This window comes from Malus domestica, chromosome 15 (assembly GCF_042453785.1).
Source record: "Malus domestica chromosome 15, GDT2T_hap1".
Taxonomy (NCBI): Eukaryota; Viridiplantae; Streptophyta; class Magnoliopsida; order Rosales; family Rosaceae; genus Malus; species Malus domestica.
Window position 1 is genome coordinate 31611022 of NC_091675.1, and position 72089 is coordinate 31683110.

General features: G+C 38.0%; 1 protein-coding gene, 2 long non-coding RNA genes and 3 other non-coding genes across 8 annotated transcripts; 2 read left to right on the forward strand and 4 right to left on the reverse strand.

Annotated features, from left to right (window-relative positions):
* Positions 1-22795: 22795 nt before the first annotated feature.
* Positions 22796-31720, reverse strand: LOC103417379 (protein CURVATURE THYLAKOID 1D, chloroplastic). Of its 2 annotated transcripts, none has more exons than XM_029094595.2 (5): positions 31395-31667; positions 30804-31030; positions 29340-29444; positions 29169-29240; positions 22796-23273 (listed from the first exon to the last, which is right to left on the reverse strand). In XM_029094595.2, the coding sequence occupies exons 1-5, from the start codon at positions 31561-31563 to the stop codon at positions 23154-23156; spliced, it is 693 nt and encodes a 230-aa protein (XP_028950428.2). In that variant the 5' UTR covers positions 31564-31667; the 3' UTR covers positions 22796-23153. The 2 variants fall into 2 exon arrangements, with proteins under 2 accessions (XP_028950428.2, XP_008353795.3); XM_008355573.4 differs by lacking the exon at positions 22796-23273 and adding an exon at positions 28285-28599 and having other exon boundaries at positions 31395-31720.
* LOC114821902 (small nucleolar RNA snoR128) lies at positions 29738-29829 on the reverse strand. The gene has a single exon (XR_003769739.1). It is a non-coding gene; the product is annotated as a small nucleolar RNA snoR128 (small nucleolar RNA).
* Positions 29918-30010, reverse strand: LOC114821903 (small nucleolar RNA snoR128). The gene has a single exon (XR_003769740.1). It is a non-coding gene; the product is annotated as a small nucleolar RNA snoR128 (small nucleolar RNA).
* Positions 30491-30582, reverse strand: LOC114821904 (small nucleolar RNA snoR128). Its single transcript, XR_003769741.1, has one exon. It is a non-coding gene; the product is annotated as a small nucleolar RNA snoR128 (small nucleolar RNA).
* A 2501-nt stretch (positions 31721-34221) lies between the features above and the next one.
* LOC108171350 (uncharacterized) lies at positions 34222-37990 on the forward strand. Of its 2 annotated transcripts, XR_001787826.3 has the most exons (4): positions 35241-35379; positions 35468-35596; positions 36222-37556; positions 37661-37990. It is a non-coding gene; the product is annotated as an uncharacterized lncRNA (long non-coding RNA). The 2 variants fall into 2 exon arrangements; XR_003769663.2 differs by having other exon boundaries at positions 34222-35379; positions 35468-37556.
* Positions 37991-38623: 633 nt separating this feature from the next.
* Positions 38624-39633, forward strand: LOC139192481 (uncharacterized). Its single transcript, XR_011576661.1, has 2 exons — positions 38624-38838; positions 39499-39633. It is a non-coding gene; the product is annotated as an uncharacterized lncRNA (long non-coding RNA).
* The last annotated feature ends 32456 nt before the right edge of the window (positions 39634-72089 follow it).

Genomic DNA, 72089 nt, shown 5'->3' on the forward strand with positions numbered 1-72089 from the left:
AATCGCCCTTTTCTTAATCAATCATATTAACTAAGAAAGCAACTTAAACAATTGGTTTTCAGATTCATAGAATTGATTTAAATGGAACTAAATGAAATGAAAATCCAATTCTCATTAAAGAGACAAAACTATTTTGTTCTCATCATCTTTTGGGCCGAAAAACAATGACCACAACTATTGGGCCACAATGTTAAAACATAAACTTTTGGGGTCACTTTGTAAAAACACAAGAGTCCACAACTTTATGTAATTACAACTAGAACCCAAAAATTTCAACAATAGCAAAAACTTCATTAAAGGAGCAAAACAATTTGTCCTTTAGTGATTTTGGACCTTTACGTAAAAACGTAAATTTTTGGGCCAAAATACAAATACACAAAAGTATCACAACTTTATGTAATTTCATAAAAGGCCCAAAAATACCCTACTTAATAGGGTGGCCGGTTTTGGTAGTGAAAAAGGAGGGGGGAAAGGTTTTGGTGAAAAATTCAAAATTTGAAAGTGTTTTGTGCAAGTGGATAGGTAGGTGAGGAAAAGTTGATTGGGATAGGTTGTAAGAAAAATGTTTTGTCAAACAATAAAGGCATAAATCATCCATCACCAATCATCCATCATTAATCAATAATAAACCAAAACTTTATTCAAAGCAACAAACATATTGAATCAAAACACCAAAACTTTTTGTTCTTGGTAAGAACATCAAGAACATTGAAGAACACATATGAAAACTCATAAGAGTTTCATGAATGTTTTCACTCAATAAAACTCAAATTTTCACTACACAAAAGAGGGTTAACATCCTAGGGTACTTAGGGGTTCCAAAAGTCACTTTAAAACTCTTTTAACAAGACAAACATGAACCCAAAAATCCACCCTTTGGATTTGGCCGAATCTCCCCACATACATGGCACCAAATTTTAGTTCCAATATTCATGCTTAAATGAACTACATCTACAACATTTGAGATGCTAAATTTTCAAACAAAATTTATATTCAAAAGCAAGAACAAAGCTTGTAACATTTACAACATTTAAATCACAAACCATGAAAAACACAAAACCCAAAAGGATTCACCATAAACTAGACCTAGGCTTTGATACCACTTGAAGGAAAAATTTTGTCCTAACTAAGAACATGTGAGAACATTTGAACACATAGGCAAACTATTAACATATTAAAGTAGGCATGCATTCAAAAACAATTCTAAAACCCATGACTTTCAAAGCCTAGTGAATGGTGAACCAAGAGACTCTTCAACAACATTAAAGAGAAGGAAGGATTTAGAGATTCATTACCCTTGAAGCTCATCCTTGTTTACACAAGGGATTCACCCAAGTGGAAGGCCTTCAAGTCACCTCCTAGCTCCTTAGATCTTCCTTGTGATTTTCTTCCTTTTGATGATCCTTTGCTCCTTGAGGATGTGAGGAAAGGATCTCCAAGAACACCAAAGATTTGGTGTCTCTAAGTCTCCACACCAAGGATGAGGTGTGAAGATGAAATGGATGACTTAGAGAAGAAAATATTGCTAGCTATCTCTTCCCTAAGTGGCCGGCCTCTTTTAAAGAAAAAGAGGGAAAGTGTTTCTCATCTTTGTCTCAAGAAAACCCTAATGAGGTAAAAGCTATAAAGAAGCTTTTATATCTCTTTTCTTAGGTGAGTGGCAAACTTGCAATTAAGCAAAACTTTCCACTTCCCTCACTATGGCCGGCCATCTTAAGTGATTGGGCTATTTACCCATATTTGTTTTAGTTGTCATACAACTTAACCATAATGGACCTAGTGGACCAAACCCTTTTGGACCCCGAAGCCCAAAACTAACTTAAAAGCCCAATACGAACCTTTCGTATAATTAATCAACTAATTAATTAACCTTGACCATTTTCAATTAAACCATTTAATTGCTTATCCATTTCATTTATATTTCTTCACTTTCATCCTTACTCGGTGTACGATCCATTAGGTTCCAATTAGCGAGGCAGTGGGCGATTGTTACTCTTAACAATCGATTGTGAATTGAAACTTCATTTCAATTCTCCCTTTGATTAAGATTAGTGTTTGCTAATCTTCAGGGCTTCCACAAACCATGAGTGACACCTAGCAGCATGTCATGGTTACCCAAGCTAAATAGAATTGGTTGGAAAACCTATCCAGTTACAATTACAATGCAATACGGTCCTTCTCTAATACAATACTCTTAATCACATTGTTTGAGTGATAGTTTGTTTCATGTCTACTATCCAATGTAATACTTCTCTATATGATTCAATTGAATATGATTTGGAACATACTTCCTAAGTCATATTCGTATGCTTTGGCCAAAGACTCCTGAATCATATCTTAGAGTATTCTCCTTCCACCATGGAAGGTTAGAGATCCCTTGTTGTGCATTCATATGCCTACATTACTAGATAGCTTGACCCCAACAATGCTGTGGACATTCTCGATGGAATTCCTTTGACATGATCAAAGATCAAGGACCTAACCATTAGACATCTATGATGCCTCAGGTCAAATGACTACTTTGCATATTGCAACTAACGAGTTCTTACATGACATGTATGTTCGAACTCTCTTTTGATCATTGTTTAGTGTACTCGATTACTCTTTCGAGCACCTATGTGTTTGTCTTAGTGTCCAACACTAAATGACTTGAGACTAGTCATACTCACGCTTGAGTTGACATAACACATACTAACATTAGCGGATTGTCAATGCCCAATTGGCAATCCTATGGCTAGGAACGTTTTAGGAATGAACATAAGAGAAAGGTCTCGTTAATCTAACTTACTTAGATTACTTCTCTCAAATTAAATACTTTCCTTGGATTTCCTTATTGCTTAAACACATGATACAATAAATAGTGATTAACAATAAGCTTTGCCCTTCATTAAACATATACTAGTTTAATACAATAAGTAGTCCAAAAGCTATTACATCAAATGAGTGGCTTTATGGGCATACTTCCAATAACAACCCGTACTCTAATATCATTTGGAAACTTGCCACTCATGCCACCAACCAGGTGAAGAATGAACTCATTTTCATGCCACAAACTGGGTGATGAAATGTACAACCCGTACTCTCCTTCATGCCACCAACCAGGTGATGAAATGTACAACCAGTACTCTAATATCATTTGGCAGCTCGCCATTCATGCCACCAACCAGGTGATGAAATATGATGAAAGGTGATGAAGGAACTCACCTTCATACCACCAACCAAGTGATGAAAGCAACTCACCATTCATTCCACCTACCAGAAGACGAGTGGTACAACTTGTAAATGTGAACTTCTAGCATTCACAAATAATCAAAAACCCTCAAGCTTGACAACTCAACTAGGGGAGCACTTATGCCCAACAAGAGTTATAGTCATCAACAAAGTCTTATTGCAAGCCAACAACAACTTGAGTGCATGGCATATGAAGATCAAGCTATTCTGCCTTCTTGCATTTGCTTCAGACATTTCCCCTCTGTAACAATGCAAACACTACAACTCGTAGAAAGTTTCACACACTCTTGATCAAGACAGTGTGAAACAAAACCAATTTATGGTGCCAACAAGAGCTTCATCAAATGAGTTCAACCACAATTCTCAAAAGCTTCACACACTCTTGATCAAGACAGTCTGAAGCAAAACCAATTTATGGTGCCAACAAGAGCTTCATCAATGGAGGGGCAACCACAATTCTCAAAAGCTTCACACACTCTTGATCAAGACAGTGTGAAGCAAAACCAATTTATGGTGCCAACAAGAGCTTCATCAAAGGAGTTCAACCATAATTCTCAAAAGCTTCACACACTCTTGATCAAGACAGTGTGAAGCAAAACCAATTTATGGTGCCAACAAGAGCTTCATCAATGGAGGGCAACCACAATTCTCAAAAGCTTCACACACTCTTGATCAAGACAGTGTGAAGCAAAACCAATTTATGGTGCCAACAACTTCATCAAATGAGTTCAACCACAATTTTCAAAAGCTTCACACACTCTTGATCAAGACAGTGTGAAGCAAAACCAATTTATGGTGCCAACAAAAGCTTCATCAAAGGAGTTCAATCACAATTCTCAAAAGCTTCACACACTCTTGATCAAGACAGTGTGAAGCAAAACCAATTTATTGTGCCAAGAAAAGCTTTATCAATGGAGGGCAACTACAATTCTCAAACCTTCGAAGCAAATTCAAGATTGTTCGAAGCAAATTCAATTTATATGGTACATCTAAACCTTCGACTACTACAAGGTGTGGCTTGCATCACAATCTCTTGCTCAACACTGGAAGCAAAATTTGTATATGTTGTCTCTCTCACATTTTCAAATTTCTAGTTTCCAGAAAAAAAAAAAAAAAAGGAAATTCAACAAAGCTTCATCAATGGAGGACAACTACAAATTCTCAAAAGCTTCACCAATAAAAGCTTCATCAATGGAGGACAACTACAAATTCTCAAAAGCTTCACACTATCTTGATCAAGATAGTGTGAAGCAAAATCAATTCATGGTACCCAACAAAAGCTTCAACTCCAAAGCTTCACCAACAAAAGCTTCAACTCCAAAGCTTCACCTACAAAAGCTTCACCCACAATAGCTTCACTTACAAAAGCTTCACCCATAAAAGCTTTACCAACAAAAGCTTCACCTACAAAAGCTTCACCCACAATAGCTTCACCTACAAAAGCTTCACCCATAAAAGCTTCACCAACAAAAGCTTCACCTACGAAAGCTTCACCCATAAAAGCTTCACCTACAAAGCTTCAACTCCAAAGCTTCACCTACAAAAGCTTCATCCACAATAGCTTCACCTACAAAAGCTTCACCCATAAAAACTTCACTAACAAAGCTTCACCTACAAAAGCTTCACCCACAATAGCTTCACCTACAAAAGCTTCACCCATAAAAGCTTCACGAACAAAAGCTTCACCAACAAAAGCTTTACCCATAAAAGCTTCACCAACAAAAGCTTCACCCACAAAAGCTTCACCAACAAAGCTTCACCTACAAAAGCTTCACCCATAAAAGCTTCACCCACAAAAGCTTCACCAACAAAAGCTTCACCAACAAAAGCTTTACCCATAAAAGCTTCACCAACAAAAGCTTCACCCACAAAAGCTTCACCAACAAAGCTTCACCCATAAAAGCTTCACCCACAAAAGCTTCACCCACCACAAAAGCTTCACCTACAAAAGCTTCACCCATAAAAGCTTCACCAACAAAAGCTTCACCCACAAAAGCTTCACCAACAAAGCTTCACCTACAAAACCTTCACCCACCACAAAAGCTTCACCTACAAAAGCTTCACCCATAAAAGCTTCACCAACAAAAGCTTCACCAACAAAAGCTTCACCCACAAAAGCTTCCCCCACCACAAAAGCTTCACCCATAAAAGCTTCACCCACCACAAAAACTTCTCCCACAAAAGCTTCACCTACTAAGCTTCAACACAAAAGCTTCACCTACAAAAGCTTCACACTATCTTAATCAAGATAATGTGAAGCAAAATCAATTCATGGTACCCAACAAAGCTTCAACCTCAAAGCTTCATCTACAAAGCTTTAATATATATATATATATATATATATATAAAGAATTTCAAAAAAAAAATTGCCTAGGCCTCCTCTTCTTTGGGCCTAACAACTTTCATAACAAATATATATAAAGAATGAGTTTTGGGTTACCACTTAGAAAGGAAATGCCTCATTCGTCAACTCCCTTGACCGGAGACTTAGGGGACTCCTACCATATGTTACTACACCTTGATACTCAAAAGTCTCACGACCACTCAGTGACTTAGATTTTTCAAGTCTCCAAACGAGAAGTTTTCCTCACTCGAGAAATTAAGGGGGCACTACCTCAACCTATATGTTTCACTCACAAAGCTTCAACATACAAGCTTCAACAAAAGGAAAAATTCAAAGAATTTAGTGAAGAAGGTCTTGGTGTATTTAACACAATACGTTGAAATGTAGTAAAGCTTGTTTATTGATATCTCCGATAGGTTACAAATATGTACATATACATGAATCAAAATAAACAAACAAGAGGGATCCTTCACAAAGGTTGCTCAGGAGAAGTCTCAGCAGTCGGTAGAGCCCCAGAACGAGAAGGCACCAGAGGGTGATTATTCGGAGCCTCAGTACTAGGCAGAACCCCAGAAGGAGAAGGTATCGAAGGTTGATCATTTGGAAACTCATTACGCAGTACAGCCCCAGAAGACGAAGGCAATAAATGTCTTTGGAACAAACCCACAAACCTCTGATGATCAAGTAAAATCTGACCATCAGATTTCTACAGCTGGTCAAGCTTCCTCTTCATGTTTGTAGCTAGTAATGTGCGAGCCTGTGCAACTGTTTACTTTCATGCTTGAGCCCTCTGATCTCCTGTCTGAGACTTATCACTTCAGCCGCCAATGATTCAATTTGGCGGGTTCGAGCAAATAGGCGTTGGGCCATATTAGACACAGAACCTGCACACTGAACACTGAGAGCCAGAGAATCCTTAATAGCCAACTCATCAGACCATTTGGAAAGTAGTCTGTTATCTTTGGGAGTGAGAAGGTTCTTAGCCACCACCGCAGCGGTCATATCATCATTCATCACAGAGTCCCCAACGATAAGAGGACCAGTAGGGGATAAGAAGGAGGGGTGCCATATGTTGTCTTGAGAAGGCTTGGCTGCCTCTTCACCAAAGTTCAAGTCAAAACGACGGTCGGATGGGCCAGACATTCTTAAAAATGATGAACGAGAAATGAGGTGCAATAAATCTCTGAAGTAAGGGGAAAATTCCTACAAGCAATAACTCTCTGAATGTACTTCTTGCACACAATTGGTGCCCTTATAAAAGAAAGGGCAACAGGGTCGTTGGTTCAAAAATCGAAAAGGCACCACTCTCCTGATTCCAAAGAGGCACCATTTTCCACACGCAACATCAGCTCCTCGGGTACCATAGATAATTTTGCCAAAGATCTCTGACAAAGTTTAAACACATAAATTTTGAAGTTCCAACTACCCTATTATTACCCACAAGGGTAAAGGAACAGCACCACTGCTTGATAACTAAAAAGTCCCAATGTGTGTCAACCTCCGTGCTCCGTGGCAAGGCAGACTGGCAAAAATGCCCAACCTTTACTCACATTCGAGAAAACACTCTCAACAAGATTGTTTGCTCAAAAATCAAAGAGGCATCACCCTCCGAATCTCGAGAGCTGGACTCCCAACAAGATTACTTTCTCAAAAATCGAAGAGACATTGCTCTTCGAATCTCAAGAGTTAGACTCCCAACAGGATTGCTTTCTCAAAAATTGAAGAGGCACCGCTCTCCGAATCTCAAGAGCCAGACTCCCAACAGGATTACGTGCTCAAAAATTAAAGAGGCACCGCCCTTCGAATCTCGAGAGCCAGACTCCCAACAGGATTACTTTCTCAAAAATCGAAGAGACACTGCTTTCCGAATCTCAAGAGTCAAACTCCCAACAGGATTGCTTTCTCAAAAATCGAAGAGGCACCGTTCTCTGAATCTCGAGAGCCAGATCCCTGGTAGGATTACTTGTTCGAAAATCGAAGAGGCATCGCTCTCCAAACTTCGAGGGCCAGATTTCCTTGGATAAAGCTTGTCTGCAATCTTCACACACAACATTAGCTTTCTAGATATCACATACCACTTTTTCAAAGTACTCTGACAAAGTTAAAACACGTGAAGCTTGCAGCTCCTACTACATTGCTATAACCAAGAAGGGTAAAGGAATAGCATTATTACTTGTTGTTAAGGAGACTCCTATATATGTCGACCTCCATCCTCCACAGCCAGGCAGACCTGCAAATAAAAAAAAATGCTCAACTGTTCTTCACATCCGAGAGGGCACTCTCAGCAGAGTCTCTCGAAATATTCAACTTCTTTTCCTCCCGATAATACCTCTGCAAACAAGTCATACCAGAGCAAGAGTATCTCATATCATCAGAGTTAAAAGCAAGAGTATCCCATATCATGCTTTTTCCCTATCTTTTCCTTTGGCCTTGTTCTTACCTGCAAGACAAGGAGAAAGAGAGCAATCAGTCAACACTTGGAATCAAGCTTCCAGTCAGGAACTGACTGCCTGGAACCCCTTGCCTGATTACTTACCTGGCATTGCTCTTGAGTACTCATCTTCAACATCTTATGCTTCCAAAGAAGATACCACATCTGCCTAAGGAACAGATAGGGCAAGTGAGAAGGATACAAGAAAGCATGTGGAGACAAGCGTAACAGAGCACGTACCGATACATCCACTACTTTGTCAATAGCAAAAGTATCACATATCATCAAGGTCGAATGTACTCTAGATTTGATGGACTTGTTTTTACCCTCAAATTCTTGAGTTGGCCTTATACTCTAGAGGAAACCAGAAAACCCTCCAGCCTAGTTCAAGAATAAGCCTGTGGAAAGTTACTTCTTCAAAAGCAAAAGTATCTCATATCATATCTTCTCCATTTGCTTCTCCTTATCCTTGTTGTTGTTTACGACACAAGGAGAAGGAGAACAATCAACCGGAAGCCGAAGTCAAACCTCCGATCCAGGTTGCTTGCTTGGAAATTTGATTACTTACCTTGTCTGTTACCTCCTTCGGCAAATCTTCTAGCTCAGCAACTTGGGGGACTCCTACTATAGGGTTTGTATCGCACTTGACCAAGCCCGAAACTACAAGTAAGCTTAAAGTGAAATTGATACATTACCTTGTGCTTCTTCATCGGTTAAAGATACCACCCCTGGATGGAGGAAAAGTACTTCCAGAGAAGATGCCACATCTACATATGAGACAGATAAGGCAAGTGAAAATGATACCACACTTCGGTACTTAGAAGTTTCATGATTACTCAATAGCTTGGATCTTGTAAGTCCCCAACCGAGGAGCTTTCCTCACTCGGGAACTTAGGGGAACACTCTTTATACCATACTTGACCAATCCCGAAACTACTAAGCACCGGTCAACGTTATACCGTCAAGGACCTAGAAGAGTTTCCCTCCAACCAGGAGGCTAAACACAGCGCGACACGTGTCGACATCAGAAGCCAATCATAGCAAGACACGTGTCAACATCAGAAGCCAATCACAACACGACAAGTCAATGTCAAAATGAAACTAGAAACTCTCTTCTATAAATAGAGATCATTCTCTCACAATATTTCCTAATGTCATTTGTACTAAATCATTCACTAGTACTCACTAAATGAGAGCTTGAACCTATGTACTTGTGTAAACCCTTCACAATTAATAAGAACTCCTCTACTCCATGGACGTAGCCAATCTGGGTGAACCACGTACATCTTGTGTTTGCTTCCCTGTCTCTATCCATTTACATACTTATCCACACTAGTGACCGGAGCAATCTAGCGAAGGTCACAAATTTAACATTTTCTGTTGTACAAAAGTCCTCACTGATTTTGTGCATCAACACGGTAATTGGAGACATGACCTTAGACACTGAAACCATGACAATTGATATGGTTATTGGCGATAGAGCCGATATGGAGCAATCCTATTCGACTGAGCAATTCGAGTTAAAAGCTGAAATTAGCGAAATAATTATGCTCAAAGAGCTTAACTTTTCAATGCATTCAGCAGCCGACAATGAAAAATACTTCACCAAGTCAAAAATATTTGGAGGTCATTTTTTATTCGGCTTGGTGCAAAATCTAATTAGAAATATTGGTATTAAAAGATCTAGGCTCGGAATAAAACATTGTTGACCTCCTCCTCTTTATAGCTCAGCCACTTTCGTTTTCTTTTGTTAAATATATAAATTATTTTCTTAATCATTTGGCTTTTTCGGTCAATACTTAAGAAAATAGGGGGCAGACAAGTAAAGATTTGTTGGCGATTTGTTTTCGCCGAGGTACATGACAATTGGAAAGCTGTCAGGACATTTGGTGAAAGGCAGTGCATGGAGTGGATATGACAAGAGCCTGGTGGAGCTTGTTTATTTTTATTTTTCTACATGCATTTGGTCGAATTCGGTGGAGGTCTTAGTTTTCCCAAATATTAGTCAGGGGATTGGCCTCTTTGAAGTTGAAAGTTGATCGAGACCATAAGGGAATGGAAGATTTTAAAATATATACTACTAGAAATTTTGACTTTACCGATAAAATGAATTTGTCGGCAAAAGTCAAAATTTGTCGGTAAAGACTCTTTCACGACAAAAAAATTTGTCGGCCATTTTGTCACGCAAAGCATGTCGTGTTGGAAATATGCCCTGAAAGTCAATCTTTGGAAGAAACCTTTCAGGACAATAAATGGATGTATAGATGACTCTTATACATCAAATGGCAAAGATACTATTTAGGACTATCTCTATAAACGATATATGTCTTAAATGGTGAATCCATGGACAATGGATCGATTGAAGAAGTAATCTAATGAAGTTAGACTACAGAGACCTTCTTCACATAACCATCATGTCCAAAAGGTTCCTGGTCATAGGATTGTTGGAGGGATACTGACAATGCATAGACAGGTACATACTATGTCCGCTTCAATTAGAAGGATGGAAAGTCTCATCCCATTCGTGTAGTGACACTAGGACAAGTATGTAGGTGCTCATTAAGGGAATGAGTTTACTGAACACAATCGAACGAGAGTACTTGCATGGAGGTCTACTCACATGTCAAGCAAGTAACTCTAATAGTTTGAATAATGTAAGTAGTCATTTGACCTGAGGCATCATCGTTGTCTTGTGGTTAAGTACTTGATCTTTGATTATGTCAAAGTCACTCCATCCGCGGGTGTCCACACCATAGTCGGGGTTAAGCCACTTAGTCATGAAGGCAAGTGAATGCGCAACAAGGAATCTCTAATCCTCGTTAAGAGAGGATGAATACTCTAAGATATGATTCTGGAATCTTCGGTCGAAGTATCGAGCGTAATAAAGGAAAGCGTTCCTATACAACTCAATTGAATCATATAAGAAGGAATAATCACATTAGGGGTTTGACATAATACATCCATACCCTAGTGATGTGCTTGAGAGTATTGTTTTAGAGAATGATCAAATTACATTGTAATTCCAACTGAATAGGTTCTCTGAACAACTTCTACATTAGCTTGGGTAGCTATGATATATGGTTAGATGTTACTCATGGCTTGTGAGTTCTTCTAGATGATTAAATGTAGTCGTCAAAGAAGAAGGTGAATTAAAAGTAAGTTTTAATTCACTAAGTGATTGGATTAAATGTAATCAATTGGATTGGTGCCAATCACCTCACTGCCTTGCTAATTATAACCTAAAACAATTGTTCACCAATACACTCTTGTAGTCAGTAATTAATGGATGATGGAAATAATTAATTGGATTAATTAAGTGTTGTGATTAATTAGAAAGTCTAAAGAAATCATAAAAGCGATATAAGATCGTTTTGGGCTTAAAGAAACGTTCGGGTTTAATTGGGCCCATTGGGCCTAAACCCATTGGGCTTTTATTCAAGCATTGGATGACTTGAAATAAATAAAAGCCCAAAGCCCAAATAACACAAAGGGGCCGGCCAAAGGAGGGAGAGAAAGGTCAAATGTTGACTTGTTTCTTTTTGGTTATAAAAGGAACTTTATAGCAAATGTTTCATTAGGGTTTTTTGAAGTGTTAAAAGAACAAAAGAGAAAAAGAAAAATATCTCTCTAACACTCAAAGGGCCGGCCACCATAGGGGGATTTAGCTAATCATCTTTTCACCCCTTTGGTTATTCCTTCATCCTTCTCACTACACTAGTGGGTGAGGATCTTTAGAGGTTTTCAATTTTGGAAACTTGAAGAGAACCTAGGAGCACTCATTCGAAACAAAGTGGAGGAGGCAAGGAAGGAGGCTAGGCTCAAGGAGTTCAAGGAGCAAAGGGCTTGGAGGTGGTCCATCCTTTCTAAGATCTAGATCAAGAGGTATAAAACTACTCCTAAACTTTGTTCTTATATAAATTTGTTTTTGATGCATCTTACATAAACCTATGCATCTTGAAGGGGGTTTACATGACTATTGCTTTGATATTATTTGATAACATGCTTCCGTTGCTTTCGTATATAAATTTTGAATTGTATATGCATGCTAGTCACTAGAAATCCCACATGAAATCTCATAGTATTCCCTTCAAGTGGTATCAGAGCCAAAGGTTTATGTTTGATGTGTCCTTTTGGATTTTATGCATATGGGTTTTAATTTTATGTATGACATATTATTGCTTCATTCAAAGTATGTTTATCTTTTGTTTTTCAATTGTTGAAAAATGTAAATCAATAGTTGAGAAAGATATGTATGCAAAAAGGTGTTTTGGATGCATGAATGAAGAATGAGTTTAGGACAAATTTTGGGGTTTTGAGTCATAGGGAGGGCACGGCAAAAAGGGGTTTTTGGCTATGTGTTTGTGTATTTATTTTGAAACACACACACACACTTTAAAGCTAGAAAGTAGAAATCTTGTCACTTTTGTTTTTTGGTTTGAAAAATCACCAAGAATATACAAATCCTGAAAATATGTTCATGGTTTTGTTCTTGGTGTTCATGGTTTGGTTTTTGGTGAAAATGGTTTTATTTGTTTCTTATGCATTGTTTTGTGGTTTTGGATGATGTACAAACCATCCATAGCCATCTCAAAATTTATTCAAACCTAGACTAGTCTAGTTAAATTTTCCATCACCTTTTTCACTAAAGTCCTTAAAGCAAAACCAAGTGACAAGCAAAATTTAATTTTTTCTCTACTTTATGTTGGTTCAATGCAAGATGAGTGAAACCTCCCATCCCCATTATGTTGGCCGGCCACCCTAGTGGATTACCCACTTGTGGTGCTTTTTTGTAATGTTAAAAGGGTTGTTTATACTTTCAAGTATTTACGGTTTGACCCCTAACTTTTCATATTTGCATATAGGCCCCTACTATTTGAAAAGTTAAAATATTTGATTTTAATTTTATTAGTTGTTTAAACTCATAATAATATTATGCCCATTTGCACTAAATCTAAATGTTTATGTTGCATTCCATATGATTATTTAATGTGATTAAGTAGTTAGAAAAATGGATGACTATGGACTTATGCCTTAAACGATAATTGAGCTATGAGATAAGGCGCTAAACTCAAATTGTTTGAACCTTGGGAATGTGTTTTAATTACTGTTTCAATTGGACCTTGTCACGTTTGACATTAATCTATCTCTCCCTCTTAGTATGTGTTATTTGTAGGAATTTGAACAAATCGGTTTGTAATTCTTATTACTTCTTAATCTCTTTTAGTTAGTTGATTCCCTCTAGTGCTAGACTAGAGTTTCTTTAACTATTGGTAAGGAGACATAACTAAAAGAGGGTTTTGACATGAGATTAAAGATTAAATGGGTCCAACGCCCTAATTAGCAATGAATGATCGTCTTTCATCTCTAATGGCTCAATGAAAATGTTTTAATTGGATTGAAAAGCACGTAATTAAAATGACACAACCTCCCCGAGTTCTTATTCAACAATGTTGGCTCGTTGTTGCAATAACCCTATAAGTCCATAGTCATCCAAGAGCCTAAGATAACTATAAAGTCCAATTTCAAAGGAATGCAAAAACCGTAGTAGTAGTAGTTACTTCCAATATTTGAAAAATTCGTTTTTGATATTGATTTGTTTTTCTCAAAACAAATAGTGGGAGTATCATACGCTACTAAACTATAATGAATATAATTAGTTGTTATATATATCTCCAATATTTTGAAAAATGTTTTGATATTGATTTGTTTTATGAAAACAAATAGTGGGGATATCATATGCTACTAATTTCATTAACTTTGGACTAGTAGTTATAATAGGACACAATTTATTTGAATGTGATTAAATAAATAAAATGATGAGACCTTAAAATCCCTCAACCAACATACAATTTTAAGTTGAAAGCGGAGAGGTGCTATTGAACACTTCTTCGTGGCCTTCCACCATAGTAGGCTCCAATCGTTTATGACTTGTACACCGCCTTCATCCTATCATGGGGAAGTGCAAAGTGCATGCTTATACTCAGGAGGAGTCTATATAAACATTTGATGAGGTAAAGGTAGGCAACGAGTGTGGCCAACATCGTATCATCGTGAGGTCATACTTGAACCCCTATCTAAACCGGCATGGTGGGTCGAAACTTAACTAAGAGAAATGGTGCCAACATCGTATCATCGTGAGGAATTGTTCTCTAGAGGCCAAATAGATGGGTAATCACAAGAGGTTGTTGTGAATGGGTAAGTGTACCCTCTCATTATTATTTTTGCTAGCCGACATCGTATCATCGTGAGGTGGGCTTGGTAATAGTGAGCCTCCCATAACCCGCTAGGAGCTTTCATTGAAATCTCCCGGATTCCATCTTGAGGGATATGGAATTTGCCAAAAATAGTGGGTGGTGTCATTCGGTTTAAAGACCCGAATCGTTTGACTTAATCAACAATCAAACTAATTATTTTATTGTTTATGTATTTAGATATGGTTGGAAGCACACTCGCGAAAATACTCGACAAACATTGCCTAGAGGGGCACAATTTCCCATCATGGTATCGTAATGTCAAGATTCTCCTAACATTGGAGAAGATTGTTTACGTGCTAGACAAGGCCTCACCTCACATACCTCTCGGCCCTGAGGCCACTAAGGATGAACGTGCTAAGTATGACAAGCACGTTGAGGATGACACACAAGCCAAGTGCTATCTGTTGGCTTCCATGAATGAGGAGCTACAGAGACAGCACGAGGGCATGGACAGTGCATCTTCCATAATACTCCATCTTACGGAGTTATATGGTGAAGGGACGCGCAACCGTCACTTTAGCACTGTTAGTGAACTTGTGAAGACCAAGATGGTCAAGGGGGCTCCAGTGCATCAACATGTACTGAAGATGATAGGACTCATTGAACAATTGGAGAACCTAGGTACTCCACTTGACGGGGAATTGGCCCAGGACTTCATTTTGGCTTCTCTTTCTGATTCATTCTCGCAGTTCGTTATGAACTACAATATGAATAAGATGGATAGTACTCTCTCTGAGTTACTAAACATGTTAGTAACTGCCGAGAAGACTATGAAGAAAGAAAATGTTGTAGGGATTGCTGCAGTAGCCTACAACAAGCCATCCTCTTCCAAGGCTAAGCCGCAAGGCAAAGACAAAGGGAAGGAGAAGAAGTCACCCACTCCTAAGCCGCAAGGAGGAGTGAGGAAAAAGAAGGCAAATGAGCCCAAGGGGACTTGCCACCATTGTGGAAAGGAAGAGCATTGGAAGAGGAATTGCAGGTTATACCTTGCAACTCTAAAAGACAAACCACAAGGTATGGTTTATGTTCTTATCTTCAATTCTAATTGTTAGATCTTCTAAATATTTATATTTGATATAAAGAGCTAATCACTTGTATAATTGTATATAGGTGGAGGAGCCAAGTAGAAGAGGAACAAGCAAGGAAAAATGTGGAGAAGGGTTCGGCCACTATGTTTTTTGCTTACTACTTAGGAAGTTTGTTAGGCATTTAAAGATAGTCTTTAAACTTTCTTATTTTGTTAAGAACTTATTAAGTGGCTTCATATGATGGAAGACCACTATTAGTGCCTAAATGTAAGAAGGTATTTAATTAGTCTCTAAATGTATAGAGCTAATTCCTTTTGTATTAAACATTATGAATGTTTGAATTATCATATTAATGTAATGTGATGAATGCCTTCTAATATATTATTTCCTTAAAGTAGTGTTATGAATTGAATATTGTCTTGTTGTATCCTAGTAGAATGAGCAGAATTTTAGACCGTTGAATGACAAAATGGTTGAAATGATTTTAAATTATTATTGAGAAATAATATTATGATTTTAATCATGATACTATCTCTTAGTAATATATTAAATTATTTAAACCTAACATTAGTCGATCCAATTGGTTTGGGATAAAGAAGGATAAGGACTGAATTCGTATTCCATAGCCAAAAACCATGAATGTAGGTTGTGTTTTGGATAATAGAGGGATTTGTTGATCATCATCAGGATGGGATAAAGCTACAAGTGGGATTTGATAAACAAGATTGGTGATGATTATGACCAAGTAGTAATCCTGATGCTGCATACATTCCAAGTGGTGCACGTGAGTTTAGAGATAAAAGGATTGGATTCATGCATGTACGTAGGGAATTAGGAGACTATTTTCCATACAATTCATACATGTAGAATCGTAGATGATCTGGTGAATGGGTGATAAGATATGGCGCGTGGTGCCTATGAATTTGAAGTTGGCTACAATTCTAAATACGAGTCTTATCAGGAGACTGGTGTATCTAGTCTGAATACAAGGAAAATGCAGTCGCCAACTATTCCAGGATATCAAGATGATGACAAAGGCTTCTATGATAACTATCTCATATGAGTGTTCTACTTTGGGCCAGAATTGCACAGGTTGGCTAGTAAATACTTCACTGCTATATATACAAGGCAATTTGAAATGTGCAATGCCCCTCCAATTTAGCATACAAACTGCCATGTGCAAACTCTCGCTCTACACAAAATTTATCAACAACCTTGAGATTTTTTATTTTCTTTTTCCGCCAACACATCTTCAGTTTGGATAAATAGCACTATGAAGGCAACTGGTGACATCTTCAGTTTGGATAAACATCACCGTTGGCGTAGAATTAGTCGACCACGGAGCACCTTCAGTTTGGATAAACAGCACTGCATTGAGGCCTACTGGTTACCTATCCAAGTCTCGGTCAAGAAGGATTTTCGAGTCCTTATTGGTAGAGGTCATCCCATTAGCTTTCTCGGCGAAGTGAGATGTTACAGATTACTGGGCTCAGCACATTGAACACTGAGTTGGTTTATGATTGGATATTCTTGAAATTACCTCAAATTACCCTCAATCCATCAAAAACCCTAGAATTGAATATTCTTGATTCGACCTCAAAACAAACTCCGACACCTCAACCACTACTTGGGCTTTGTCTATTAGTGGTGGTGGTCGACGGAATTGACTTCAGGAATGGAGAATCACCACCGTGGAGCCATCTCACCCACCGGTGCAGTTCTTTGGGAAATGGGAGCCAAACCTTGTCAATTTTTGGTGGAAATGGAAGAGGGAGGGTCGTGGAGTTGTTTCCAGGTGGTGGCTTTCCTTGATTTTCCGAAGAAACCCTGGAAAAGCCGTTGAATTTCTTGCCTCCAACTTTCCTGGGAGCTTTCTAAATATAAGGATAATTACCATTTTACCCTTATATTTAACCTTAAATTTTTCCTTCGTTAAAACTCTGTTTCATAAACGGTTTTCGCCTACGCGCTTGCAGGATAGACCTCTATCCAACTATGCCAAGAAATGCAATGAAGCATATAAGGATAAAATATATCCTCGTATAATTATGTTTAGCCAACTAGGGTATTTTCATCTTTTCACTTATCGAAAAATTATACACCGTAAATATAAATGTGTCGTAACTCTGAATATGACTATAAAATACGTAATTAATAATAAAGTCTAGGAAAGGGATTTCACATTTCCCCCATTTGAATTTCATAACCATAAATCTATTTATCTTCAGTTTCCTCCCCATAGATATAAAATGAAAATTCACGTTATATTTCTAAAATATTCAAGGTATTACATTAAAAGATGAAAATGCCCCTAGTTGGCTAAACATAATTATACAAGGATGTATTTTATCTTTATATGATTTGTTGTATTTCTTGGCATATTTGGATAGAGGTCGATCCTACGAGCACATATGCAAAAACCGTTTACGAAACGAAGTTTTAACGAAGGAGAAATTAACGGTTAAATACAAGGGTAAAATGGTAATTATCTCTATAACTCTGAAATTGGTACCAGGTAGAATATCCTGTAAATAAAAATTTAATTTTGCACAGTAAACTAGTCAAATGAGCTAGTCAACTAGTTACTAGTTAGTCAGTGATATAAAGAGTAATTGCAATAACAAATCCTAATTGACCATTCTGTCCAACTAATCAGAGTCTGCCCAGATTAGTTTCACAAAAATAATTCCTAAACTTGAACACATTTACATACCAGTTCATTATACAAACAGCAATGACAAAGCAATTATGAAACAAAGTATGATGGATTGACTAGTCAAGCTGACCAGTCAACTAAGTACAGATTCGTCAGTTAATCAAATGTAAATTTACAAATCAAACTTAGTTCACTACAAGTTATCCTAGTCAACAACAATTCAGTTCATTGCTCATAATATGGACTGTAAACTTGGTAGCTAACACATATCAAAAAACAACTCATAGGATGCATGAAACATATGCAAGCAAGTAAGATATGTGGACAAGTTTAAGAGACAAGGAGCACAAGAATTTTTTGGCCGGAAAACCCCACCTCTGGGTTAAAAAACCGGAGATTCTCCACTGAGTCCAAACTACTAGTGTAAACAAGGTTCATACAAAGATCACACAAGCTTAATTCCTAGATCCCTATCTATGAAGCACCTTTGTGCAACTTTGCCTTACACGAGATGAACTCCTTCAGTCTTCACGAAGTGGCAGCTTCTTCTGAGCTTATCACCTTATGGCATCGAGAACCAACACAACCAATGCATGTGATATGATAATGATGGTTATGAAAAATCTGGATTTAATGACCAGTCAGCTTCTAGACAAATACTTCAAGGAAGAAATTGATGAGAATCCAAAACAGGTCAATTTAAAGATTTGAAACTTGAAGAAATTGACCACAAAATTAAAACAAAACCATGAAGACAAGGTACCCTAATATGCAGTGATTGGGTGTTTGACACATGAACATGATTTTGTGGCTAGGGTTTCAATGAAGAACACAAAAGGTAGCTCAAAGCTAAAATCATCTTTTTCTGAAAATGTAAAACTCCTAGCCAAAACAAATGAGCATATAAGAAGATTTGAACAAGCATTTTCAGAGATAGATTCATAAATATTCAAAGAAAAACATTACCCAAAAAAATATTTGATGCTTCTAGGGGGTTTGGGATAGAGATGAAAAACTATGTCTCTCTCTAAAGTTAATCTATCTCAACAAAAGAGGATGAAAACCCTAACTAAGGTTATATAGACAAGTATGATTTTTGCACATCCAACAAGAACAAAAACCACTTGTCAACCCAGTAGACAATCTGAGCAGATCAATGGTCAGAAACAGACCACCAGCAAAAAGGTGTCAGTCAGTCCATGTGGGATGTCTTAATTTATGTGCCCAAACAGCTGGAAGTCAGCGCGCAAAACTGACTATACAATCAAACTAGACAGAATGCAACACAAATAGAGATATGAAATGCACATGCATGAACAAACCTTTTGTGATGATAATTTTCCTCAACCAATGCCTTTGGATGCAAAATCCAGCAAGATAAACTCATAAAAGAGTTGAATATTCAAAGACTATCTAAGAGCATGTGTGGTATCATTTACAACTTTGACAAGGAAAACCAAGCAAATAAATTTAAACTTTATAACCTGGAAGGCTCCAAGAAAGTTGGAGAACCTTCCCGTGGGAGATAAGTCACGTGGGTGGCTGTGATTTGGGGGGGGAGAAGAAAAGAGAGAAATGAGGGGGGGAACTGGGAATCGGGGAGAAAGGAAATAAGGGAAAGGAATGAGAAGGTGGAACCAGCCAACCAGGGATCCCACGCGACTTGGTTTCTGACCCGATTGCAGACTCGGTTTCTGGGCAAGAAATTTGATGGCTTTTTTGGCATTTCTCCAGCGAATCAAGGCAAGCCACCACTTGGAAACAACTACACATCCCTCCATCTTCTATTTCCACCCAACCCGACGAGGTTTGGCTCCCATTTCACGAAGAACAGCACCGGTGGGTACGATGACTCCACTACATCAATCCATCATTCCTAAAGCCAATTAAGTAGACCACCACCACCAGTAGACTCCCCTCAACCTCAGGAGCAAAGCCCAAGCAGTGGTTGAAGCATCATAGTTCGTTCTAGGGTTCCCGATGGATCAAGGGTAATTTGAGGTACTTCCCAGCCGAATTGGACTTTAGGCCATGTATGAAAGTTCTTCTCCTTGTTGTGTTCTACAATCCTGTAAAATTTTAGTAATTTTTGGAGTTAGTCGGAAAAATTTGGTTTCCATTCGCCGGAAGCCTCCACCTGCAGCGGCGACACATGGCCAATTGGCCGACTTGGCATTTTTAAGCTAATTTCGATATTATTATTTCATATTTGATACTCTTTTGGTGTGATTTGATTGTTTGAATCTAGTATTGAATATACCCACCACACCAATATTATTAGTAAACAGTTTAATTATGACGGTGAACTACGAATGGCTTAATCCCGTTTAAGGGTACGTAGGTAGTCTAACAAAAAGGTTAGATGCAGCCATAAAATAACTTAAATAAATTTTCTGAATAATTGTCAAGTAAGGAAATTTATTATGGTTTATATCGTAAGGGTTAACCACGACTTTATTTTGACCTAGTGATTAGCTTCCGAATAATTTTTGGGTCGTTACAAGATAGCACACGCCTTGTATTTACTTCTCACTAATTGACCTTTTGAGTGATTTATTAGTGTTGTGGTATATGGAAGGGATTATGTCGCATATAGATTTAAAACCTCCATGACTTTCATTAGTGAAATACATAAAATCAATATTTATGTTGATCATTTAATAGTAAGGGCGCTGTGTTTTGCAGCTAAAAATTAAGATAATGCAGAATTGTGTCCTATTTGGGTTTGGATTTGACTTCTTGGTTGGATTCCTTGCTAGGTGGAGAAATATTGTTATTTACCTATTTGATCAGGATTTGAATATACTTCCAATTAAGATTGGGATTCTCATTATAACCTAAGTCCTATGCACTATAAATAGGACCTTAAGATTAGTTTATTTAGTGTCCCTCACCATGGTTTAGAGAGTTTTATCTTTTGGGTTTTGGGTGAAGGTCACCGTCATGAGTTTGACAAATTCATGGCTCATTTGTTTGGCAATTTGGTGAGAGTCGATTTATGAGTTTGTGTGTTAGAGAGCAATTTGGGATAGTATCCTCCATTTGTTCTAGCTCTTTACTTGTTTGGTTTAGGGTTTATAGTTTGTGAGATTTGGGTTGGGAGAGTTAAACTTGTTTGTAATATCAGTTTGTTTGTTGAAATTCAGCTACGGGCAAAGCCCGTAGAGGTAGACTTTGCGATGAATTAATCTCTTATATTCTTATTTTGAGATTTTTGTTTCTACATTTTCGCCTACGATGTTGATATTTGGTACTTTGTTAGTATTCACTTTTGCTTGCGCATAATAGTACAACAGAGGGTCTTTTCAAATGAATGAGTGCTAATGTTTATTTATTAAACCATTAGGCATATGTGTCATATGGTCCAAGTGGAAGAATGTAAGAATAACTTCAATATTCTAGTGTGACCCAGTTGACATGGTTTATGTGTGATATATTCGGTTTAATGACTATTGTTTTGAAAGCAAACCTTATTGGTCAAATTATGAGAACTGATTTTCTATTTTATTAATGTGATGGGTGGTAATTAATTATGGGCTTCATTAGGAAACGGGTCCTCTCAGCCTATAATAATGCATATACTCATCCAATGTGTACATTAATGAAAAATATGTACAACTCGTCTACAAATTGCTCAAGATAGAGGTTTGTACATGACATTTAACAGCTAATTACCAAGGTATGTTATTACGTATTTCACATTAATTGTTTGTGAAAATCATGAAATTCAAAATCTTGCCTCATTAATTGGGACTTATGACTTTACTCAATTTCAAGTTTACAGAAAGAAAAGAGTGGCTTCCGGTTGTTCTTTTGCTACTTAGTACTACAGTTTAGTGATATTCTTCTTCACTTGTAAGTGAGAGATCTTAGGTTCAATTGTCGCCAAAGGCGAATTTGAGTCATATTATTACTAGCCCATTGTGAGGCTAAGTCTACCCCCTCCCCTTTAACGTAGATAATATCGTTTTTTTTTTTCTAAAAATAAAAATAAAATAAAAAACAAGTTTACAGAAAGAAGGGAAAAAAAAAGTGGTACTTTGAGATCAGATTTAGGATTTGATTCGATTGACACATCAGTATGGCCAGATTTAAAGAAAATTAATAATTCAATATGAAAATGATGATAAAAAAAGACGAAAAATTGCTATAAAACATGAAATTTATGGATCGTCTACTGTCTAAACTTTATAAAATCGGGGAAGCACAACACTACACTAAAATGCATTTTGTCTGTCATCTTTCGTTGTTTATGCTTTATTAAATCACATGAAATTTAATGACAAAAAAATACAGAGACATGGCAGCCACAACAACTATTTGTGCTGCATTCCAATTTCAAATTACAATTATGAGATAATAACTAGAAACTAAAAGGAACCTTAAGATAGAATTTTCAACAACATTCAACAAAAGATCTTGCAACGATATGTCGTTGTTTTACCAAAATTATTGATATCGCTAAGATATCTCTAAGTTTTTGGAGAAATCTTACAAGAATATTGCTTCACCAAAATATCGATATCATTAAGATATCTCCAAATTTTTGGAGAAATCCTACAAAGATATTGCTCCACCCCCTTTACAATTCTATTTTTCGGACCTTTTGAGAGAGATATCGATAATATCATACCTAGTTTGGGATGGTAAAAAGGGTAGGGAAATAAGAGAAAAATAGGTTAAGCTCTTTCCTTCCCATTGTTGTTGGGTAATTGAGAGTTTGGCACTCGAAAAAAGAAAGGGAATGAAATTTCGAGAAGCGACTTTTAGTTTGTATTAACATTCAGACTTTAGTCTATAGCTTTAGAACCTTAATTATTTCTTACTTGACAATTTTCCTTAAATTGTACGTACCCTGTAAATGGGGTTGAGTTTATTGAACTTGGGTCAAATTCAACCCGACCTGTTAATTTAACGGGTCATCCAAAGCCAACACGTTAAGTTAACGAGTCATCCAAACCCAAATCGTACGGGTCACCCGTTAACAATTTATTTTTTATTTTTTACATTAGGCAATATTCCAAAGCACATATTCAAATATATTAGGCAATAACGGGTCACCCGTTCGTATTATTACATTCAGTCGCCTTCTTTGCCTAAATTATGGTTGCCACAAACCTCGACATTAACATTGCAATACGAGCTGCATCTTCTGTCGACACTTCACCATCATCTACTGGGAGTACCAATTTAGGGCGTCGTCAAGTCGCTAGACTGTCGGGATTATATCGATCATTGATGCAACATTAACACAAGTAGTCTCACAGAGAGATGAAGAGAGATCACTAACTTCAGCAACATCGAACATCACTCTCATCTTGATATGACACTGATAAAACAGAAACGAGAGTGAAGGAGAGCGAGAGGGAAAAAAAAAAGGAAACTATTGAAATTACACAAAAGTTCTCAATAACCGATGGTTAACAAATTTCGCGGGTTCATCCAAAATGATCCGTTATTTAACGAGTGATTAACGGATTGACCCATTAACCATCCGATCCGTTTATTACTCGCCCGAATACTAATTTTAACAGGTTGGGATGGGTTGGGTTGAAAATGTCAAGTCTAGGCAATAGAATTAAGAATTTTATCCTTGTGTATTGGAGGCGATTCATTAATCGGTTTAAGAAAAGATCAACCTCCTTTTTGACAAAAAAAATGTATAATTTGTACTAAATTCAAGAGTTTGAACCCGAGACGCATTTAGTTGAAAAGTACCACTTAGTTATCCAAAAAATTTTACTTGGGCAATAGGATTAAGAATTTTATACTTGTGTATTGGAGATGATTCATTTATCGGTTTAAGAAATGATCAACCTCCGGTTTGACAAAAGATGTATAATCTATACTAAATTCATCTTAACACAACAACAACAAAGCCTTTTCCCACTAAGTGAGGTCGGCTATATGAATCCTAGAACGCCATTGCGCTCGGTTATGTGTCATGTCCTCCGTTAGATCCAAGTACACTAAGTCTTTTCTTAGGGTCTCTTCCAAAGCTTTCCTAGGTCTTCCTCTACCCCTTCGGCCTTGAACCTCTGTCCCGTGGTCATATCTTCGAACCGGAGCATCAGTAGGCCTTCTTTGCACATGTCCAAACCACCGTAACCGATTTTCTCTCCTCTTTCCTTCAATTTCGGCTACTCCTACTTTACCTCGGATATCCTCATTCCTAATCTTATCCTTTCTCGTGTGCCCACACATCCAACGAAGCATCCTCATCTCCACTACACCTACGTTTTGATGCTTCACCGCCCAACATTCTATGCCATACAGCATTGCCGGCCTTATTGCCGTCCTATAAAATTTTCCCTTGAGCTTCAGTGGCCTACGACGGTCACACAACACGCCGGATGCACTCTTCCACTTCATCCATCCAGCTTGTATTCTATGGGTGAGATCTCCATCAAATTCTCCGTTCTTTTGCAAGATAGATCCTAGGTAGCGAAAACGGTCGCTCTTTGGTATTTCCTGATCTCCGATCCTCACCCCTAACTCATTTTGGCCTCCGTTTGAACTGAACTTGCACTCCTTATATTCTGTCTTTGATCGGCTTAAGCGAGGACCTTTAGATTCCAACACTTCTCTCCAAAGGTTAAGCTTCGCGTTTACCCCTTTCTGCGTTTCATCTATCAACACTATATCGTTTGCGAAAAGCATACACCAAAGAATATCATCTTAAATATTAAGTTTGTGATCTTCGCTAGATTGCTCCGGTCATTAGTGTGGATAAGTATGTAAATGGATAGAGACAGGAAGCAAACACAAGATGTACGTGGTTTACCCAGATTGGCTACGTCCACGGAGTAAAGGAGTTCTCATTAATTGTGAAGGGTTTACACAGTATATAGGTTCAAGCTCTCCTTTAATGAGTACAAGTGAATTATTTAGTACAAATGACATTAGGAAATATTGTGGAAGAATGATCTCGTAATCACGAAACTTTTAAGTACCGAAGTGTGGTATCGTCTTCACTTGCCTTATCTGTCTCATAGGTAGATGTGGCATCTTCTTTGGAAGTACTCTTCCTCCCTCCAGGGGTGGTATCTTTAACTTGTGTAGATGCACAAGGTAATGTATCAATTTCACTTGACGCTTACTTGTAGTTTCAGGCTTGGTCAAGCGCGATACAAACCATGTAGTAGGAGTCCCCCAAGTCGCCGAGCTAGGGGATCTGCTGAAAGAGGTGACAGACAAGGTAAGCAATCAGAGCTCCAAGCAATCAGTCCCAGATCAGAAGTTTGATTTCGAGTTCCGGCTGATTGTTATCCTTCTCCTTATCTTGCAGGTAGCATGAAGGATAAAGAGAAGAAAAGGAGAAAAGGTGATATGAGATACTTTTGCTTTTGAAGAAGTAACTTTCCACAGGCTTATTCTTGAACTTGGCTGGAGGGTTTTCTTGTTTCCGCCAGAGTATAAGGCCGACTGAAGAATTTGAGTGTCAAAACAAGTCCATCCAATCTAGAGTACGTTCGACCCTGCTGATATGGGATACTTTTGCTATTGACAAAGTAGTGGATGTATCGGCACGTGTTCTGTTGCGCTTGTCTCCACATGCTTCCTTGTATCCTTCTCACTTGCCCTATTTGTTCCTCAGGCAGATGTGATATCTTCTCGAGAAGCATAAGATGTTAAAGATGAGTACTCGAGAGCAATGGGGTTCCAGGCAGTCAGTTCCGGACTGGAAGCTTGATTCCAAGTGCTGACTGATTGCTCTCTTTCTCCTTGTCTTGCAGGTAAGAACAAGGCCAAAGGAAAAGACAGGGAAAAAGCATGATATGGGATACTCTTGCTTTTAACCCTAATGATATGAGATATTCTTGCTCTAGTGTAGCTTGTTTGCAGAGGTATTCTCGGGGGGAAAGAAAACTGAGTATTTCGAGAGGCTTCGTTGGGAGTGCCCTCTCAGATATGAGGAAGGGTTGAGCATTTTTGCAGGTCTGCCTGTCCGTTGAGGATGGAGGTCGACATATATAGGAGTCTCCCTAACAAGGAGTAATACTATTCTTTTACCCTGCTTGGTCATAGCACGGTAGTGGGAGCTGCCAGCTTCACGTGTTTTAACTCTGTCAGAGCACTTTGAAAAAGTGGTCTGTGGTATCTGGAAAGCAGATGTTACGTGTGAAGATTACAGACAAGCTTTATCCAAGGAGATCTGGCTCTCGAAGTTGAGAAAACGGTGTGAGGATTACAGACAAGCTTTATCTAAGGGGCTCTCGAAGTTGAGAAAGCGGTGCCTCTTCGGTTTTCGAACAAGCAATCCTGTCGGGGATCTGTCTCTCCAGATTCGGAGAACGGTGCTTCTTCGATTTTTGAGAAAGCAATCCTGCTAGGAGTCTGGCTCTCGAGATTCGGAGAGCGGTGTCTCGTCGCTTTTTGATAAAGTAATCATGTTGGGAGTCTGGCTCTCGAGATTCGGAGGACGGTGCCTCTTCGATCTTGAAGCAAGCAATCTTGTTGGGAGTGTTTTCTCGAATGTGAGTAAAGGTTAGGCCTGTTTGCTAGTCTACCTTGCCACGGAGCACAGAGGTTGACCCACAGGGACTTTTCAATTATCCAGCAATGGTCATGTTCCTTTACCCTTGTGGGTAATAATATGGTAGCTAGACCTTCAAAATTTATGTGTCTAAACTTTGTTAGTGCTGTTTCTTTGCTATTCTTTTACCCTTCTTGGTCATAGCGATGTAATGGGAGCTGCAAGCTTCACGTGTCTAAACTTTGTCAGAGATTTTTGGCAAAGTTATATGTGGTACCCGTGAGCTGATGTTGCGTGTGGAAAGTGAATGATTGAACAGTAACATTCACGTGCTTTCTACTTCACTAGAAATCTTCGACAGAATGCCTGTAATTTCTGCAAAGTTGAGTGTGCATGTGACAAGTGCTGACAAGGCTGAAAAAGCAGGTGCCTCTTCGATTTCTGAGATCGGCCCTCGTGGTCTCTGAGCAGCCCAGCTTTTGAGAAAGCAAGCGCCTCTTTGATTTCTGCGATTGACCTTCGTGGTCTTTGAGCAGCCCAGCTTTTGAGAAAGCAAACGCCTCTTCGATTCCTGAGATCGGCCCTTGTGGTCTCTGAGCAGCCCAGCTTTTGAGAAAGCAAACGCCTTTTCGATTTCTGAGCAGGTGCCTCTTCGATTTCTGAAGCTCCATCGAGTGCGGATTTTTATAGAGGCTGGTATTAAGTTCCAAAGCACACTTGAATCTCCACCAGTAGAAACTCCCTTCTTGCATTTCTAAGATCTTGATTTGTCCGACCTATTTTCTCTTCAACACCTTTGAAAATGTATGGCCCCTCCGACCGTTGTTTTGACTTGAACCTTGTTGAAGAGGCAGCCACGCCTTCTCCAGACAACATATGGCGCCCATCCTTCTTATCCCCTACTGGTCCTCTTACCGTTGGGGATTCCGTGATGAAGAATGATATGACCGCTGCAGTGGTGGCCAGGAACCTTCTCACTCCCAAAGATAACAGACTACTTTCCAAACGGTCTGATGAGTTGGCTGTTAAGGATTCTCTGGCTCTCAATGTTCAGTGTGCAGGTTCTGTGTCTAATATGGAAAAAAAAAAAAAAGAGTTTGAATCCGAGACGCATTGGATTGAAAAAGAAAACTCTATCCACTAGAACAATTCCGCCAGCTGCAAAATGATCAACCTCCTTAAGACTGCTTGCAAGGATAACTGATATACAAAATTGCTAGAGAAATTCAAAGCTCAAGAGTTACGACATTGGCTAGGACAACATGGTTGACGATGAGCAATTGAGCATGGAAAGTCGGGACATTCTCTTCCTTGCACGTTTTGTTTAGTCGTAAAAACTACAAATATATAACAGCTTAGGCCACAGTTGCACTTGCACAACCAGAAGGGAGCAGAAAAACATGTCGGATCGGAGCATTTAGATTTGGGTAAAAAAAATCAACGTGTTTTATTTCTTTTATACTTATTTGACATTTTCTAATAATTTTGGAAATAAATTAAAATCATCTAGTTTCATGCATTTTCAAATTTTTAGCATCTTATAATAAAAAACTAATGTACTAACATAAATTCATTGGCAGAACATACGATCCTAACTCAAGTAACAAATATATAAATGTATAATACATATACGCGAGTTACGAAACCTAATTAGAACATACAAAAACATAATATACCTACAAACAAAACACATTAATATGTGATTCAAGTTGATCATAAAAAAAATTTGTCATGTCAGTTGATAAATAAAATGAACTTTTAATATAAGATGATTCTTTTTTTTTAACAAACTTTTAATATAAGATGATTATAAAAATAAAAATCCATAAATGAGGCTTAAAGCAGGAAGATGAAGAACACGAAAAACAAAAAGAACATATATATATATATGAAGAAATAATCAAAGAGATAATTAAGAAGAAATTTAATTTTTACTGTAAACCTTATCTGATAATAAAATGATCCTAACTTAAGAGATTTGACTTATATTAATAAACTGGACTATTCCTAATATTGGCTAAAAGAAATCCCTATATATTTTTCCTTAAAACTCTACATTCATGGTTTTATGCAGCAACAATCTGCACAACGTAACAAGTCCTCCATATCAGTCATCGTCCGAACCCAGAACCTGCTGTTTAAGGACTTGAACTTTAGCAACCAACTCATCTCTGTTTTTCTGCACAACAATAATCAACATTATGTATATATTTTAACCAATGTTCTAAAAATCTCCGCCTAGAGCCGCCTAGACACTAGGTGGTTGGGCACCGTTCCGATTAATGCCTAGACGTTTGAAAATTAAGAAATGGTGCCTAGACCGCCCAGACCCACCTAGGCACCCAATTAGGTTGCGACAAACTTAGGCAGAAAATAGATAACTTTCATTTTGCATTTTATTTTTTTCAATAAATTGTAAGGAACTTGTTGAATACTTAAATGAATACACATTATATGTATGTTCCCATGCTTTCATTATGTTCCAATAATTCCTAATATATATGTCATTCTATTTTGTAGTTTATAATTAAATTATATATATTTCAAATATAAACAGACACTTATTTACACGAAATATAATAGATCTATTTAAATCTGCCTAGTCAGCCTAGGCACCCACCTAGACCCCGCCATGCCGCTAGGCCCCAACTCGCCGCCCAACTAGCGCCTAGCGTTTTTTAGAACCTTGATTTTAACATGTCTGACTAGCTAATATGGTGACATTTGAAGCTAAAAGTTAATAATTACCTTGAATATTAGATAACGAGAGCTAAACCAGACGATGTATCCAAGACCGACTACTTCCAGCAACTTCGGGAACTGATTGATATGGCAAGCAACATCAATACCCAGAAAAAGGGCATTAATTCATGGTTGTAAGTCAAGAAATTCACATGGAAAGTATGTTTTGTGACATACCAACGGAATAGAATCAATAGCTCCAACGACAGCTGATGCTAACCACAAGGCAAACAAGGCACCACCACCATATAGCAAAAGGTTGTACGTATCATCACTATCCAACTGCAATTAGTCAAAAGAGCAAGCCATCAGTACAGCTTTTTTATTTTCTTTTGGTCGGAAGTAAATCGTTTTTATTGATAGGGTATTTGTAGTTGTATTTAGAAACATGATTCTACCAGCAGTATATACATAATACATGTGTGGGACAATATTATAACTAGTAAAATCAAATTCCATACTGTGAATATTAACACTAATTTATGTTCATCGTAAGCTGCTACTTTTTTACAATTATAGACCAACCAAAGACAAAACAAATGAAACGAAATACTTCTACCAAATCAAATATCGAGTTGCTCAGGTAACCGCTCAGAATCAACATGATTGTCGAAGTTCCATTGAGCATTCTTAGACACTCTAAACTAGTACTGAATCATCATCGCAACCAAATTTGAGTACTAAACCATCAAAGAAAGGCAGTCGAGACAACAAAGAGACCAAATTTGAGTACTGAACCAAATCAACATGCCAAGTTGCTCAGGTAACCGCTCAGAATCGACATGATTGTCAAAGTTCCATTGAGCATTCTTAGATACTCTAAACTAGTTACTGAATCATCATCGCAACCAAAGATCACATACAATTAACACCAAAGAGTTGTATTTTTTGAATAGAATAAAGAAACTCGTATAAATAGGGCAAAACTCAAACCTGAAATTAGTAGAACAGTAAAACAGAGAAAAGGCTACCACGATTAAAGCAAGTTAGTTTTTCCTTACTAACATATAACGATACTAGGGATCCATTGAACCATATTACCATAATATTCAGGTTACAAGAAAATTAAATAAAAAGGTAAAACAATCATGTTAAAGAAAACAAATACAAGCAAGCACATCCTTGATTCTGAAATCCAATTCGATGTTTGACAAGAAAGGTCAGTATCAAAAAACAACCTTTTAGTATACTTCTCAAATTTCATATGGGGAAAATAACAAAAACGATGGAAATGCTGTTTTCAATGATGAAGAGGTACTGAGGAACATTTCTTGCTGAGGTAAACACTCGTGAAATCCCTCACCAAACCACCAATTTGAAATACTAAGTCGCTCAGGTAACCGCTCAGATCGACATAATTGTCGGATTTCCATCGAGTACTGTTAGACACTCTCAAGTAGTTACTGAATCATCATCGCAACCAAGTTTTTCAATTCCACAAAATTAATTTTGAGAAAATCAAACCAAACAAAAACAAGTTATTAAGTTGGATAAATCCTAACATGGGTACAAACCTCTATGTATTTACCGGTATAAATAGAGCAGGTTTTGCATCCAACCAATGGCTCAGACAGACATTGAAATGCATGTACTAATTCTACTTTGATATATGTCCATTCACATCTACAGAAAATCACAAACCTTTAAGTCGAGGTTACTGAAATAATCGAATATCTGCATTTGGCCACCCGCGTCCGCATTTGCATCTTCTTTAACTTCTTCTTCAGTCCAAGTTTGATTGTACAGATTCTTTTCAGGGGGCACAACATCCTCCAAGGATACGCCGCCACCGCCGCGCTCTTCGGCAGCATAAGGATTGGGCCCACTTGGAGTTTCTTCTGATGTTGCTGCTCTCGCCAAAAGCAATCCTGCAAGAAAAACACAAAGATAATGCTCCCATAAGCAAGTAGCCACAGTCACTGTCTCTATATCAAACCAAAACGAATAATTTCCAAAAACCCCAATATGGACAAAAAAAATTTGAAAAAAAAATAACCCCCAATTGAAAGAACTTCCAAATTTGAAAGCAGTAAAGTTGAATAAACGAATAATCAATACATTTGAAATTTAAGCAGCGACAAAAAAAAACAAAGAAGGAAATATAAATTATAAAAAAAAATGAGCCAAAACTCTAACCCTAGCTGAGAAATGAAAACAGAGGGTGAATTGGGCATAAAAATTAATGGTGTTTGTTGGGATTGGATACCAAACGTTAAGGGATGGAGAACTTACGAGAGTGAAGCCGGAGAGATTTGAGTGAGCATGGGATTTGTCTGTGAAGGAGTGAGGGTTTCGAGCTGAGGTTGGTGGTGGAGTCTGTGATGAGATGGCGGTCGTGGCGGCGGTGGCCGCGGTTAGGGAGGTTGGAGATAGCTTGGGGAGCGGCTGTACAGAGCTGCATTTTTGTTGTTGACGATCTGAAAGAGGTGGGTCGGATGCTGCAGCTATATAGGAGGGAGTTGTGCTAGGGTTTGGGTATCCGCGCCCAGGCCTGTTTTGGGCTTTGTAGCCCACCACCTCGCCAATAACGATGGTAAATACACATGTACTTGATGCCCCGCCCGGGAAAGAGAACCAAGGTCTAGTAGCCCTCCTAAATGGTGATTCATCAAGAAATAAAAGTAATTAACTTTTAATTGTTTGAAATTTAAAGGATTGTACGTACAATCAAAATAAACAATAAAATGATCAAAAGAAAATATTTATTCATCACACCCCAATTTAAAAAGAGTTCTACAAAATAGGATGAACTGGAACAGGATTTCTACAAGTTTGTTTACAATGGCCATTTGAGCTACATTTTGAACATTTCCAAGCTGATTTTGTTTTCTCCAAATGATGGGATTCTTTTTTCTTTGAGTCTACCATATCTTCTTTGTGTAATTGGTGGTAGAACAATTCTTTCACGCACATCATTATTTACTATCCAATTGGTTTGATCGCCAACTAGCCATATAACTTCTACATACGCAATGATGAAAGAGTTCCTAGTAAAATAATGAAAATACATAATATGAAATGAAAATCGTCAACATTAATAAATATTCAACCGAAGGAGAAACTACAAAATCCATTTCCTAGTCAAGTTACAGCCAAAGCTTAAATTTCTTTGTTTTCATGTATTTTACTAAAAAATAATTATCTACATCATTCAAATTCTCAGCAATAAGGACAATCCCGAGATTGGAGGTTTATTATGTACAATATTAGCAGGGGACATGAACCTTTGCACAAACAAGTAATTATAGAAATAAATAATTGCACTAACAAGGACCAATAAAAAGCAAAACTATGATGCACGAACTACTTTCATATATAGAAGATATGAAGAAATGCATATATGTCAATATGATACAATTACAATTGTAGACTTTAGAGATTCCAAAGAGAGTGCTTCATATCAAAGAAAAATTGAGATAAATAACAAAGATTGACAGTACATTCTTTCATAAATATTCAATTGAAGAAGAAACTACAAAAGCAAAGAGAAAACATAGATGGGGAACAATGCAAAAAAAAAAAAAAAAAAAAAAAAAATGAACCATTTATACTCACCGTCGTTTAGAGCTGCACAAGCCTCCACTGTTTCCTACTAGCAACTGATACCTTCACTCTCCTATGCACAAATCTCCACCATTTCTTTAGTCTAGGGTTTTCTCTAATTCTTCATCTAATAGGGTTTTTATTTTTAATTTAATTGGATATTAAATTTGTGGGTATTTGTGTCTACTTAAATAAGATTAGGATATATTTGAAAGTTTTTTTTTTTTTTATAAAAACTGACATTTTTGAACTTAAGAGTTAATTTTTTGCTATATTTGATAAATACCGTTATAAAGTATATATGACCAACTCAGTTACTCCTCCATCCCTTTAGTGCAGATAATATCGTTTGTTAAAAAAAAAAAGACCAATGCAGTACCTACACTAATTATTCTTCCGTTGTAAGTAAAATGTAGGAATGATAGCGGTTCAATTTGGGAACATAAATGCTATATTCATCTCCATAACCATGCAAATTAACCATATCCATAACCGCAAATTAGCCTTCGGTGATTATCCATAACCATACCCACTAGGTAACAGATTATCGGTTAACGGTTATATCTATCTTCGTCAATACAAAAATTATCAATTGACGCATTATAATTTAGTAGATATTAATTTCATCATTAAACATTTGATGTATAAAATGATTCAATGAAAGATTTTGTTGAGTATAAAAATTAAAGTATTTAACTTAAAACATTGATTATGTTGGCTGATCTTAAATATCTCCCATAAGCACTATTGAATTCTCATTGATTTTGATTTAAAACTTTAAAACTTTTTCACAAAATGCAACTTTTGTATTTTCAAGGTAATGTGTTCTGTGATGAATATACAAATATATATATATATATGTGTATATATTTTTTGTAACGTCCCGTAGGGGTGGGTTTGAAAGATCGAAAACCGAAAAAAAGGGATCGAAAACCAAACCGAGGCCCAAAAAAAGAGAACTAAAACTATTAAACCGAACCGAACCGATTCTGGTTGGTTCGGTTCGATTTCTGGGGTTCGGAAACTAAACCGAATCGAAGTGTTGTCAAAACGACGTCGTTTTATAATTAATTATAAATGAATGCTTTTATTACTAGAAACGGCGTCGTTTGTTCTTCTTTCAGTCTGAAAGACTTGCGTTTGTATTGGTAACCCTAAACATCGATCCCTATATAGCCTCTACCTTCTGGACCCTCTCCTTCCCAGTTCCCAACCTTCGTCGCTCTTCGCACCCTTTCTCAACTCAGTTAGTCTTCATTTTCTTCCTTCCAGCGACCTGCAACCCGTCTCATTCTCAGTCAGTCAGTCTCACATCTTGCAGATTTGTAAGTGTCACCATCTCACTCTCAGTCTCTCACCCCCGTGACCAGTGACCCGCGACTTTCTCTCGCCGTTTCGAGTCTCGACCCACGACTTCCTTTGCAAGGTTAGTCTCATGTTCTACAGATTTTCTTTTCAATTTCATGGGTTATGCAACTTTTCAATTTCTTGGGTTTTGCGATTTTCTTTTATTTTTAGTGGTTTTTGTTGTTCCTATGATAGTAATGCTTACTATTGTTGTCAATTAGAAGAATTTGATTGAAATGTTGTCATTGCCGTTTCGACTTTCAATTATCAGTCTCTTGACTACAATGTGTTTGCTTACAATGTTGTCATTGCTGGGTTTATAGCAAATGTGTTGGGCAGAGATGAGTTTGAGTTTTATGGAAGAATACGGTTTGACAGTGTTGTGCCGGATAAGTTTACATTTCTGTGTGTGATTAGGGGCTGCAGTGGGGTTCTGGAGTTGAGGAAGATTCATGGGTTGGTGGTGAAATTTGGGTTAGGAGGAAGATTCATGCAGTTTGCCGATGGTTAATGGGTTTATGTAGATTGGGTGGCTTGAGAGACTTTGGGGGTGTTTAGGATGATGGGTGAGGAATGGGTTGTGCATAGTAGGTTTATCGTGATTGGGGTTTGTGGTCTAAACCCAGCAATGACAACATTTCAAGGCATAGTCACACAATAAGCAATTTAATGAAAGTTTGAATTTTATGTATTTAAGAGGTTTTGGTTGAAGTTATGATCTAAGATGCATGAATGATGCTATAAGTATAATATACTGAGGAGGTGTTTGACAGATAATGATTGGTTGTTTATAGTGTCGAGATATGAGGGCTCAAGTGGCATATTTGTTTGATGATCTATTGGTTGCGTCTAGATGGATTAGTAGCTCATTTAATTGAAATTTATCAAAGTGTGGATTTTTCTATCCTTTTATGTTGCCTCCCCCGTCCATAATATCACTTTTCTATCAAAAGAATGCTTGTTACAATCAATTTTGCTCAAATAACTTTTACATATTTGGTTAAAAGTACATTTGTAGGTTTGATTATGAAACATAACTTTTAGGGACATTTTCTTGATCAGTGACATATTCTTGGTCTTATTATTTGTGTTAGTAGATGTCATATTGTCATGTACAGTTTTATGTTATGTAATTGGTGTATGGGAAAGATTTATGAATTGTGATTTTTTTTTATTCCTTAATTGAATCTTATTATATGTTTTGTATCTTAATTACATGAAGTCAAATGCATCACAGATCTCGAGCTCAAGCTCCAACTCAATGAGATTAGAATCATCAAATAGCTCATGTAAAAAACTAAACTCATCTACTTATACTCCATCGCAAGTAAGTTGTCATCTCTATACGTTCTCTATGGTTCTTATGTCTCAATTTATTTAATAATTAATTGTAATGATTCTCTCTCTTATTTTAGAAGGACATTGTTGGTGAATTAACTCCACCTTAACTCTCCATGGTGGCACCTTAACTAACTCCTCTTACTCATGGTGGATCCAAAAATTCCCCCAATGCAACTCCAAAAGAAGGTGGCTCAAGTGATCAAGTAAGTAAAGAAGACACTCTCTTGGATTCACTAAAAAATCATGAAAGGTCTAAAATTTGGGATCACTTTGATAGGATAGTTGAGGGAGATAGAGTAAAGGGGGTGTGCAAGTATTGCAACAAACTGTTTATGGCCGACACGGATAAAAATGGAACAACTAGTATAAGAAATCACTTAGCAAGATGTAGAAGCTATGGTCCTAATAAGGAAATATTTTCCGCAAATAGGCAAGGGATCTTAACCTTTGCCGGCACAAAAAATAAGTTGGAAGCTATAGGTTTTTCTCAAGTGGAAGTTACTAAGGCTTGTGTTGAGATGATAATTATAGACGAGTTACCTTTTTCTTTCGTTGAGGGAGATGGTTTTTGTCATTTTTGCATGCATGCATGCCCTTTGTGGAGAGTACCTAGTCGTAAGACAATAGCTAAAGATGTACTTGACTTGTTTTACACCGAAAATGAGAAATTGAAAAGTCAATTGAAGACATTTAGGGTGTGTCTAACAACGAATACATGGACTTCTATTCAACAAACAAATTACATGGTTATCACCGCTTATTTTATTAATGATGATTGGATGTTCCATAAAAAGATTTTGAACTTTTGTGTCATTCCAAATCATAAAGGAGAATCCATTGCTCAACTTTGGAGGAGTGTTTGGTGGAGTGGGGCATAGAGAAGGTGTTAACTATTACAGTTGACAATGCTTCCGCAAATGATTCTGGCTTAAAGGATTTGGTGCACCAAATAAGTGGGTGTAGGATTCCTTATGCACTTTTACATGATGAAAAATATTTGCACATAAGGTTTGTTGCCCATATCCTTAATTTGGTTGTGAATGATGGGATAAAGATGTTGAATACCACTATACAAAGCATTAGTAATGCGGTTAGGTGTGTAAGATCTTTCCCTCAAAAGTTGGAGAACTTTAAAAGGTGTGTTGAGAAAGTGAGAATAGATAACAAAGGGCTTGTGATTTTGGATGTCCCTACTAGGTGGAATTCCACATTTTTAATGTTGGAATCGGCTTTGAAGTTCAAGATGACTTTTGATAGGTTAAAAGTAGATAATGGTCATTAACATAAGGGATGGGCCACCTTCGACGAATGATTGGAGTGAGGCATGAATATTTGCATCCTTTTTTAGACCTTTTTATAAAATCACTTTAAAAGTATGTTGTTTTAATACTTCAACAATTCATACTACTTTTGGTGATTTGTTTAAGATCAAAAGTCTCCTCCATGAAAACAAAGATAGTGAATTTTTGTCTATAATCTCCATGTTGATGCAAGAAAAATATGACAAATATTGGGGTTCAATTGAGGATATGAATCAATATGTTGTTGTTGCACTTGTGCTTGATCCTCGCCATAAATTGGAGAATATGGTTGATTATTATGAGATACTATTTGGTGAGGATAAGGAAAAAGTTGAAATTACCACCAATGCGGTGAAAGATTTGTTATTTACAAGATTCATGAAGAGTTGTCTTTTGATACACAACAAAGCACAAGTAGTGGTGGTAGTTCTCAATCGGCAACTACAAGTGGAGATTCTTTATCAAGCATGACCGAAATAGAAAGAAAGTTGAAAGAGAAAAGTGACATGAGAGAGGCAAAGAGAGCCAGTGTTGTGCACATGATGTGGATAGATATATTTCTGATTCTAATGAAGGGGGAAGCAGATGAATATATTGAATTGGTGGAGGGTGAATGGGGTTTCTAAGTATCCTATTTTGGCACGTGTTGCAAAAGAGATTTTAGCTATTCCCGTATCAACCATTGCTTCGGAATCCTCATTTAGCACAAGTGGACGAATAATTGATCCATATCGTAGTTCTTTGAGTCCAAAAATGGTGGAGGTTTTGATATGTACACAAAATTGGCGTATGTCTATCCATGTTGCATTACATCATGAGCCAACCATCGTGGAGATTGAGTTTTGTGAAGAAGTTGAGAAAGGTAATCTTACTCATTGCATTTGGTTTTGTTAGATTATTTTAATTAGATGCTATGTTGTATACTTGCATTACATCATGTTCTTTCTTTTTTTTATTTGTATGTAGAAATGGCAAGTGGAAGTTCAAGGAAATGTGTTATGTTTCCTCCTAGGCCGCCTAAGCGTTGAGCTTGAGGACTTGAAGAAAAGAAGTGTGTGAAAGACATGAAACCTTGAAGGTTTATTTGACTTTATGATTTTAGTTAAGTGGAATATTTCTTTACAATTTGGACTTCGTTATGTTTACTTTAGGTGTGGAAGACTTGAAGTGTGATGTTTATTTTAAATTTGGATTTTTTGAAGGCTTAAACTTTGATGTTTATTTTAAGTTGGGACTTTGGAAGACTTGATTGATGATTCTAGTTGAACTTTAAATGTTTATTTTCATTGTCTTTGATTCTAGTTGGAATGTTTATGTTATGATTGTGTTGGAGATGTTAAAATTTCATATTTCAATTTTTTTTTCAAGAAGAAAAAAAGAAAAACCGAATCCAAACCGAAACCGAACCAGAAACAACCAAACAAAAAAAAATGAACTGAATCGAACTGTACCGATTTGAACCGAACCCAGCCCTAACGTCCCGTCTTTTTAGTTGTATTTGTGGATATTATTTTTATTTCTAATTAGAATGAATCTATAAGATAAGCTTTTACATAATTGTTCACGTGTTAAACCTAATAGTGAGAGGTGTCTATACTATTTTTTGGACGTGGCATATTTTGGAGCAATTGACAAGTAAGGTGAGTAGTTGTCAAACCCATGGCATGGAAGTATGAAGATTAATTAGCAGGAGGTGGCTTATCATTTGCATGCAAAAGTACCAAGTGTTTGATTTATTAAAGTGAGTAAGCCTTTGATGCCACAACTAGGATATATATTGGTGGCTTATCTTCTTCTGATTGGACCAACAAAAGACTTAGGTCAGCAGCTTCATTTTCAATCAATCAGAGCCTTTGGGTTGCCGACTATTTGACACTATAAATAGGTGCAATGCTCCATCATTTTTTTTCAAGGCACAATATGCCATGCATGCATTATGTAGAGGTGGTGTGTATATGTATATATATGTATGTACGTGTGTGTGTATATATATTATATATGTTTAGAGAGAGAGAGAGAGAGAGATTAAAAAGGAAAATAGAGTGGAAGAAATACATTAGGAGTGATGAAGGAGCTTGCTCAAGTACATAGAGCTTAATTATTAGGGTAGTGACGTGGATCTTCGTTTTAGCTTGGGAATCGAGGTAGGGGTTTCTTGGGGAACTTATCACTACTAGGGTATTTGTCTTGTTTAAGTTTTGTGAAATATGTGTTATACTTGATATATCTCTATAATTGATATAATTGTGTATTTTCGAATATGATATTCATATTACTAATCGTGATAATGTTGATTATATGCATATGTCATTGCATATTTGGAGTGGAAGGTTTTTATTGGTTTATTCGAGATTGGGATATGGAAATGGAATTATCTTTTGTGTGGTTGAGTTCGACTCTTGTAGGGACCAGCAAGGGTGGCAAAAGTGAAATTATAGGAATGGTATGAAGTAGTGGGGACTTTGGCAACCGAGATGCAAACAAGATGACCAACAAAAAGGGGTATTTGGGACAATTAAGTTACGAGGGTTGGATTGTATTATATAGCATTCATACCACCGCTACAGTGGTAAAATGCATGGTATGGGACATGCAAGTTCGTGTGTTTTATTATATAAATTAACGGGTTGGGGTAATTGAAGTTAAGTTGCATTTCATGGTTCATCATTTAATTAAATTGTGATTAATGATAACATGTTATAATTGATTTTGTGAGTATGACACTTGGTTTAGCCTTGACAATTATCCTTGATAAGATTTATGTCCCTACTGAGCTGTGGTTTCACTCACCCTATACATTTTAGACCTTGCAGGTTCGGTACAAGATTAAAGAAGGGTAGACGAGCTGAGGTTGTGTTAGACGAGGGATTTTAAGGATTTTACTATCTTGTACACCTGTAAGGATTTTGGAGTTATTTATAAAAGAGAAGTTTGTTTTCTATTTTTACTTTTATTTTTACTCGCACCCCTGGCGCAAGGTCATATTTTTTCGTCGACTCTAGTCCAGGGCATGACATATTAGCAATTTATATAAGTATATTATATATATATATATATATTATTTATTATTTGGGTCGAATTTGGATACAGGTAGGGATCAGAAACCTTTATAACCATATCCAAAATCATAACCGAATAATATTTACTATTTTTTCCCATATCCAAAATATACCCAAACTTCAATACCCAAATCCTTTCCATTCGGGCAATTATTCACTGTTATCGGGTTTAACAGTTAGCACTGTCATCCCTAATAAAATGTCTTAAATTTCTATCTTGTAGAACGCGAGTTCAACAACAGAACCCACTTTGAGCCTATTTTCCTTATAGTGCGTCAAAATCAGCTATATGTAAAATGTTTTATCACAAATAGTTTGTGACATTGACCCACTCCATCAAGATGTCCCCCAAATTGAAAATCAATTAGAAGATCGATCAATTTGGTCCTTTCGCTACAATTATGTCTACAATTTTGTTATCTGCTAATGTGGAACATAATTGGTCCCACAACTATATTTATATTTTCCATGTAGATTAAATATATTTAAATAATAAAAAACAATTTTTATTTTTATTTAGCCCCACTTTGACATGCCCCAACCCATATATCCAAATGACACCTGGATGGTACGTGCTGACCACCACTCGAGAGTGACGAAAGCCATGAATGTATGAATCTCCAAGAACATAAGGGAACAAGTAATCCAAAAATCATGCTACAAACAAAAATCACAAGGAGTATACAAACACTAAGAGGCAATAATAACAATCCAAATTAAACATGGATGAAACAAAATATTCAACGGCCACAATTCCAAAATAAAAGAGATACAAATATGTCCAAAGCATACCACAAAACGGAAGTACTAGAGAAAGGTAAGACATCAAGTTACAATTATTCATAAAAGAAGCCATACGTAAGTGGAAGAATGCAAGATCACTGGTAGGGAAATGCCTCGATACTCGAGTTGTACTCCTTGTCACTATATCCTGAGGGGGGCACAAAAACCAAAGGTGAGTAGACCAAAGTTTATAAGAATACTAATAATACAAAAACCGATTTCTTTTTTAACAGACATACCCCCTGTTTTGAAAAAACACACACACACATATATATACACACACTACACAGTAGGTTTACTTAAAACTCTAACATGCCAAAAATGTTCGTAGCAATAAAATCATCTCTAAAAGTAGTATCGAAACACCCGAAGGCAAAACCCAAGAATCCCATAAATCAAAACAATGGTAATATAGTCGCCCGAAGGCAATTTCGTAAAACCTCCGTAAATCACATCAATGTTGTACTCAACTAGGGTTATCATAGTCGCCCGAAGGCGGTACCTGTCCATCAATCGAAGGTGAAGCTGTACGACATTGGGTTACGCCAGTGAAGAAACATGGTAGGCCCCATCACTCGAAGGTGAAGATGCATGACTCTGGGTTATGCCAAAGAAGAAACATCTAACATCACACACCAACACTGGTTTTGCCAATGAAGTTGGGGGTATAGCGTAAATATCCTCAACTGTGTCCTATGGCCATAGACGTCTACATACCCATGTTGTGTGGATGTGCTATATGATAACCCACTAGATAAGCACCGAAAACATATCTCAAAATCTCATATCAAATCACCGAAGCTCAAAAACTCAAAAGCCTCATTGCATAAATCCATAATAGATCATATTCGTAAATCCCTCGAATTTCATATACCAAAATCCAATAATTCATAACCTTTCGTAAAACGTAAATTCGATAAATAAAAAATATTGCATAAAAGCAATTTTAATAAAGGAAAACTAATGAAAATGGCTTGAAAACTTTGAGTTTTAATGATAATGACAAAATAAAGGTTAAAGTGAATAGTACCAAGATTTACTTTTTAGTGCAAAAATGTGGTTTTTCGTTAAAGTGAACATTATTTGGAGCTTTTTGCTAAAGTTCCCTTTTAATAAATCATAAATTCTTCATAAAGCACAAATCTAAAAATCCGTAAATCATATCATAAAACGTAATCAATTCATGAAATATGAAATGCATGCAAGCCTAATCTTTTATAAAAACATGCAATTTCAGAAGGGGTCCACTCATAAGTATTTCGCTACCAGAGAGCCACTCAAACTAAGGAGGACTAGATCACTTCCAACCGATGCACCTACACACATATAGAGACCATTTAATAAAACTCTACTAAAACAATAGAATTTGGGAAAACGGACAACGAATTCAGATTCAGCAAGTCGAAAGACCTAATGAGAGACCTCGAGTTCCCCTACGCGCTGCCATGGGGCGGCAGCCTGGGAGGCCACACGCAATCGGACATGCCGCCACGCACCTAGTTGGGTCGCCGAAAAATTTGTCAGTGTTGCCATGGACGGCGGCGAAGCATAATACCTCTGGCAAAAGGTGTGTGCTCTACAGGCCAACCATGACGCGCGGTCCACTCGTCGACCGTGGAAACTGAAACTAGGTCCGGATTGGGTTGGACCAGGGTCGGATCTAAGATAAGGTTAATGGGTCGAGCTGAGTTACTTCTTAAATGGGTCGGGTTATTGGACTGGGTTACATGGCCTAAAAGTTTGAACCGAATTTCAAATCGAATTTGGGGCTGATTTTAGTTACGGGTCGGGTTTGATCCGAGTTCATATCGTGGGTTGCCCGGACTCCATGAAGAAGAAAACCGGAGCTTGGAAAGCTTTAATCAAGCTCATTTGTCCACCAAAAATGATGTTCTACCTACGAAAATGAAGCTGGGAATGAGAAGAATATATTTGTACCAAAAAGAGGTCGAGTGGTGACCAGAGTTGGCCAGAAAACGCCTGCAAAAGTCATGATCCTCGCCGAAAAACTAGGGAAGGTTCTCCCAAGTGGTTTCTGCGTCTAAACATTACCAAATTGTCTAAAAAAACTACCTAATTGTAGTTCTAAACACAATTTATGAAGATTTAAAGTGGTTTGCGAACTTAGCTCGTCGGGGACGAAGAGAACTCGCTGGAAAATTGTCAAGAGCTCAAGGATAGGTGGTTGTTAAAAGGTGGTGATCGGCTCTGGCACGACAAGGAAGGTGATGGAAGCATTGTCGTGGTGGTCGTTAAAGTGGGGAGGTAGATGGTGCCTCGGTGGTTCTCGGAGGGAGTTTGAGGTGAGAAGTGAGAGAGAGATAAATAGAGAGAATGAGAGAAAGAGTTCTAAAGAGAGACAAGTCACGGGGAGAAAAAGGCACCCCAAAAATAGGGGACTCACCACGTATCAGCCAAAAAGAGGCCCAAAGTGGAGAAATATCTCCAATTATGAAATTACAAAAATAACCTTGACATTCAAAAATTCATAGAAGTTTCGTTTTAACTTCAAATTCGATTCCGTTTACACCTATGCGTTCATATCGACTAGTGCTACAGAAATAAAATAAAATCAAAATTCCAACATGTCAACGGACAAAAAATTCATAATTTTACACATTAATTTTAAAACGGGTTGTTACAATCTACCCCCTTAAGAAAATTTCGTCTCCGAAATTTCATTACCTTAAGTAAATAGGAAGGGATACTGAGCTCGCATCAATTCTTCAGTCTCCCATGTCACCTCCTCAACTACGTGATTCCTCCCTAACACTTTTACTAGTGGAATGACTTTATTTCTCAACACTTTGTCCTGTCGATCGATAATCGCCACTGGTTTCTCCACGTAACTCATGTCTTGTCTCATTTCCAATGTTTGCGGCTATATAATGTGTGATGGATCTAGTACATACTTTCGAAGCATGGAGATGTGAAACACATCATGTATCTGTGACAACTCTGGTGACAACTCCAATATGTAGGCAACAACATCGATTCTCTTCGTAATTCTGTGAGGGCCAATATATCGAGGACTTAACTTTCCTCACTTTCCGAAGCAAACTACACCCTTCCAAGGTGACAACTTCAGGAATACAAAATCACCAATTGCATATTCTCGATTCGTAGAATGCTGATCGGTGATACTTTTATGTCGGTCATGTGTAGACTTCAAATTTCTTTGTATCAGTAAGATGTTAACATTCGTAGTATCAATAATTTCTGGTCCCACCAATACTCATTCACCAACCTCGGTCCAGCATAGTGGTGTCCTGCATGCTTTACCGTATAATGCCTAGAACAGTGCCATAACAATGCTAAAGTGATAACTGTTATCGTAGGCGAACTCCACCAAAGGCAAATACTCGTCCCAACTACCTTTCCACTGAAGAACGTAAGTTCTCAACATATCCTCAAGAGTTTGGATTGTCTTCTCGGATTGACCATCTATTTGCAGGTGGTAGGCAATGCTATACAGTAATTTAGTATCCAAGGGTCATGAAATGCTTTCCAAAATTTGGAAGTAAATCTCGAATCCCGATCTGGTACAATAGTGATAGGTATGTCGTGATACTTGATGATGTTCTCGATAAACAACTTTACTAACTTCTCTAGTTTATAATTATGTCGGACGGGTATAAAATGAGCGAACTTAGTAAGTTTATCCATAATCACCCAGATGCCATCATAATTTGACCGAGTCTTCGACAACCCATACACAAAATCCATCGTGATATCTTCCCATTTCTAAGTAGGAATCGAAAGGTTCTGCAATAGTCTATCGGGTTTCTTCCTCTCCACCTTTAGTTGTTGACAGACTATACATTTCCTCACATAATTGATGATATCCCACTTCATACCATACCAATAATAATAAGGTGAATGGTGTGATACATTTTTGTGCTACCCTGGATGCATAACATATGCTAACTTGTGTGCTTTATCGAGAATCTCCGTCTTCACTGCTTCATTGTTTTTAGGCACAAATATCTTCTTTCCTTGCATTAAGATCCCATCTTTCCATATTTTCAGATCCCGTCTCAGCCCATTTTGCACTTGTTCTTTTAATTCTGCACACTGCTGATCTTGTTCTTGAGCTTCTCGTACTAAGTCCCCAAACATTGATCGAACCTGGAGATGAGCCAATATTACCCCATGTGGATTAGGCATTAACGAAATACCAATCCCTCAAAGAGAAAATAATAGAGGATCATGAACGGCACAAAGAGAGGCAAGCAGTCCATGAGATTTTCGGCTAAGAGCTTCAACTAGAACATTAGCATGTCCAGGATGATACTCAATCGTGCAATTGTAGTCACTAATGAGCTTCATCCACCTCTTATGTCTCATATTAAGCTCTTTTTATGTGAACACATACTTCAAGCTCTTATGATCCTTGAAGATACGTCATTTCTCGCCATAGAGATAGTGCCACCATATTTTCAACATAAACACCACTGCCGCCAGTTTTAGATCGTGGGTGGGATAATTTCTCTCATGCGGTTTAAGCTACCTAAGCATAGGAAATAACCTTCCCATGTTGCTTCAACACGCAACCCAAACCTGACAAGGAAGCATCACTATAGATCTTGAACTTACCGCCATCATCCGGAAATGAAAGAATCAGGGTGTGAGTAAGGCAATGTTTCAACTCCTAAAAACTCCATTCTTAGTCTTCATCCTACTCAAATTTCATGTCTTTCCAAGTTAACCTAGTAAGCGACAAGGCAATGGTCAAGAAGTCTTGTATGAAGCATCGGTAATAACCCACTAAGCCAAGAAAGCTTCTAACTTCTGTGACATTTTTAGGTTGCTCCCACGCTACGACTGTCGAAACCTTTTGAGGATCCATACAAATTCTTTCAACAGAAACGACATGTCCGAGAAAACTGATTCAATCTAGCCAAAAAAGACATTTATGGAACTTCATGTATAACTAATGTTTCCTCTTCTTCTCAAACACTAGCCTCAATTGTCTCGCTTGCTCTTCCTTGCCTTTAAAGTAGACTAAGATGTTGTCGATAATTACTGAGCACCAATCAATGTTATACCGTCAAAGACCCAGAAGAGTTTCCCTACAACAAGGAGGCCAATCACAGCGCGACACGTGTCGACATCAGAAGTCAATCTAGCACGACACGTGTCAACATCAGAAGCCAACCACAACACGACACGTGTCAATGTCAAAATGAAACTAGAAACTTTCTTCTATAAATAGAGATCATTCTCTCACAATATTTCCTAATGTCATTTGTACTAAATCATTCACTAATACTCACCAAAGGAGAGCTTGCACCTATGTACTTGTGTAAACCCTACACAATTAATGAGAACTCCTCAACTCCGTGGACGTAGCCAATTTGGGTGAACCACGTACATCTTGTGGTTGCTTCCCTGTCCCTATCCATTTACATACTTATCCACACTAGTGACCAGAGCAATCTAGCCAAGGTCACAAACTTAACACTTTCTGTTGTACCAAAGTCCTCACTGATTTTGTGCATCAACATTTGGTGCCGTCTGTGGGAAACAACACGAAAAGTTATGTCGGTTCTTTCTCAAATTTTCACCTCCACCGTGAATCTGCAAAATCTGCACAAAAAAAAACCCAGAAACCAAATACTATATCTTTCACTCGCCTAATTGATCGGATCATATTTATATATATTTTTACTTCGAATTCACTTGTCTTTTCTTAGTTAGTTCCTTACATTTTTGAGCTATTTACTATGTTTTTGTATTTTGTGTGATTTATCAAGCAAAGAAAAGAAAAGTAGCACAAGTGAATTATTAAGTAACAAATTCGTCAAAACTGCCTGTGCAGATTAGCTGACTTTGAAAGCATGTTACAAACAGCTCAGAATGAATTAGAAAATGAGCCTTATATTCGTGGAAAGCTACGGATGTCTATGTTCTGGAGCAATTTACGGATTGTTAATATCATTTTTCTAGAAGAAGTTATGGGCATTGTAACACTGAAAGGTTCAGAAACGTGGACAGCACATACACAAAGAGAAAGGCAAGGCATGGACGGTTTGACATGGGCAGAAAATGGGTGGATTGTTGGCTGAAATAATGAAGAACATGTGTGTACAAATGCAAAGGAAAAACACACACACATGGGCAAAGGAAACACACACACATGGGCAAAGGAAACACACACACATGGGCATAAAATGGGTTGATTTGTGGTTGAAATGATGAAGCATGTGTGTGTAAATGTAAAGAGGAAACATGCCAACACACACCCACACAAGCTCACATGCAAAGGAAATGGAGTGGTCCTCTCCCTAGCCTATAAATACATCCACCCTTCACCATAACAAGGGGGAAGAAAACCAAAGAGAACACAATCCACCCATCCACCCTTCACCATAACCCACCTATATCCATCCACCACCATAATTTACCACTCATCCATCAAACCACACCTTGTGCCGCTACAAAGAGAAGAAGAAGGATCTTGGACGTGCTTGCCATTCAAATTGGATTGTTGGAGCGTTTTTAGGTGTTTTCTTTCTTTTGTTTTCAATGTTTAAATTTGTTTATCTTTGCTTTGTAAGTATGAGTGGCTAAACCCCTATTTAGTTAGGGGGAAGTTTGAAGCCATGAACATGCTTGAGATTTAAATTGATTTCTTCCAATTGTGATTTGATAAGTTGTGATTGCAATTCAATTATCTATTTTATTCATAACTAATTCTTGTATGTTTATTAAGGATGCATACTTAGTTTTCATGCATGAATTAGATGCTAGAATATAAATGAGTTTCACCTAATCGTTACAAATTTATATTCATAAGTAGTGAAGGTTGTTTATCACAATCGCGTTAATTAAATTCTTGGCATAAGTTTCATGCAATTCATAGTTACAAGTGTTTCGTCAATGCTTATGATTTTTATAGAACTTAATGATTCTTGCTTGTATCTCTATTATGCAATTCATGTAGGGAACTTGTGGGGAATGCTTTGGGTTGTTGTATGCAATCATCCAATTCAATGAAATTAGGAAAATCTGAGGATTAATTTAAGCGTACCTAATTAATCTGGGGTGTTGAGCATCATAGTTTATTGAAAAGCAATTGGAAATCAATTCATATACAAGTGTGTCATGTGTGAAGAACGGACCTCTAACTAATCCATCCATCATCTTATTTCTTAAATTTGTTTTACAATCTTCCTAGTTTTATAACTTGTTTGTTTGTTTCAAATTCATCAAAACTAAAATCCCCCTTTTACTTTCTTGTTTCAAAGTGTTTAAAATTTGTTTGTTTATGTTTTAGAGTGTTTTGAGTCAAGTCAAAACCCAAATTTCGTCCAAAGTTGTGCTAGAGTCAGAAACTGCCTAGTTTGTGTTTTTAGGCAGTTTTGAGTGTCTTTAAGTTATTTTGAGTCTTGTGAACCTGTTTTGAGTTCTTTAAGTCTATTCAAACGTTTTTAACTTTGTTTTTATGTTGTTGAGTTAGTTTAGAGGTTTTAGCAAGCCCTCCTAATCTCCGGTTTAGAACGATCCCTACTTACATACTTTACTACAATTGTCAAAAAGAGGGTTTAATTTGTGTGCTTATATATTTCGCATCAAATTTTGGCGCCGTTGCCGGGGATTAGCAACTTTGCTAATCCCTTTATTTTTGTTTTTGTTTATGTTTATATTGGTGTTTGTGTATTTTACTTTTGATATTTGATTTATTTTTTCTTTTTTTGATTTTAGGTACAAATGGAGCGAGACATGGCACTTGCGACCATTCAAGCTCAATTGGCACAGCTCACTGCTCAATTGACTCATAATGCCGAACGGACCACAATGCCAAGTGTCCCTACATTTGATGTGCCCTATGGGCAAGGTTATCAAAGTCCTCAATTTTATGCAAATGAAGATGTTTGGGGATATCAAGGCCATAACCAATCGAGGGGCAACATTTTTTCCAACGCTTACAATTCAGATTGGAGAGGTAATTCAGATTATATGTGGGATGAACCTCAACAATTTCAACAAGGTGGATATTGGCAGCAAGACGAGTTCTATTCAAGACCTATGCAGCCACCACAGCATTCCCCACAACAATTCCAATCAAATCAAAGTATGCCCGTGAATTATAATGAAATTCTTGAAGGACTAATTTCTGTGGCACAGGGTTTACGAAAAGAAGAACAATTGCCGCCATCGGAAGAGTTCTATCAGTGGCCATATGAACCGTCACAGCCACCACAACAATCAACCCAATTCAATTCAGGTACGTCCTTGGATAATGATACACTTAATAAGTTACTCACCTCTTTGAATCAGGGAGTAGAAAATCGAAACCAGGAGATGCAAGACCGAGTCAAAAGAGTGGACGAATTGGAGATGCAAGTTGGGCAGATTGTGGAATTCATGGCACAGATTCGAGATCAAAGTGAACTTTCCAACTCAAACATTGCAAATTCAAAGGCAGAAAGTGAAATCGATGAAGCCATCACTTTGGAAGGTGACATGAAGGATGAAGCTGTCCCAGAACCATCCAAACACAACCCGAACATGGATGAATTGCTGCTGCAAGCAGAAGAGGAGGAGGACGACCTGGGCAGTTTAGAAGAATTTTTGCTGCAAGCTCCTCAAATCCCTATGTCATCCAACTCAGGTGAGGAAGTTCTAAATTCACTTCATTCTAACATTATTCCACCGAATGTCCTTTGTCCTTGCAGGTTTTTGATTCCAAATATCAAAGAGAGTGAAAAAGACATTGTGGAAGCTCTTCCAAAGGTGCAAAGTGATATCCCAATTCTTGGTGCACCAAAACAAGTTCCCGATGGTATTGAAATGTTCAAAGAACCTTGCACACCAAGAAAAGGGATTCAAGAAAATGAAGTGGTTGAAGCATATCAAGAATACATCCAAGAGGCTGTGCATGAGACAATCAAGCCCAAAGCAGTTGAGTTTGATGACACGGGACAAGCCACAACCATCATAGTAAACCTGGCCAAGTTCAAAGTCCCGGAAATGTTCAAAAATGTGGTGTTTGTCATTGAGTTTGTGTCGGAAAAAGAAAGTAAGCCATCTTCTCCAATTTTAATTTTTAATTTATACTAACATGTTTCTTATTTTGATGATTCAGGCACCCACTCTTGAATTTAAACCATTGCCGAATCATTTCAAGTATCACCTCCCATTAAAAGATAAATTTCATGCTTTGGAGCCGAGGGGAGGTTAAAGGAAAGATTCGTCCGGCTAAAGACGTTAAATCAAGCGCTTCTTGGGAGGCAACCCAAGCATTCAATGAAGGGAGACTTTGGAATCGCTAACCAAATCAGATTTGAATTCTTACACCCTTATCTTGACTGCTTTCATTTTGTTTTGTTCAGTTAGTTGTGTTATTTGGTTGATTTATGTGAGTTTGTGTTATTTAGTTTAAGTGTAGGGGAAGGTTAAACAAAGTCTTTTTACATTGATTTACATATTTTACATTGATTTAAAAAAAAACAAAAAAAAAAAACAAAAAAAAAAAAAAAAAATAGAAATAAACATTTTTTACAATGATGTGTAAACTAATAGAATTCATTGGTCAGGTGGTGCTTCAGTAGTCGGCGGAGCTTCAGCAGTCGGCGGGGCCACGGAAGGAGGAGGTATCGGAGGTTGATCAGTTGGAACTTCACTACGCGGTGCCGCCCCAGAAGACGAAGGAAGATGCGGTTGGAACAAACCCACAAACCTCCGATGATCAAGTAAAATTTGACCATCAGTGTCTTGCAGCTGGTCAATTTTCCTCTTCATGTTTGTGGCATAATTGTGTGCAAGCTTGTGCAATTGTTTATTTTCATGCTTGAGTCCTCTAATCTCCTCTTTGAGACTCTGTATTTCAGCCACCAACGATTCAACGTGACGGGTTCGAGCAAATAGGCGTTGGGCCATGTTGGACACAGAACCCGCACACTGCACGCTAAGAGCCAGAGACTCCTTAACCGCCAATTCATCAGACCGTCTAGCGAGCAGTCTGTTATCTCTTGGGGTGACAAGGTTCCGGGCCACCACCGCAGCTGTCATATCATTTTTCATCACCGAATCCCTCACGGTAAGGGGACCAGTAGAGGATATGAAAGATGGGCGCCATATGTTGTCTGGTGAAGGCGGAGCTGCCTCTTCACCAATGTTCAAGTCAAAACGACGATCGGAAGGGCCAGACATTTTCTGAAGGTGTTGAGAAAGAAGAGATCGGACAGATTAAGATTTTGGAAATTGCAAGAAGGGAGTGTTTACAAGAGGGAACTCAAGTGTGTTGTGGAACAAAATTAACACCTCTATAAAAAGAAGAAATCAAAGTGGCGCTCCTCAGAGAAGCGTCCTCTCGCAAATCGAAGAGTCGGGGCTCCGTTCTCAAGCGCCTGATTCTTTTCTCAAAAGAGGAGTTTCCTTTCTCAAAAGCCGGATTCTTTTCTCGAAAGAGGCGTTTCATTTCTTAAAGGCTGGGCTTGCTCAGAAACCACGAGCCGAACCCCGGATTTCAAAAGATCAATTTGTCCTGACGTGTCGTCACTTGTCACACGCAAATTGCTTTGCGAAATTCTCGGGCAGTTTGTCGAAGCACCAATTCAGAAATCGAAGAGGGAAATTCAACAGTCAAAGACACGCTAGCTTTCTCAAAAGCTGGGCTTCAACCCACGGGCAAATCTTCTTTTCCAGATTTATCCGCACGTGTCACATGCTACCTCTACAATCGACGATGCTCAGAGCTCGAAGCGCCGATTCCAGATATCAATGAGGAATCTGCTTTGCGAAAATTACGGGCAGCTTTGTCAGAAAGCGCGTAATTTGTACTATTCATTCATCCACCGGCTGCCGACAATGAGTGAGAGAATAGTTCCGGTTGTGAAGAAAAGCCCTATAAGTATCTACCTTCGCCTTTCACAGCAAAGACACACCCTCTTAACACTTCTTCATCTCCGAAAATGCATTCTCAAAGAATCCTCCTAAGTTACTCCGTGTTCCTCATTCCCTGGGATACCCCTGCAAACAACCCATCCAGAGCAAAAGTATTTCATATCATAATGGTTGAAAGCAAGAGTATCTCATATCATGCATTCTTCATGTCCTTTTCCTTGTCTTTGTTCTAACCTGCAGGACATGGAGAAATTGCTCTCGAGTACTCGTCTTCCACTGCTGATGTACTTCCAAAGAAGCTGCCACATCTACCTGAAGAACAGATAAGGCAAGCGAAAATGATACCAACAGCATGTGGAGACAACGTACAGAAGAAACAAGCAGAGAAGAATGCAGCTTGCACAATCATCCCAGCGGAAGGAGTCCGAGCTGAGGAACTAGAGAAGCTGCCACATCTGCTTGGAGAACAAATAAGGAACTGCAACATCACCAAAGAGCAAAGCTTTGCCGTACAATATCATCAAATCATCACTTGCAAGTAAAAAGCTAAGTGTCACCCAGTTCAAGAGGAAAGCTGTGGAAAGTCAACAAGCACGACCAATGATCACTTATTAGTTCTATTCATTGTCTTTTATCGTGATTTTCAATTTTTCGTTTGCAATTTTTTTTTTTTTTTTTTTAATTTTTTTTTTTTTATTTTTTATTTTTTTTATATATATTTTCTTGTGTTACTTAACTGAATTATTTCTTTTCTTTGCAGGAAAATTTGGTTATTTCCACCCTTGAAGTTGATTGCAGAATTTTAGCTTGGGGGTCATCGCTTGGTTTTACTGCAAACTAGGGAAGTTTTCAGTCCAATTGCTTTATTTTGTTTCTTATTATTTATTTATTTTATTTTTATTTGCATTATAGTGTTTTCTGACATTGGGGACAATGTCCAGTTTAAGTTTGGGGGTAAAGAGTATAAAAATGACCAAATTGAAATTTTTTTTTTGTACCTTCAACTACGAACGAGTTTCATTTGTTTCCATGTTGTTGCTTTTTGTTTTCTTAATTAGTTTTGTTTTCTTTTAAAATAAAATAAAATAAAATTTAAAAAAAATCGGAAAATTTAAAAAATCCAAAAATATTGTCTTGTTTCCCTTATTGTTATGAATTAGATTTTTGTTAGTTTCCCGACCCAATGATATAATTGGATCAAATTTGAACCATGATCATCAAGAACTTAGTTAACATGTGTTTTGTGAAATTCCTAATTCTCTTGTTAGTTTTGTACATGTTTGATCATCTTTGAAAAACCAAATGCACATAGCCTTGTTAATGTGAAACTAAAGTATGACTTAAAGCTTCATATGTGAATTTAGTGACCATATACATCCTATGTGAGTTTTTGAGCCGATTGAAAGTGTGTGCATTTTTCATACACTCCTATTCTTTCATGTGTGATGAACTTATGTGAGATACATCTCTAGAACTTGCGTAACGATCTTTCAAAATGTTTGTCATTGATTGCATGAACTTGGAAATGATAGAGGCATTAGGTTTACCACTATGGCCCAAATAACCATGTTTCCCAAATAAAAATGATATCATTAGATTGCCAATTTGAGCCGTGTATGTTGAGCCTTTTATTTCTTATCACCAGATATGTCTACCCTTATACCTGAAACTTTTTTTTCTTACCCTTTCCAAGCGAGCAATGCGAGATTGTCTTATGAGAAACGTTTGTGAAGTACTTTGAAGGTGTTTGGCAAAAGAATAAGTGTGGGGGTATTTCATGTTTGTATTTAAAAAAAAAAGAGAAAAGAGAAGAAAAGAAAAAGAAAAAGCAAGATTGTATACAAATGAAATAAAAAGTTTTTAAAGTTTCAGTTTAAGGTTGTGGTTGGAGGTGCTAGAAGAATTGCTGAAGAGCTTGAGTTCTTATAATCTAAAGAAAAGAATTGCTTGCAATGTAGCTTGGAACTTGTGTTTTCCTATTCTATCGTTTCAATAACCCTATCCCTAAACCTCATTACATCCAATAAAAGTCCTCTTGATTTAAGTTTTGCAATTATGACTGTGGAGAAGTGATCTTTATGCAAGCTTATGGTAGAAATTTCACATTTGATTTTTTGAGCGAAACACATTAAAACTAAACACATGTGTGATTGAGTGCATATCCCGTGAGAAGGTCGCTAGTTTGCATATGATGATTTTAAAAATAAAAACTTGAAATTGCATTAGCATGGCTATCTCACACACTACACTTCAAGGATGATTTAAAGATTACTGCTAATATTTGAATAAGGAAGATGAACTTGGATTAGCTTGTTTGATGCTAGCTATGGTTCTTGTTGATTTGTGTTCTCGAATGAAATTCTATGAGGGTCACATAGGGGGAAGCTAATGTTTTTCTTGTTACTTCTTGTTCTTGTTTTCTTTGTTTTGCTCGAGGACTAGCAAAAGTTAAGTGTGGGGGTATTTGATCGGATCATATTTATATATATTTTTACTTCGAATTCACTTGTCTTTTCTTAGTTAGTTCCTTACATTTTTGAGCTATTTACTATGTTTTTGTATTTTGTGTGATTTATCAAGCAAAGAAAAGAAAAGTAGCACAAGTGAATTATTAAGTAACAAATTCGTCAAAACTGCCTGTGCAGATTAGCTGACTTTGAAAGCATGTTACAAACAGCTCAGAATGAATTAGAAAATGAGCCTTATATTCGTGGAAAGCTACGGATGTCTACTTTCTGGAGCAATTTACGGATTGTTAATATCATTTTTCTAGAAGAAGTTATGGGCATTGTAACACTGAAAGGTTCAGAAACGTGGACAGCACATACACAAAGAGAAAGGCAAGGCATGGACGGTTTGACATGGGCAGAAAATGGGTGGATTGTTGGCTGAAATAATGAAGAACATGTGTGTACAAATGCAAAGGAAAAACACACACACATGGGCAAAGGAAACACACACACATGGGCATAAAATGGGTTGATTTGTGGTTGAAATGATGAAGCATGTGTGTGTAAATGTAAAGAGGAAACATGCCAACACACACCCACACAAGCTCACATGCAAAGGAAATGGAGTGGTCCTCTCCCTAGCCTATAAATACATCCACCCTTCACCATAACAAGGGGGAAGAAAACCAAAGAGAACACAATCCACCCATCCACCCTTCACCATAACCCACCTATATCCATCCACCACCATAATTTACCACTCATCCATCAAACCACACCTTGTGCCGCTACAAAGAGAAGAAGAAGGATCTTGGACGTGCTTGCCATTCAAATTGGATTGTTGGAGCGTTTTTAGGTGTTTTCTTTCTTTTGTTTTCAATGTTTAAATTTGTTTATCTTTGCTTTGTAAGTATGAGTGGCTAAACCCCTATTTAGTTAGGGGGAAGTTTGAAGCCATGAACATGCTTGAGATTTAAATTGATTTCTTCCAATTGTGATTTGATAAGTTGTGATTGCAATTCAATTATCTATTTTATTCATAACTAATTCTTGTATGTTTATTAAGGATGCATACTTAGTTTTCATGCATGAATTAGATGCTAGAATATAAATGAGTTTCACCTAATCGTTACAAATTTATATTCATAAGTAGTGAAGGTTGTTTATCACAATCGCGTTAATTAAATTCTTGGCATAAGTTTCATGCAATTCATAGTTACAAGTGTTTCGTCAATACTTATGATTTTTATAGAACTTAATGATTCTTGCTTGTATCTCTATTATGCAATTCATGTAGGGAACTTGTGGGGAATGCTTTGGGTTGTTGTATGCAATCATCCAATTCAATGAAATTAGGAAAATCTGAGGATTAATTTAAGCGTACCTAATTAATCTGGGGTGTTGATCATCATAGTTTATTGAAAAGCAATTGGAAATCAATTCATATACAAGTGTGTCATGTGTGAAGAACGGACCTCTAACTAATCCATCCATCATCTTATTTCTTAAATTTGTTTTACAATCTTCCTAGTTTTATAACTTGTTTGTTTGTTTCAAATTCATCAAAACTAAAATCCCCCTTTTACTTTCTTGTTTCAAAGTGTTTAAAATTTGTTTTTTTGTGTTTTAGAGTGTTTTGAGTCAAGTCAAAACCCAAATTTCGTCCAAAGTTGTGCTAGAGTAAGAAACTGCCTAGTTTGTGTTTTTAGGCAGTTTTGAGTGTCTTTAAGTTATTTTGAGTCTTGTGAACCTGTTTTGAGTTCTTTAAGTCTATTCAAACGTTTTTAACTTTGTTTTTATGTTGTTGAGTTAGTTTAGAGGTTTTAGCAAGCCCTCCTAATCCCCGGTTTAGAACGATCCCTACTTACATACTTTACTACAATTGTCAAAAAGAGGGTTTAATTTGTGTGCTTATATATTTCGCATCACTAATCCTTTTACAGAGGAGTCACAAAAATCAAAACTCTATCTCTCTCTAAAAATCTTGTCTTTCTCTCCCAGAAAAACAAGAAAAGAGTTTCTACAAATCCGCAAAAAACCCGAAACAAATTGCCAACACCACCTGTAGTAGTCAGTCCACTGTATCTGTACACATCTCAATCCATCATCCATGGCCTCGATTTTTGTTCCAGAACCTCTGCTCCCATCTCTCTTTACGTCTTCCGCTTCTGCTCCGGCCAATCGGCTGCAGTGCTTGTCGCTGCTATCTTGTCCAGGTCGGAGGCTCTTCTCGACTTCCGTTGCCACTTCGGGTCTTCAGAGATCTTTCAATGTCGCCGCCAGCACCACCTTCATGCCTGATTCCATACCGGAGAAAAATAGAGTTTTCACAGTTGGCGATTTTATGACGAGAAGAGAGGATTTGCACGTGGTGAAGCCTACAACGACCGTGAATGAAGCTATAGAGCTTACTGTCGAAAACGGAATCACTGGTTTTCCGGTGATCAACGATGGCTGAAAATTGCTGCAGTTGAGCTCTTTACACATTTCTGGAACAGAGGATCCCTTAAAAAGAGTTTTTGAGAAATTGGGAAATGTGAGGAAGATCAGTGGTCGGAGTTGGCAGAGCTGTTGATGGAATCACTGCCGTTGGGGTTCCGGTTCAGGCCCACGAAGAGGAGCTCATCAACCACTACCTGGGGCTGAATATCAATGGCCGTGATTCTAAGGTCCGAGTCATCCCGAAAATCGACGTTTGCAGATGGGAGCCTTGGGATTTGACAAGCCATGGTGTTCTTCGGCTTAAAGTTTCCGAGTCATCCATAAACCTGCAAAGCAGCAAAAAAAGAGAAAGGGCAGAAAGTAAAAGCAAAAGCAAGTGAGTGTGTCTGGAGGTGGAAAGATCAGGGTAAAGGAACAGAAAAGAAAAAGAGACTGATTGAGAGAGGTGAGGTGGAAAAGGAAACAAAAGCAAAAGCAGATAATATTAATATGATGCATAGTGGGGTGGTGCAGTCCACAACTATGATGATGATGGGCCAACAAGCCAGCTTATTTGAATTTAGATCTGACAGCAGCTGTTACTCCCAGTCTATCAAAAAACCATACAAGCCAATGAATGCTACCAATTGAAGCAACCCAGTACGCAATAGGCGCAGTACGCACCAATGATATGCAACTGTCAAAACCATTGTTTTTGTATGATGTAATTTATTTTTCGTATCTTTCGGAAACATCTGTATAAACCCCATCAGAGGGTAATAAAAAAAAGGGTAAAAGACTGTTTACCACCCTCATGTTTCGTGGTTTTCAACATTTAGTACATCAAGTTTTTTTCGTCCCAGAGTCATACCTAAAGTGTAAATTTTGGGACAGTCTCATACATCTGTTAGTCAAACTGTTAGTTCTCCCGTTAAGTGATGACGTGGCGCCCTGATTGGACGCCACGTGTCATTAAAAAAATTAAAAATTTATTTAAATAAAAATAATATTAAAAAATATTTAAATAAATATTTAAATAATAAAATAATAATATTTTTTTTTTCCTTCTTCTCTTCTTCTTCTTCTTCTTTTTTTTTTCTTCTTCTTCTTCTTCTTCTTCTTCTTCTTCTTCTGGGTTCGGTTCTCTCTTTTCTTTTTGTTTTTTTTTTTTTTTTCCTTCCTCCTCATTCTTCTTCTCCTTCTTCTTCCTTCTTAAGAAGGAAGGAGGAGAAGGAAAAAAACAGAAAAAAAAAAAAAAAAAAAACCGAACCCAGAAAAGAAGAGGAAGAAGAAGGAAGAAGAAGGAGAAGAAGAATGAGGAGGAAGGAGAAGGAAGAAGAAGAAGGAGAAGAAGAAGGAGGAGGAAGGAGAAGGAAGAAGAAGGATGAGGAAGAAGGGAAAAAAAAACAGAAAAAAAAAAAGAAGAGAAACCGAACCCAGAAAAAGAAGAAGGAGAAGAAGAAGGAGGAGGAAAGAGAAGGAAGAAGAAGGAGAAAGAGGAGGAAGAAGAAGAAGAAAAAAAAAAAAAAGAGAGAAACCGAACCCAGAAGAAGAAGAAGAAGGAAGAGGAATGAGAAGGAAGAAGAAGAAGGAGGAGGAATGAGAAGGAAGAAGAAGGAGGAGGAGGAAGAAGGAAAAAAAAAACAAAAAAAACAAAAAAAGAAACCGAACCCAGAAGAAGAAGAAGAAGAAGAAGAAGAAAACAAAAAAAAAGAAGAAGAAGAGAAGAAGAAAAAAAAAATATTTTATTATTATTTTAATATTTTATTATTTAAATATTTTTTTAAATATTTTTTAATATTATTTTTATTTAAATAAATTTTTTATTTTTTTAATGACACGTGGCATCCAATCAGAGCGCCACGTCATCACGTAACGGGAGAACTAACAGTTTGATTAACAGATGTATGAGACTGTCCCAAAATTTACACTTTAGGTATGACTCTAGGACGAAAAAAACTTGATGTACTAAATGTTGAAAACCACGAAACATGAGGGTGGTAAACAGTCTTTTACCCTAAAAAAAAAGGTAAAGCCCAAAATAAATGGGCTGGAATGTTGTGTGGAGGGCGAAGGCCCATGAGCCCAAAATAACACCAACTAGGTGATCAAAAGTACGCCCAGTACTCCACAATTATTCGGCAACCTGCTGCTATTACCACCAACCAAGTGATCTAAAGTACGCCCAGTACTCCACAATTATTCGGCAACCTGCCGCTATTACCACCAACCAGGTGATGAAATGTACAACTCGTACTCTAATATCATTTGGTAACTAGCCATTCATACCATCAACCAGGTGATGAAATGTATAACCCGTACTCTCTTGCATGCCACCAACCAGGTGATGAAATGTACAACCCATACTCTCATTCATGCCACCAACCATGTGATCAAAAGTACGCCCAGTACTCCAAATTATACATGAGCATTACTTATGTCATTTATTGATGCACGAAACCGGAGGTCTTGAAACAACGTAAATCCGACCGTGAATCTGCAAGTAATGTAAATAACACAGGATGTATCGTGGTTCACCCCAAGGTTTGGGCTACGTCCACACTGATTATATTTATCTGAGAGTATTGGTGAGGGAGAGAGTGTGAGAGCTTTACTCTAGATAGGAGAGACTTAGGGTTTGTGAGGGTAAGGAAGCCCTTTTATAGAATAAGGGCTCATTCCCTAATTACATATTTGCCCCTTCCTTTATTACGTAATTACATTTAAATCCCCCGAGTATTTATACGAGGTCTAAATACGAGGCCCTAAATATGGTATAAACAGTAGTCCCCCACCCCAAGTCTTCAGTCAATAGAGTCTTTTGGCTGGAGACTTGAAATTCAGTCCATTTGTAGGCCGAAGTAACTAGATGCTGTCTTGAATTGATGCTCGATATGAGGCAATGCTCAATCTAAAATGACGCTCAACTAGAAGTAGCACACGCTGCGAGACTGCTCCGCTCGTGGCTTATATTGCCTTGGTTGGCTCGGCTTGCGGCGTTTGAAGGTGAGGGAGTCCCTTTTATAGAATAAGGGCTCGCTCCTCAATACATGAATGATGGGCTAGAGTTGATGCTCTCTAATGATGGTGAGGGAGTCCCTTTTATAGAATAAGGGCTCGTTCCTCAATACATAAATGATGGGCTAAAGTTGATGCTTGCGGCGAAGCGGTTGCTCAGTAGGCGACGATGCTTTCTAATGGTGGTGAAGGAGTCCCTTTTATAAAATAAGGGCTCGCTCCTCAGTACATGAACAATGGGTGCTTTCTAGTGAAAGTGAGGGAGTCCCTTTTATAGAATAAGGGCTCACTCCTCAATACATAAGTAATGGGCTAAGTCCCCCAAGTATTTTTCATGAAGCCCAATATATGGTACATAATGTAGTCCCCCAAGTCTTCGGTCAATAAAGTTTGTTGGCTGGAGACTTTAAATTGGATCCATGTATGGGCCAAAGTGGCGGTTGTTCAGAGGCGGTATTTGTATACCCTGCACTGAAGCTTTATAGGTGAAGCTTTGCAAGTGAAGCTTTGTAGGTGAAGCTTTGTAAATGAAGCTTTGGAAGCTAGAGTTTTTGTAAATGAAGCTTTTGAAGTTGATTGACATGAGTAATGCTCATGAATGTTTATGTTTATTGACATGAGTGATGCTCATGAATGTTTATGTATGATTGATATGAGTGATGCTCATGAATGTTTATGTATGATTGACATGAGTAATGCTCATGTATAATTTGAAGTACTGGACGTACTTTTGATCACCTAGTTGGTGGCATGAAGGAGAGTACAGGTTGTACATTTCATCACCTGGTTAGTGGCATGAATGGCTAGTTGCCAAATGATTTTGGAGTACTGGGCGTACTTTTGGTCACCTGGTTGGTGATAATAGAGGCAGGTTGCCTAAATAATTGTGGAGTATTGGGCGTACTTTTGGTCACCTGGTTAGTGCTATTTTGGGCTTATGGGCCTTCGCCCTCCACAACATGCCAGCCTATTTATTTTGGGCTTTCCGTTTTTTTTATTTATTTTATTTATTTTTTATTACCATCTGATGGGGTTTATACAGATGTTTCCGAGAGATAAGAAAATAAATTACATCATACATCTGTCAAAAAAGTAAATCACATCATTTTGGTGGGGTGTTTATTCCTTGCTTTTGCTTTCTCTTTTGCTTTGTCTTTTGCTTTCGCTTTCTTGGAGGACCGCTCTTTTTAGGAATAATGGTGCTCAGTGTCTTGTCAATCCAACGTCCCAAGGCACTGACACAAGGAGATGCTGGGACCTTGTAGTGGGATGGCAACAGCTTGGCATCATTAGATGTCTGAATTCCTTTATCATCGTGGTCGCGGGACCATTTTCCAGCTATGTGTTTTAAAGAAAACCTGCTTTACCTTTACTGCTTTTCCACCACACAAACTCCAATCTTTATCTTCTTTCCGATTTCTCTCTCCTGGTCATCTTCCATCTCTCTCTCAGTCTTTTTTTCTTTTCCTTTTTTCTATTCTGTTCCCACTGCCTTTAGACCCATGGAGAGACAAAAGAGACAGAAAAGCTGAAGCTCTCCGCATGATCTTGGAATTTTGAACCACAGCACTTTGCCCAACCATTTTCTTTTATGTTTTTCTCAATTTTGATGATGATGATGTCGGTAAAACCCCAGTCCCTCGACGCCTGCAGATTCCCTAAAAACAGCTTGTTCTACAATCCCTCATTGATCCGACCCACGGCCCAGGTGATATTCTGGGTCACGAAATTCTCCCCCCGCCACGGCGACTTGTGTTTGAACAGAATCTCGTTGCATGCGAACATCCCGTATGCCTCGCGGTAGTTCAAGGTGTACCAATGCACCGCGCATTTCGAAATGACGTAGGGGGATCGGGGGTTGAACGGCGTCCTCATCATCATTAGGATCCAAGTTAGAATCTCTTAACTCATCCGTCAGCAATTACTTGGTTCTACCTCCGAACGATGATTTTGACAGCCAGTGATGGCAGCAAAAGATTACTGAGCTTGAAATCGAACTTTCTAGCGTGAGAGAGAAGCTCCAAATGAAGGAGGCTGATCTTAAAATGGAGAAAATGCAGGTGTTTGAGCCATAGAATTTCCGAAGGTGCTCATCAAATGCAAGGTCTGGAAGCCCAACTTGACTTAGAGAGAAAACATGTTTCGGAGCTGGATGAGAGGATAGTGAGGTACAATGCTGATATAATTGGTCGTGATCTTGAGGTGATGCAGCTGAAGAGTGCATCGCATGATTTACAGGAACAATTATCTCTTGAGAAAGCAAACCTGCAGGCTGATATTTCAAGTTTTTTTAGTCAAACAAATCCTTTTCGACACAAGAGTTGAAGAATTGAGCTTCAAAAGCAAGAGTTTGGAAGACGAAATAAGGCAATATGAAACGGATAAGATGGAAATGGAAAGGCTGCACGTTGTCCGTGAGATGGCATTGCAAGATTAAATAAGCTGCTTGAAAGTAGAAGTTGCTGACAGAAATGGACATGTGGAAGCTGTAAATAAAGACTTTGGAAACATGCAAAAATGTGCTCCTGCTTTGCCTTTCAAACAAAGAGGCATAATAAAGTGCCAGCTGTCCTTTGGTCCTGATTTCATGCTGAAGGGTGGAACTAGGGATCAATATAAATCTTGTCCATATCTGCTTTGGAAGAGTGATACTCATCACCGAGTGGATGAGCCAACGTACCCGCCACCGAGACGCAAAGTAGAGAAGAGAAGAGATGAGCGTTGAGGTGGTGTGTGGCTGAGACCCACACATTATTTTTCTTCTCTCTCTTGGTCCTGACAGAAATCAGAAAATGAAAGCTGGCGCAGATTCACTGCGGAGGTGAAAACTTGAGAGAAAACCGACATAACTTTTCGTGTCGTTTCCCACAGACGGCGCCAAATGTTGATGCACAAAACTTGAAGTCTTGGAACAACGTAAATCCGACCGTGAATCTGCAAGTAATGTAAATAACACAGGATGTATCGTGGTTCACCCCAAGGTTCGGGCTACATCCACTATTTATCTGAGAGTATTTGTGAGGGAGAGAGTGTGAGAGCTTTGCTCTAGATAGGTGAGACTTAGGGTTTGTGAGGGTGATGAGGCCCTTTTATAGAATAAGGGCTCCTCCCCTAATTACATATTTGCCCCTTCCTTTATTACGTAATTACATTTAAGTCCCCCGAGTATTTATACAAGGTCTAAATACGAGGCCCTAAATATGGTATAAACATCATTCATACATAAACATTCATAAGCATCACTCATGACAATCATACATCAACATTCATGACCATCATTCATGTCAACATTCATGAGCATCACTCATGTCAACATTCATGAGCATCACTCATGACAACATCCATGAGCATCACTCATGACAACATCCATGAGCATCACTCATGGCAATCAACATAAACATTCATGAGCATCACTCATGTCAATCAGCTTCAAAAGCTTCATTTATAGAGCTCTAGCTTCAAAAGCTTCATTTACAGAGCTCTAGCTTCAAAAGCTTCATTTATAAAAGCTCCAGCTTCGAAAGCTTCATTTACAGAGCTCTAGCTTCAAAGCTTCACTTGCAAAGCTTCACCTACAAAGCTTCAGTGCAGGGTATACAAATACCACATTCGAATAACCGCCACTTCGACCCATACATGGATTCAATTTGAAGTCTCCAGCCAACAGACTCTATTGACCGAAGACTTTGAGGACTACATTATATACCATATATTGGGCCTCAACTAGGCCTAATAAAAAATACTTGGGGGACTTAGCCCATCACTTATGTATTGTGGAGCGATCCCTTATTCTATAAAAGGGACTCCCTCACCACCATTAGAGAGCATCGCCGCCTATTGACCAACCGCCTTGCCGCGAGCATCAACTCTAGCCCATCATTTATATATTGAGAAGCGAGCCCTTATTCTATAAAAGGGACTGCCTCACCTTCAACGCCACAAGCCGAGCCAACCAAGGCAACATAAGCCACAAGCCGAGCAGCCTCGCAACATGTGCTACTTCTAGTTGAGCATCATTTCAGATTGGGCACCGCCCCATATCGAGCATCGATTCTAGACGACATCTAGTTACTTCGGCCTACACATGGACCGAATTTCAAGTCTCCAGCCAAAAGACTCTCTTGACTGAAAACTTGAGGGACTACTGTTTATACCATATTTAGGGCCTCGTATTTAGATCTCGTACAAATACTCGGGGGACTTAAATGTAATTATATGATAAAGGAATGGGCAAATATGTAATAAGTGAGGAGCCCTTATTCTATAAAAGGACTCATCACCCTCATAATTAGGGGAGGCCAATTTCTAGGCCCTCTCACCCTCATAAACTTTGTCCCTCAAAGGCTCTGAATCTCTCTCCCTCACTTCTCAGATAAATACATAATCAGTGTGGACGTAGCCCAAACCTTGGGGTGAACCACGATACATCTTGTGTTATTTACATTTCTTGCAGATTCACGGTCGGATTTACGTTGTTCCAAGACCTCCGGTTTTGTGCATCAACAAATACAATCACAAATCGGTCAATGTACGGTCTGAACACTCTATTCATCAAATTCATGAAGGTTATTGGTCCATTCGTCAAGCCAAATGGCATAACTCAGAACTCGTAATCCCCATATCGAGTATGAAAAGTAATATTCGAAACATCTTTCCTCCGAATCAGTAGTTGATGATAGCTCAAACGAAGATCAATCTTGGAGAATACACGGGTACCCCTTAACTGGTCAAACAGGTCGTCAATACGAGGCAATGGATAACGGTTCTTTATGGTCACCTGGTTGAGCTGTTGATAATCAACACAAAGTTTCATCGATCCATCATTCTTCTTTACAAATAAGATAAAGGCACCCCAGAAAGACATACTAGGTTGAATAAAACCTTTATTAAGAAGTTCTTACAACTAAATCTTTAACTCTCTTAACTCAGCTGGTGTCATACGATAATGCATCAAGGAAATAAGATTAGTACCTGAGAGTACATCAATGGTTAATTCAATTTCTCGTGCATGTGGCATTCCAGGTAGATCGTCAAGAAACACATCGGTGAACTCATTTACAATCAGCACATCATCAATATTAATAAAGGTTCGCCCGGTGCAACTACATAAGCCAATAATCATTCACAACATTTATGTAGCGATTTCATCACCTTAGGGGCAAAAATAATACTATTCAGAAGAATTCTTAGCTTTCCCTGAAACACAACATTAGGTTGTCCAGGTTGAGAAAAAGTCATCAATTTACTCCTACAACTTACATTCGCATCATGATTGGATAGCCAGTTCATCCCTAGAATAAGATTGAACTCTACCAAATTAAAGGGAAACAGAGTTGCCTTCATAAGTACACCTTCTAAGTAGACTGGACAATTTCTTAACTCTGATTGAGCATAAAATATTTCTCCATGAAGTAACTGTACAAGCTTATTAAAACCAATCTCAGAAGGTTGTGAGTTCACGGCCCGTGCTAACTGTGAGGATATAAATGAAAATGTTGCCCCCAGATCAATTAAAACATGCACCCAATGATCAAAGGCGAATAACATACCAGTAACCTGCTGTCCTGAACTGTTGCCCCTACCTCCACATGTACGAACACCCCGATTACCACGACCTGAGTGGTTACTCTGAGTACTACTGTAAGAAGCCATCCCTGAACTATGCTAATGTCCCTGGCTTTAATTCTGAGTGTCTAAGTTGCTGCCTCTATCATAGCCTGAACCAGACGCAATGCTCTTGATAGGTTGACCAGTAGGGTAGTCACAAGCATAGTGTCTCGTGCCTCCACATCTAAAGCATGAATCAGCCCCGATAGCACAATTTCTCCAATGACATCTGCCACAACACATACATATCGGAATGACGGGTGGAAAGTGAAGGAAATTTTGTGAAAAATGTGTTCATTTAAGCAACATCTTTAGCATGCAATTAAAAAATTAAAGGCGGAATCATGCTTGTATGCACTTAAAAACAAAACATTAACCATGAAATTCAAAGCCTAGTAGTTGGGTGAACCAAGACTCAACTCAAAACAAAGTGAGTTGAGAAATTTATACCTTTGTTGATTCCTCTTTGCATAAGCAAAGGATAATCACCCAAAAGATAGGGCATTCATTCCTTGCTTCTTAGCTCCATGGATTTGGATGGAAGAATTGGTTTCTCCAAGTTCTCAAAGTTGAGAACCTCTAAGTCTCCACACCAAGGAAGGATTGATGAAGAAATGAGTGACTTAGAGGAAGTGAGATTGCTAGCTAAATTCCTCTAGGGTGGCCGACCTCTTAGAGAGAAAAGAGAGCTTGTGTTCTCATCTTTTCTCCAAAAGAAACCCTAAATGAATTTTGGCTATAAAGTCATATTTATACCTTTATTCATTGGAGTGGCAAACTTGTAATTAAAGCAAGTTCACTACCCTTCCTCTAAATGGCCGGCCATAGGGTTCTATTGGGCTTTTTGGGCCTTTGTGAATTAAGTTGTCATACAACTTAAGTTAATGGCTTGACGTTCGAAACCCATTGGGCCTTAAGGCCCAAAACTAACCCGTGGTCTTTTAACGAACTTTATTCGTTTGATTAATTAACATATTAATTAATCCTTGCCATAAATAATTAAACCATTTAATTATTCTTACTCATTTCCGTTGTTTCTTCAATCTCTACCTTACACAGTGTACGATCCATTAGGTTCCTTTTAGCGAGGCAGTGGACGATTAAAACTCTTTCAAATCGATTGTGAATTGAAACTTACTTTCAATTCTCCCTTTAGTGTTTATACACGTTTAGGGCTTCCACAAACCATGAGTGACACCTAGCAGCATATCATGGTTACCCAAGCTAATCAGAAGAGGTGGAGAACATATTCAGCTCAGGATTACAATGCAATACGGTCTTTCTCTAATACAATACTCTTGACCACATTGTTTGGTTTGATAGTTTAATCATGTCTACTATCCAATGTGATTCATTTACTTATATGATTACCTTGAATGTGATTTGGAATGACTTCCTAAATCTCATTCATACTCTGGCCAGAGATTCTTAATCATATCATAGAGTATTCTCCCTCAAACAGTTTGAAGGTTAGAGATCCCTTGTTGCCCATTCACTCGTATCTATGGCTAAGTGGCTTAACCCTAACTATGCCATGGACACCCTCGAATGGAATGACTTTGACATAATCAAAGATCAAGAACTTAACCACAAGACAACTATGATGCCTCAGGTCAAAGGACTACTTTGCATTATCCCAACCATGAGTTCTCATGTGACATAAGTATGAGAACTCCTCGTTGATCGTGTTCAATGGACTCATTCGTTATTGAGCACCTACATGCTTATCTTGGTGTCAATCACACCAATGACTCGAGACCAATCACTCTCCCTAAGAGAAGACATATCATGTACTGATCTTAACGGACTGTCAATGCCCAATTGACAATCCTATGATCAGGAACGTTTAAGATATGTATACGAAAGAGAATGGTCTCATGAATCTAATTTGTTTAAATTACATTCTCCTAATTACATATTCCTTGGACTTATCATTTAAGCATATAACATTTATATGAGACGGCTTAAACAATAATCTTTGCCCTTGATATTAAACTAGATTAGTTTAACATGTGAAATGTCTGTAAAGTATCATCATATGATTGGTTTTAGGGCACATTTCCAACAGAAAGTGACTAAAAGACTGCTTTGCTGGCTCAATACTTGACCCTTCACTAGAAGATCCTGACCCTTATCCACAACGATTGAATGATAAGGAGTGTCTTGGGCCGATATTAGAAGATGAAGAACATTATCTAGTACTCCGCGATCAGAACCCTCGACCTTGAGAAAACTGACTTCGAGGCTGATTTCGATTACTGGAAGTTAAGAATGATCGCTCCACTCTTAAAGCAGCATGGAACATACTTTTGTAAGAGTCATACTGCATTACTAACATATAGGAGCGGATCTCATCAGATATAGCAACATTAAGTTTATTCATCATCTCCCGTGAGTTTCCATAGACATAGGGGATATGTTTCGCCAAATGCCTGAAATTACAATCGAGCTTTGTCACCGACAAATTACCCTAGTGAAGATCATAAAATTCTTGTCTCTTGCTGGCTTTATACTGGGGATTGAGAAAATAGTTTGAAAATAGTTCCTGGAAAGCCTTTCATGTCATTGGTAGATTAGATGGCCGAGATCGCTTAATAAAGTCTCACCAAGTCTTAGCACCACCCTTAAGAAAGTGTCCAGTTGTCTTTGCCTGCTCTTCCTCAGGACAATGCATAACATAAAAAACATATTCGACTTTTTTAAGCCAGTCCTTAGCTTCCTCACAAGCACCCATAATATTTAAATAAGTGACTCTGGGCAATCTCTACATAAGTGCGGCTCTACCCGTTGTTCCTAGTAAACGCATGTCGCAGAGCAACATGCAGTTGTTGAAACCCACCTAAAACACCAGCACGTGGGTGACGAGGTACATTATCGCCATGAGGCACATTCCAGCCACAAGTGTTCATGCTTCTAAGAAACAACCAAAAATGAAGTTTAGCATAACAAAATATTTCACAATCAAGAATGGAAGGAAATAAATATTTCACAATCAACAATGGAAGGAAATAACAGTCAATGGATAGAAATAACAATCAATGGAAGGAAATAACAATAAAGAGAGTAGGATGAAATCCTAAGTATGCTCTGGACCAACAACAGTAAAACAATAAAGCAAAACCAACAAAATCAGGTTAATAAGACAAGTCAATAGGACAAAATCAATAAAAATGAATCAACAAAGCTCCGATACCAAACAGACACACCCCAACCCAAATATCCAAATAACACCTGGATGGCACGTGCTAGCCGCCACTTGAGAGTGACGAAAGCCATGAATGTATGAATCTGCAACAACATGAAGGAACAAGTAATCCAAAAATCATGCAACAAACAAAAATCACAAGGAGTATACAAACATTAAGAGGTGATAATAATAATCCAAATTAAACATTGATGAAACAAAATATTCAACGACCACAATTTCAAAATAAAAGAGATACGAATATGTCCAGAGCATACCACAAAACGGAAGTACTAGTGAAAAGTAAGACATCAAGTTACAATTATTCATAAAAGAAGCCATACGCAAGTGGAAGAATGCAAAATCACTGGTAAGGAAATGCCTCGATACTCGGGTCGTACTCCTCGTCACTATGTCCTGAGAGGGGTGCAAAAACAAAAGATGAGTGGACCAAAGTTTATAATAATACTAATAATACGAAAACTGATTTCTTTTTTAACATACTAACCCCTTGTTTTGAAAACACATCTATATATACTACATAGTAGGTTTACTCTAACATGCCAAAAATGTTCGTAGCAATAAAACAATCTCTAAAAGTGGTATCGAAACGCTCGAAGGCAAAACCTAAGAATCTCATAAATCAAAACAATGGTAATATCGTCGCCCAAAGGCAAATCCGTAAAACCTCTGTACATCACATCAATATTGTACTCAACTAGGGGTATCATAGACGCCCCAAGGCAGTAGCTGTCCATCACCCAAATGTAAAGATGTACGACACTGGGTTACGCCAGTGAAGAAACATGGTGGGCCCCATTACCCGAAGATGAAATTGTACGACTCTGGGTTACGCCAGAGAAGAAACATATAACATCACACACCGACACTACCAGTGGCCAGTGAAGTTGTCCAACATTGGTTTCGCCAGTGAAGCTGAGGGTATAGCGTAAATATACTTTACTATGTCCTATGGCCATAGACATCTACATACTCGTGTTGTGTGGATGTGCTGTATGATAACCCACTAGATAAGCATAAAAAACATATCTCAAAATCTCATATCAAATCACTGGAGCTTAAAAGCTCAAAGCCTCATCTCATAAATCCATAATAGATCATATTCGTAAATCCAGAAAATTTCATATATGAAAATCCAATAATTCATAACCTTTCGTAAAACGTAAATTCGATATATCATAAATATTGCATAAAAGCAATTTTAATAAATCATAAATTCTTCATAAAGCATAAATCTAAAAATCCGTAAATCATATCATAAAACGTAATCAATTCATGAAATATAAAATGCATGCAAGCCTAATGTTTTATAAAAACTAGCAATTTAAGAAGGGGTCCAGTCACAAGTATTCCGCTACTGGAGAACCACTCGAACTAGGCACGATTGGATCACTTTCAACCGATGCACCTAAACACAAATAAAGACCATTTAATAAAACTCTACTAAAATGATAGAATTTGGGAAAACGGACAACAGATTCAAATTCGGCACGTCGAAAAACCTAAGGAAGGACCTCAAGTTCCCCTACGAGCCACCACGGGGTTGCAGCCTAAGAGGCCACGCGTCACCGCATGCATCGAGTTGGGTGGCCGCCGTGGACAGCATCGAAGCACAATACCTCCGACGGAGGTGTGTGTGCTCCACACGCCGACCATGACGCGAACCCATGCGTTAACCATGGAAACTGAGACTGGGTTCAGGTCGAGTAAGACCTAAGTTAGAGTTGGGTTAAGGTTAATGGGTTGTGCCTAGGTTACTGGGTTAATGGGTTGGCTTATTGGACTGGGTTACATGGCCCAAAGGTTTGGACCTAGTTTTGGTTGTGGGTCGGGTTTGACCCAATTTCAGATCGTGGGTTGGTCGGACTCCATGAAGAAGAAAGCCGGAGCTCTCATCAAGCTCATTTCTAAAAAAAAAAATGATGTTCTACCTATGGAAATGAAGCTGGGAATGAGAGGAATAGATTCATACCAAAAAGAGGCCAAGTGGTGGCCAGAGTTGGGCGAAAAATGCCTGCAAAAGTCATGATCCTTGCTGGAAAACTGAGGAAGGTTCTCCCAAGTGGTTTCTACGTCCAAACACTACCAAATTGTCTCAAAAACTACCTAATCGTAGTTCTAAACACAATCTATAAAGATTTAGAGTGGTTTTCGAGCATACCTTCGTCGGGGACGGCGAGGATTTGCCGGAAAATCCCAAGCATAGTGACTGTGCTACAGTGCCGAGAAAGAAAGAGAGAGAGATGAGTGCCTAGTCGAGGATAAGTGGTTGTTAAAAAGTGGTGATCAGCTCTGGCATGATGGAAAGTGTGGTGGAAGCCTTGTCGTGGTGGTCGTTGGAGTAAGGAGGCCGGTGGTGCCTCGGTGGTTCTCGGAGAGAGCTTGAGCTGAAAGGTGAAAGAGAGATAAGGAGGGAGAGTTCTAGAGAGAAAGATCAAGAAGTCACGGGGAGAAAAATACACCCCAGAAATAGGGGACTCGCCATATGTCTGCCAAATAGAGGCCTAAAGTGGAGCAATATATCCAATTGTGAAATTACCAAAATGCCCTTGGTTTTAACTCCAAATTCGATTTCGTTCGCACCTATGCTTTCATATCGACTAGTGTTATGGAAATAAAATAAAAGCAAAATTCCAACATGTTCACAAACCAATGTCAACGTTTTCGTCATTAGGGGTATTTTTGTAATTTTACACATTAATTTTAAAACGGATTGTTACACACTCCATTGCCTGCACCTTCAGAGGAAATCAAAGAGGGTAGGTTGGAAAGGAAATGGTGGAGGAAATCGAAAGGGGTGATGGATAGCCTCCAAGCAGTGGTGGGCGTGGACTTATAGGATCCTAGCGGGCGATCATATCAATTGTACGATTGTGGAACCAAGAGGTGTAGGCTGGGGAAAGGCATGCGGTTGGGCTTGGAGTTGACTAGACGAGTCAAGATGGAGGTGGTGATGTTTAAGACATCTAATTGGGTTCAAAGAAATTAACGAATACTTTGTTATATAAGAAACAATGAAATTTTATCTTGATAATTAAATAGGCAAATGGTTTCAGATTGAATTGAATTTTTGCAAGGATGATATATGAATCGAGACTTACAAAATAGATGGTTCAGATATTTGGAAGTTCGATTTGGAGTGAGTCCTACACCTAATCCCCATTTTTTGAAAAAAAAAAAATGGGGATCCCATAAAGGGCTTGCTTCTTTATATTCTTTTTTTTATTTTTTTAAGTTTTTAATATAAAAATAAAAAGTTTTTTATTATTTAAATAATTTTTAATCCACGTGGTATTATTTAATTAGACTTATGGGACTCAGTTATGTGTCATATTAGCACATAATATAATTTTTGACAAAATTGTGACAGAACAACCACATTAATTTGCGACACCCATTTTCAGGGACTACATTAATCGATTTTCAATTTTAGAGACTATTTTGATGTGGTGGTCAATTTCAAGAACCATTGTTATAAAATCCCAAATGTAAAAGTATCGAAACGTGTCTTTGTGTAATTATATGTCAACTAGTCAGGGTACACAATCTCAGCTACTGGAGTGGCTATGGATCACTCCAAAATCCAAGCTATTTCAAGTTGGTCGTCACTTGCTACTATTAGAGCAAGTGCAGCGGGGACAAAATGTCCCAGCCCTCAGTCCAAAAAACAAGCCAGGCCCTTATCAATCAAGTCCACCCCCTCAAGTTGACTGGTACCCAGCCTGAGCTGGGCTCTGGACCAGCCCAAAAGAGACTGAGCAAGAAGCCGAGCTGTTGGCCTGGCGAGTTCGCTTCACGCAGGCGTGGCGCGAGTGCCCGACAGGCTTTCAAAGCCCGGGCCCGCGTGCAGGCGCTGTCAGTTCCACCCCCCGAGTTTGCGACGTGGCTCCCTTTCTACCGTTGGATTTCCAACGGCTAGTTTTCTAGACCGTTGGATTTCCAACGATAAAAAAAATTTAAATTTTACTTTTAAAATAGACCGTCGGATCAAAGATCAACGG

Bases quoted from the DNA above. Each gene is read 5' to 3' on its own strand.
- LOC103417379 (XM_029094595.2), bottom strand. From the start codon at position 31,563: ATGCAGCTCTGTACAGCCGCTCCCCAAGCTATCTCCAACCTCCCTAAC. The intron at 29,445-30,803 runs GTTTGTGATTTT...GACTAATTGCAG, and splicing joins TCAGTAACCTCGACTTAAAG to TTGGATAGTGATGATACGTA. The intron at 23,274-29,168 runs GTAATTATTAAC...CTGTTTTATCAG, and splicing joins CTCGTTATCTAATATTCAAG to TGTCATATCAAGATGAGAGT.